Raw genomic sequence first — 71,923 nt, 5'->3', positions numbered from 1 at the left:
GCGCCAGTGCTCGCCCAGCAGTCTGCCGTCACCCAGGCGGATGCGTGTACAGCTGTACGCTTCTCGCCCTCAGGGCGTTTTACTGGTATCAATAGGGTCTAGAGCAGTGGTTCTCAAAGTGGGTTCCTGGGGACCCTCAGGGGCACTTGAGGTGGGTTATAGGGATTCCCCAGCTACTGTACCGTAGGTACCAAATGGACCCTTGAATCTCTGTAACTCTGAGAGTATACAAATGGAACCAAATGGGTCCATTTGGTGTCATTTGTACACTCAAAGTTATGGGGGTCTGTGGCCTAATATAGCCTGGGATCAATACAATTTTCGGGTTTCTGATCTGGTCTGGAGCGGAGATAAACTGTTTCGTCAGGTGGCCCGAACACACTTTTTCACCCATTTCTTTTAAACCAGATCACACAGTGCTCTTGTAACTTTGGCTTATTGAAGTCTGGCAGTGTTTTGAAAATCAATTTGAAACGTCTTCAGATAGATAATTCAACACAATGAAAATTATGTTTCGTGTAATTTTTTTGTCAGTTGCCTTATTGCCAACATTACTCCAGTGCTGTAGAATATAGTATAAAGTAAAACAGCATCAGTAGAATCTGACAACATAAGTGAAAGTCTAGCTGAAAACCTGAATCCCTGCAAAAAAAGATTCATTAATTGAAGTGAAATCCAAACATTTATGACTTTTATTTAACATTTATGTAAAAACCTTATTGCCAATTTAGTCATACTGTTATACATGATTCCTGTCACTGCTAACTGTTGTCCTGTGTAGTGTGTAGGGTAGACAACCACATGCCTGATAAACATGATGGAGTCACCGTTTCTTTGGCGGTGGGGAGTTTCTACGGGACTTGTGTAACTTATATTTTTGTATTGGTGACACCAGGGATTGCTACCTGGTAATTACAGCAATCTACACTATTATAACTGTGATTTCCAGAAGTCTGTTTGAAATGAAACTCTTCTCAAAAAACTGTTTGAGCTGAATACAAGGATACTTCCGAGTTTGCAGGTGCACATGTCAACTGTACCAGATCAGAAATATCTAAAAAAAAATATCTCTCTGAAAAATAATCTAAAATGTACTAAAGTGCACTGTTGCGTTGACAACTTAACTGCTAAAGTGTAATTTATACTCTGGTACAGCAGTGTGACATCATGTGAAAAGAGTGAGTGTGGCGAACTAGAAAACCCCAAACCAGATTACGCATTCTGATGTTTTAAAAAGTGTATAGAAATTTTGAATTTACTATTTGAAATGGAATCATCACATACAGTATATTAATGAATCGATAACCATATTGTAGCTAATACATAATTATGTATTTCTTTTCCAGAAACATTGAGGATGGAAAAGATGCCGCCAGTAAGGGAGATATGTCCAGAGCACTGCAGTCATTCCAGCAGGCATACAATATCCTTCCCAGCCAGAAACTTGAAGGCAGAATAAAGAAAATTGAGAACCTGATGGTTCAACTTTGCGAGGGATCTGAGAGTGAAGACGAACTTTGCGAAGGATCTGAGAGTGAAGTCGGACTTTGCGAAGGATCTGAGAGTGAAGTGGGACTTTGGGAAGGACCTGAGAGTGAAGTCGGACTTTGCGAAGGATCTGAGAGTGGAGACGAGAGTGAAGACGAACAGTTTATGGACATCAGCGGTCTGTTGTTGTTCAGAGATGTGCACGACAACCTGTACGAACACCAGCGAGCGGGTGTGGCGTTCCTATACAATTTGTACCAAGATGGGGAAAAAGGCGGCATCCTGGCAGATGACATGGGCCTTGGAAAAACCATCCAGATCATCTCCTTCCTGTCGGGCATGTACGATGCAGAACTAGTCAAACACACACTCCTCCTTGTGCCGATGAACCTCATCACAAACTGGACCAAGGAGTTTGCCACGTGGACTCCTGGGCTGAGAGTGAAGGTGTTCCATGGTTCAAATCAAGCAGATCGAAAAAGAAACTTGGAAAAAATCCAGAGTCAAGGGGGCGTGCTCATCACCACGTACCAAATGCTGATAAACAACTGGCAGCTGATGGGGTCTTACCACGGCCTTGAGTTCAAGTGGGACTACATGATCCTTGACGAGGCACATATGATAAAGAACACATCGACAAAATCTGCCCAAAGTGCCTATGCCATACCTGCAGAAAACCGCATTCTCCTCACAGGAACCCCCGTGCAAAACAACCTGCGAGAGATGTGGGCTCTGTTTGATTTCGCTTGCCAAGGCACTCTCCTCGGCACTTACAGAACATTCAAATCAGAGTATGAGAACCCCATCACGCTGGCCAGGGAGAAGGACGCCACTCCAGGAGAGAAAGCCCTGGGATCCAGGATGTCTGAAAACCTAATGGCTATCATCCAACCGTACTTCTTCAGGAGGACCAAAGCAGAGGTCCAGAAAGAACAAGCCAGTAAAGAAGCCAACAACAGAGAAGAATGTGTAGATGTCAACGCCATCACAAGTAATCCAACCAAAGCAGGAACGGCAGTCATGCCAAAAATGACGAGGAAGAATGACCTGATTGTGTGGACATATCTGAGTGCAGTTCAGGAAGACCTATACCGCAAGTTCCTCTCACTGGACCACATCAGACGTTTCAACATTATCAGGTCACCCCTCATTGAACTCGCTGTCCTGAAAAAGCTGTGTGACCACCCAAGGCTGTTCTCCACTGCGGCCGTTACTCCGCTAGGCCCGATGGACGAAACACCGGAGAACCAACAGGCACGTTACATGAACATGTGTGCAGCAGGCGCAAGCAGCATGAACAGCATCGACAACATACCTGATGAAACGCTGATCTCGGAGTCCGGGAAGATGGTGTTTCTCATCGAACTCCTCGGAAGGCTCAGAGAAGAAGGTCACCGCACCCTTGTCTTTGCACGCTTCCTGAAGATACTGGACATCCTCCAGCGAGTCCTGGAGAACAGAGGCTTCAAGGTTTGCATATTATTGACTATTTAGTGTGTTAGATTGTTAGATAATAGATTTAGATATATCATATGTTTTGTTGTTTGCTTGCTCACGGATACCAGGAGTGGTATTTAAATAGGTGTTTTACTGTTACATGTAAAAATGGATCATGTTATGTATTAACAGTATGATTTTTAGATAGATGCTAGGTATGTTTACTTGCTATCTTTAGTTACTTTGTAGCATATACTTAATAGGACTAATTGCTTGACCATTTATCCTGTTGTAAGGTTTTGAGGCTTGATGGCACAGTCAACTTCGCACAGAGGGATCAACTCATCTCTACATTCCAGACAGACAGACGCTACTCTGTCCTCCTGCTGACGACCCAAGTGGGTGGTGTTGGCCTCAACCTGACCGCTGCCGACCGGGTGGTGATCTTTGACCCCAGCTGGAACCCTGCTACTGATAACCAGGCCGTGGATCGCGCCTACCGCATTGGGCAAACTGAAAATGTGGTCGTCTACCGGCTCATCACATGCGGTACAGTTAGGGATGGGAGGATAATCGTTATTATCGTTTATTGTGATAAAAAAACATACAAATAATCGTATCGCAGAGATTTAAATTTATGGTGGAATTGTCTTCTGTCATACACTATATGAATTGGCTTTTGTTGAGCCTATGTTTTCTGTAAAACTTAATTAACTGATATTAATGCAAAAATGTCCCAAAAAGAAATGTTTCTATAGCAATAGCTAATGTTACTCAAAAGTGTTCCTGGATTGAAAGGTATAACAAGAGTTTCAGGTCTAAATGGATTAAGATAACGCTAAACACAATTACTTTTGGCACAATAATCGTGACATGCAATTTTCATATCGTCCCATCCCTAGGTACAGTGGAGGAGAAAATCTACAGGCGGCAGGTGTTCAAAGACTCGTTGATTAGACTGACGACCGGTGAAAAGAAGAATCCTTTCAGGTACGTGGAATTGTCTTTTGTGACAGTTATGCTTGTAATATCAACTGAGAGGGTCAACACTCAGATGTTGCTCATATCCACATATATTATTCCCATGGCGAACAAAGACGTTTGACAGACATTTGGGCTATTGTGCTTTATCATAATATGAACATAACATAACCGGCTGTGGCTGGTTATGATATATTTACACAATATCTTTTCTACTAAGGAACATTTATTATATATACAAACATTCCCATAGATGTGAAAATACATTATTTTATCATTATTCACTCAATCAAACAACGCATCTGTGTCGCCTTAGCTTTTAATCACTTTTAACCATTATTTTAAACTTTAGCTGTTGAAAAATAGCAGATCTACAAGCTCATAGCGCTGCACAGAGTGCTGCGCTACAAGCTTGTAGACCTGCTATTTTTGAAAAACCGTGAAAATGTGTGCAAATCTTTGAATATATATTCTTTTATATTCTTTTAACACTTAACTAAAATCTTTGCTTCTGGGGGGTCCCTGGAACAACATATTTTGTGTTGTCCAGGGCCAATTACATATAATTCTGGGGGTCCTTGACATGAAATAGTTTGAGAACCACTGATATAGAAACATGATTCAGAAGACATTTGTAGAATCAGTTCTCAGGTTTAAATGGGTTAAACACTATTTAGATACTAAAACAATACACACAAAAATACAATATTAGAACTTAAGTATACCGTAGGTCGACCATAATAATGGTATAACCATTACACCTAATTAAAGTTTACAAGGGCAAACTTTAATTACAATCCCAAAATGACATAGTCATATTTTACCAGCTGCACGCACCACACGCATTGTGCGTGTGTGTGTGTGTGTGTGTGTGTGCGCACACGTGTGTGTGTGTGTGTGTGTGTGTGTGTGTGTGTGTGTGTGTGTGTGTGTGTGTGTGTGTGTGTGCCACACGCACACACACACAAACACACACACACACACACACACACACACACACTAGTGAGTTGTTGCTGGCTGCAATGCTATCTCATTGGCTGAGAGGTCGGCTAGAGGCAAAAGTTGTCTGGTTGCCTACAGACGAGGCAGCCAATCAGAAAGATAGGTGACTACGGCAGCCAATGAAATGATTAGTTGCCAGTTGCCACTACGATAAGATTGTAGACCAGCCTGCTTAACAGCTGGTAATTAAAACTCAGTGTGGATATTTTAATTCTCATCATTAATAAGAATGAAGATCTGTTCGGTACAAGAGTGTTACATTTATTGAAGGCAACGTTTCAGTCCCTACGGACCTTCAGGCAACAAACTCTTTCATCATACAGTATATTCCCTTCAGTCATTAGGCTACGTTTGATATCAATTACTGTTATTTGACTCTGATTGTATGTATGTAATCACTCAGAATATATTTTAACCCCCATAGCCCCATGACGTTTCATAATCACAAGCCATCCCAAAACAATTCTTGTTATCAGTATTGGATAGTTGAGTACAGTATGTCTTACTGTCATTGTTGGCGTGCAGTGTAACCTAAGCCTCCAACTCTGTGGGATGATGCAGCTCTGTTGTAAGGTTTTGAGGCAGATAATGGCACTGCTGAAAACATCATGATTCCACATGGAAGTGGAAGTGGGTGCTGAAAGCACTCCTAATTCTAAATGTCTTAAAATTGTTAATTGGTATTTTAGTCCGACATTTTGGAGACCCACCAAGAATGGTTCTGTGACCCACTTTGGGTCCCAAACAATACTTTTAGAAAGGCTGAAAAGTAGAATATTGAAATATTGAAATATTGAATATTGAAAATATCAATATTTGTGAGTACTGAGTAGTATGTATTTATAACTAATAGCCTCTGCTTCAAAACAATGAAAGCATGATGAAAGCAGTGACATGCCAACGTGAAAAGCAGGCCTGTGTGACTATTAGTCCTGCCCCCACATGTTGTATGGTGTATTATCTTTGTGTTGGGCATATCTGTGTGTGTATCCCATTAAAACCATTGGGATATTTTAGATTTGAGCCACCTGTATATAGCCAAGTACCATACCTGGAGAGAGAGGGATTTCTCTGTTGCTGCACTGCACTCCCTCTGGAATGCACTCCCCAACTATCTCAAAGATGCCCTGGTCTGGTTAAGATGTCCCCCAACCCAAACTTAACCTTTCATATTTTTAATCGGTTAATTTTGTACTTAGAAAAGCGCTATATAAATCTGAGTTATTATTATTATATTATATAGCAACTTACGTTTACTCTTAGGATTTAGAACAGTGGTTTAGAACAGTGGTTCTCAAAATAGCTCACACCACGTCACTTTGTGCTGCGATGCAACCTTGTGCATCTGCTTTTTCTGAACATTTTTGCTAAATCTTTAGTGTATTATGTTCATTGGAATTTTGAAATATTCTCTACTGAGAAGGCCCTGTCGCCCCAGGTTAGCTTGTTTGTCTTTAGGATGTCCAGGAGGTTGGCATTGCCTGACCTTAGGGAGCGGGAGGGGGCATGACATTGGATGAGTTCAGAGAGAGAGATAGGCCCGGGGGGATAGGACCGGAGGAGGGGGGGGGGGGGGGGGGGGGCTCGTTGTTGAGGGCTTTGTATGTAATGGTTAATATTTTATTCTGTGCTTGACTGGGACCAGTGGAGGTCACCAAGGTTGCAAACTTGGCAGAGAGGGTGACAGTGGAGCCATCAATATTGAGGGAAAAGTTACGGGTGGAGCGGGTGAGGGAGTCTGGGCCAATGACGAGGATTTCAGATTTATTGCAGTTGAGTTTTAGAAAGCTTGTTTGCATCCATGTTTTGAGGACGGTCAGTAGGATTAAGTCGCTCTGGATAAGAGCATGTGGTCAATTCCAAAATGTATAAATTGAACATTGCATTCATTATATTTCCTGTAGGTACTTCACCAAGCAGGATCTGAGGGAGCTCTTCATCCTGGAGGAGACGCGTTCTTCCAGGACCCAGCTGCAGCTGCAATCCCTCCACTCGGGGCACCGGAGGACAGACCATGAGCTGGATGAGCACATCACACTCCTCCACTCCATGGACATATTCGGCATCTCTGACCATGACCTCATGTTCTCGCAGGAGGACAACTGCCACGACGAGGCCCCTGAGGATCAGGAGTCTCAGTGCTACATAGAGACAAAGATTCAGAGCGCTCAGGAACTGATGAAGACAGAGTCAAAAGAGAATGTCCAGCTGGTAAGTATGGGCTCAAGCATGGAAGCACTCTGGCTGAGACATATGGGTAAGGATGGAGGAATATCAAAGGAGAAACGGAAGAAAACAACTCCACATCCTCCTGTCCCCTCCTTGCCTACTGTGGAGGTGGAGCACAACCAGTCTGGTCCTGCTGAGGAGGAACACGGTGGTGGGCAGAATCTAAACATGCAGGTGATCTTTGGAACTCTCGATGAAGGTGTTGGAGAGAACCAGGTTGTTGGAATGGTTCAAGATGAAAATTTGTCATTGATCAAAGATGAGTCACCCAGAGATGTGCCCTTCCAGTCCGGTGAGAAGGAACATGGTTATGGGCTAGATATAAGCATGCAAGAGATTTATCCATCTCCACATGAAAGTGTTGCGGAGAATCAGACGGTTGAAAATGAGACGGTTGAGATAGCGGACGCCTCTCTTCAGGAGATCATGGACGCATCAGTAACACAGGATGCCAGCTTTGTCCTACTGGGGGAAACCAGCCTGTCTCTTGAGGATAAACAACAGTCTGTCCTGCAGATTCCCACTGTGAATATAAATGAAGAGACGTCTTCTAAAGGGCTTGACGAACAGGAAATGGCAACCCAGGAGAAGTTGCTGTCACAATCGTATCCCCTGTTGGATGGAAGTTTGGATGTAGATGAGTCACTTTCTGTGGGAAGAGAGAATGCAGAACTCACACATGTGGGTACCAATGGCTCCTGTGTCTCTGTGATGGATCCGTCAGTGCACTCATTTACAACACCCAAGAAGAGGAAAGCAGCTGTGTTGCTTTCTGAAAGTGAGGAAGAGGAAGGTGACCACATGCACAAGCTGCCAACTAGCCAAGATGACTCTGTTTCTCAGTCTGGTCCTGCTGAGGAGGAACACGGTGGTGGGCAGAATCTAAGCATGCAAGAGCTTTATCAAACTCCAGATGAAAGTGTTGCAGAGAATCAGACGGTTGAGATAGCGGACGCCTCTCTTCAGGAGATCATGGATGCATCAGTAACACAGGATGCCAGCCTTGTCCTGCTGGGGGAAACCAGCCTGTCTCTTGAGGATAAACAACAGTCTGTCCTGCAGATTCCCACTGTGAATATAAATGAAGAGACGTCTTCTAAAATAACCAGAGGGCTTGACGAACAGGAAATGGAAACCCAGGAGAAGTTGCTGTCACAGTCACATCCCCTGTTGGATGGAAGTTTGGATGTAGACGAGTCACTTTCTGTGGGAAGTGAGAACGCAGAACTCACACATGTGAGTACCAATGGCTCCTGTGTCTCTGTGATGGATCCGTCAGTGCACTCATTTACAACACCGGAGAAGAGGAAAGCAGTTGTGTTGCTTTATGAAAGTGAGGAAGAGGAAGGTGACCACATGCACAAGCTGCCAAATAGACAGTTTGATGACTCTGTTTCTCAGAGCTTACAACTCCACAACCCCCAAATAACTCCACATCCTCCTGCCCCCTCCTCCTTGCCTATTGTGGGTGTGGAGCGCAACCAGTCTGGTCCTGCTGAGGAGGAACACGGGCAGAATCTAAGCATGCAGGTGATCTCTGGAACTCTAGATGAAGGTGTTGGGGAGAACCAGGTTGTTGGAATAGTTGAAGATGATGTGTACTTCCAGTCCGGCGAGAAGGAACATGGTCATGGGCTAGATATAAACATGGAGGAGATTTATCGAACTCTAGCTGAAAGTGTTACAGAGAACCAGGCTGTTAGTATTGTTGAAGATGAAGAAGACATCAAATATGATTCACCCAGAAAGGAATCCTTCCACTCCAGACCTGCTGAAGCAGACCACGATTATGAGCAAAGACTAAGCATGCAAGAGATTTATCAAACTCCAGATGAAAGTGTTGCAGAGAATCAGACGGTTGAGATAGCGGACACCTCTGTTCAGAGGATCATGGACACATCAGTAACACAGGATGCCAGCCTTGTCCTGCTGGGGGAAACCAGCCTGTCTCTTGAAGATAAAAAACATTCTGTCCTGCAGATTTCCACTGTGAAAATGCATGAAGAGACGTCTTCTAAAAACACCAGAGGGCTTGACGAACAGGAAATGGCAACCCAGGAAAAGTCGCTGTCACAGTCACATCCCCTGTTGGATGGGAGTTTGGATGTAGATGAGTCACTTTCTGTGGGAAGTGAGAATGCAGAACTCGCACATGTGAGTGCCAATGGCTCCTGTGTCTCTGTGATGGATCAGTCAGTGCACTCATTTACAACACCAAAAAAGATGAAAGCACCTGTGTTGCTTTATGAAAGTGAGGAAGAGGAAGGTGACCACATGCACAAGCTGCCAAATAGCCAGTTTGATGACTCTATTTCTCAGAGCTTACAACTCCACAACCCCCAAACAAATGCACATCCTCCTGCCCCCTCCTCCTTGCCTACTGTGGGGGTGGAGCACAACCAGTCTGGTCCTGCTGAGGAGGAACACAGGCAGAATCTCAGCATGCAGGTGATCTCTGGAACTCTAGATGAAGGTGTTGGGGAGAACCAGGTTGTTGGAATGGTTCAAGCTGATGTGCCCTTCCAGTCCTGCGAGGAGGAACATGGTCATGGGCTAGATATAAACATGGAGGAGATTTATCGAACTCTAGCTGAAAGTGTTACAGAGAACCAGGCGGTTGGGATAGTTGAAGATGAAGAAGACATCAAATATGATTCACCCAGAAAGGAATCCTTCCACTCCAGACCTGCTGAAGCAGACCACGATTATGAGCAAAGACTAAGCATGCAAGAGATTTATCAAACTCCAGATGAAAGTGTTGCAGAGAATCAGACGGTTGAGATAGCGGACACCTCTGTTCAGAGGATCATGGACACATCAGTAACACAGGATGCCAGCCTTGTCCTGCTGGGGGAAACCAGCCTGTCTCTTGAAGATAAAAAACAGTCTGTCCTGCAGATTTCCACTGTGCAAATGCATGAAGAGACGTCTTCTAAAAACACCAGAGGGTTTGACGAACAGGAAATGGCAACCCAGGAGAAGTCGCTGTCACAGTCACATCCCCTGTTGGATGGAAGTTTGGATGTAGATGAGTCACTTTCTGTGGGAAGTGAGAATGCAGAACTCGCACATGTGAGTACCAATGGCTCCTGTGTCTCTGTGATGGATCAGTCAGTGCACTCATTTACAACACCAAAAAAGATAAAAGCAGCTGTGTTGCTTTATGAAAGTGAGGAAGAGGAAGGTGACCACATGCACAAGCTGCCAAATAGCCAGTTTGATGACTCTGTTTCTCAGAGCTTACAACTCCACAACCCCCAAACAAATGCACATCCTCCTGCCCCCTCTTCCTTGCCTACTGTGGGTGTGGAGCGCAACCAGTCTGGTCCTGCTGAGGAGAAACACGGGCAGAATCCAAGAATGCAGGTGATCTCTGGAACTCTAGGTGAAGGTGTTGGGGAGAACCAGGTTGTTGGAATGGTTGAAGATCATGTGTCCTTCCAGTCTGGTGAGAAGGAACATGGTCATGGGCTAGATATAAACATGAAGGAGATTCATCGAACTCTAGCTGAAAGTGTTTCAGAGAACCAGGCTGTTAGTATAGTTGAAGATGAAGAAGACATCAAATATGATTCACCCAGAAAAGAATCCTTCCACTCCAGACCTGCTGAAGCAGACCACGATTATGGACAAAGACTAAGCATGCAAGAGATTTATCAAACTCCAGATGAAAGCGTTGCAGAGAATCAGACGGTTGAGATAGAGGACGCCTCTCTTCAGGACATCATGGACGCATCAGTAAGACAGGATGCCAGCCTTGTCCTGCTGGGGGAAACCAGCCTGTCTCTTGAAGATAAACAACAGTCTGTCCTGCAGATGTCCACTGCGAATATTATTGAAGAGACATCTTCTAAATTCACCAGAGGGTTCGACGAACAGGCAATGGCAACCCAGGAGAAGTCGCTGTCACAGTCACATCCCCTGTTCGATGGAAGTTTGGATGTAGACGAGTCACTTTCTGTGGGAATGGAGAATGCAGAACTCTCACATGTGAGTACCAATGGCTCCTGTGTCTCTGTGATGGATCCGTCAGTGCACTCATTTACAACACCGAAGAAGAGGAAAGCAGCTGTGTTGCTTTCTGAAAGTGAGGAAGAGGAAGGTGACAACTTGCACAAGCTGCCTAATAGCCAGTTTGATTACTCTTTTTCTCAGAGTACTGAAAATGAGCTGGATGAGCACATCACTCACCTCCTCTCCATGGACATATTCGGCGTGTCTGACCATGACCTCATGTTCTCGCAGGAGGACATCTGCCACAACGAGGACCCTGAGGATCAGGAGTCTCAGCGCTACATAGAGACAAGGGTTCAGAGCGCTCAGGAACTGATGAAGGCAGAGTCAGAATGGCATGCCCAGCTGACAAGTATGGGCAACCAGGTTGGTGGAATGGTTGAAGATGAAACACTGTCATTGATCAAAGATGATTCACTCAGAGATGTGCCCTTCCAGTCTGTTGAGAAGGAACATGGTCATGGGCTAGATATAAGCATGAAGGAGATTTATCAAACTCTAGCTGAAAGTGTTACAGAGAACCAGGCTGTTAGTATAGTTGAAGATGAAGAAGACATCAAACATGATTCACCCAGAATGGAATCCTTCCACTCCAGACCTACTGAAGCAGACCACGATTTTGGACAAAGACTAAGCATGCAAGATATTTATCAAACTCCAGACGAAAGTGTTGCACAGAATCAGACTGTTGAAACTGAGACGGTTGAGATAGCGGACGCCTCTCTTCAGGAGATCATGGACGCATCAGTAACACAGGATGGCAGCCTTGTCCTGCTGGGTGAAACCAGCCTGTCTCTTGAGGATAAACAACAGTCTGTCCTGCAGATTCCCACTGTGGAAATAAATGAAGAGACATCTTCTAAAATCACCATAGGACGTGACAAACAGGAAATGGCAACCCAGGAAAAGTTGCTGTCACAGTCACATCCCCTGTTGGATGGGAGTTTGGATGTAGACGAGTCACTTTCTGTGGGAAGAGAGAATGCAGAACTCTCACATGTGAGTGCCAATGGCTCCTGTGTCTCTGTGATGGATCAGTCAGTGCACTCATTTACAACACCAAAAAAGATGAAAGCACCTGTGTTGCTTTATGAAAGTGAGGAAGAGGAAGGTGACCACATGCACAAGCTGCCAAATAGCCAGTTTGATGACTCTATTTCTCAGAGCTTACAACTCCACAACCCCCAAACAAATGCACATCCTCCTGCCCCCTCCTCCTTGCCTACTGTGGGGGTGGAGCACAACCAGTCTGGTCCTGCTGAGGAGGAACACGGGCAGAATCTAAGCATGCAGGTGATCTCTGGAACTCTAGATGAAGGTGTTGGGGAGAACCAGGTTGTTGGAATGGTTCAAGCTGATGTGCCCTTCCAGTCCTGCGAGGAGGAACATGGTCATGGGCTAGATATAAACATGGAGGAGATTTATCGAACTCTAGCTGAAAGTGTTACAGAGAACCAGGCGGTTGGGATAATTGAAGATGAAGAAGACATCAAATATGATTCACCCAGAAAGGAATCCTTCCACTCCAGACCTGCTGAAGCAGACCACGATTATGAGCAAAGACTAAGCATGCAAGAGATTTATCAAACTCCAGATGAAAGTGTTGCAGAGAATCAGACGGTTGAGATAGCGGACACCTCTGTTCAGAGGATCATGGACACATCAGTAACACAGGATGCCAGCCTTGTCCTGCTGGGGGAAACCAGCCTGTCTCTTGAAGATAAAAAACAGTCTGTCCTGCAGATTTCCACTGTGCAAATGCATGAAGAGACGTCTTCTAAAAACACCAGAGGGCTTGACGAACAGGAAATGGCAACCCAGGAGAAGTCGCTGTCACAGTCACATCCCCTGTTGGATGGAAGTTTGGATGTAGATGAGTCACTTTCTGTGGGAAGTGAGAATGCAGAACTCGCACATGTGAGTACCAATGGCTCCTGTGTCTCGGTGATGGATCAGTCAGTGCACTCATTTACAACACCAAAAAAGATGAAAGCAGCTGTGTTGCTTTATGAAAGTGATGAAGAGGAAGGTGACCACATGCACAAGCTGCCAAATAGACCGTTTGAATACTCTGTTTCTCCAGTGCTGGGAACTTACAACTCCACCACCTTCGAATCCAAGAAGACCTGTGAAGGAAATGGCACTCCCATGAGTCCCATCGGGTCCATGGTTGAAGAAACAGATAGTGAAGGAGGAGACTTTGAGGATACTGATGAAAAATTGTTATTTTTGCCTTCTCTGCTTGAGACTCAGTGCTATGTCTCTGTGATGGATCAGTCAGTGCACTCATTTACAACACCAAAAAAGATGAAAGCACCTGTGTTGCTTTATGAAAGTGAGGAAGAGGAAGGTGACCACATGCACAAGCTGCCAAATAGCCAGTTTGATGACTCTATTTCTCAGAGCTTACAACTCCACAACCCCCAAACAACTCCACATCCTCCTGCCCCCTCCTCCTTGCCTACTGTGGGGGTGGAGCGCAACCAGTCTGGTCCTGCTGAGGAGGAACACGGGCAGAATCTAAGCATGCAGGTTATCTCTGGAACTCTAGATGAAGGTGTTGGGGAGAACCAGGTTGTTGGAACGGTTGAAGATGATGTGTCCTTCCAGTCCTGCGAGAAGGAAAATGGTTATGGGCTAGATATAAACATGAATGAGATTTATCGAACTCTAGCTGAAAGTGTTACAGAGAACCAGGCTGTTGGTATAGTTGAAGATGAAGAAGATATCAAATATGATCCATCCAGAATGGAATCCTTCCACTCCAGACCTGCTGAAGCAGACCACGGTTATGGACAAAGACAAAGCATGCAAGAGATTTATCAAACTCCAGATGAAAGTGTTGCAGAGAATCAGACTGTAGAAAATGAGACGGTTGAGATAGTGGACGCCTCTCTTCAGGAGATCATGGACGCATCTGTAAGACAGGATGCCAGCCTTGTCTTGCTGGGGGAAACCAGCCTGTCTCTTGAGGATGAACAACAGTCTGTAATGCAGATTTCCACTGTGAAAATAAATGAAGAGACGTCTTCTAAAATCACCATAGGACGTGACGAACAGGAAATGGCAACACAGGAGAAGTTGCTGTCACAGTCACATCCCCTGTTGGATGGGAGTTTGGATGTAGACAAGTCACTTTCTGTGGGAAGAGAGAATGCAGAACTCTCACATGTGAGTGCCAATGCCTCCTGTGTCTCTGTGATGGATCCGTCAGTGCACTCATTTACAACACCGAAGAAGAGGAAAGCAGCTGTGTTGCTTTCTGAAAGTGATGAAGAGGAAGGTGACCACATGCACAAGCCGCTAAATAGCCAGTTTGATGACTCTTTTTCTCAGAGCTTACAACTCCACAACCCCCAAACAACTCCACATCCTCCTGCCCCCTCCTCCTTGCCTACTGTGAGGGTGGAGCACAACCAGTCTGGTCCTGCTGAGGAGGAACACGGGCAGAATCTAAGCATGCAGGTGATCTCTGGAACTCTAGATGAAGGTGTTGGGGAGAACCAGGTTGTTGGAATGGTTCAAGCTGATGTGCCCTTCCAGTCCTGCGAGGAGGAACATGGTCATGGGCTAGATATAAAGATGGAGGAGATTTATCGAACTCTAGCTGAAAGTGTTACAGAGAACCAGGCTGTTAGTATTGTTGAAGATGAAGAAGACATCAAATATGATTCACCCAGAAAGGAATCCTTCCACTCCAGACCTGCTGAAGCAGACCACGATTATGAGCAAAGACTAAGCATGCAAGAGATTTATCAAACTCCAGATGAAAGTGTTGCAGAGAATCAGACGGTTGAGATAGCGGACACCTCTGTTCAGAGGATCATGGACACATCAGTAACACAGGATGCCAGCCTTGTCCTGCTGGGGGAAACCAGCCTGTCTCTTGAAGATAAAAAACATTCTGTCCTGCAGATTTCCACTGTGAAAATGCATGAAGAGACGTCTTCTAAAAACACCAGAGGGCTTGACGAACAGGAAATGGCAACCCAGGAGAAGTCGCTGTCACAGTCACATCCCCTGTTGGATGGGAGTTTGGATGTAGATGAGTCACTTTCTGTGGGAAGTGAGAATGCAGAACTCGCACATGTGAGTGCCAATGGCTCCTGTGTCTCTGTGATGGATCAGTCAGTGCACTCATTTACAACACCAAAAAAGATGAAAGCACCTGTGTTGCTTTATGAAAGTGAGGAAGAGGAAGGTGACCACATGCACAAGCTGCCAAATAGCCAGTTTGATGACTCTATTTCTCAGAGCTTACAACTCCACAACCCCCAAACAAATGCACATCCTCCTGCCCCCTCCTCCTTGCCTACTGTGGGGGTGGAGCACAACCAGTCTGGTCCTGCTGAGGAGGAACACAGGCAGAATCTCAGCATGCAGGTGATCTCTGAAACTCTAGATGAAGGTGTTGGGGAGAACCAGGTTGTTGGAATGGTTCAAGCTGATGTGCCCTTCCAGTCCTGCGAGGAGGAACATGGTCATGGGCTAGATATAAACATGGAGGAGATTTATCGAACTCTAGCTGAAAGTGTTACAGAGAACCAGGCGGTTGGGATAGTTGAAGATGAAGAAGACATCAAATATGATTCACCCAGAAAGGAATCCTTCCACTCCAGACCTGCTGAAGCAGACCACGATTATGAGCAAAGACTAAGCATGCAAGAGATTTATCAAACTCCAGATGAAAGTGTTGCAGAGAATCAGACGGTTGAGATAGCGGACACCTCTGTTCAGAGGATCATGGACACATCAGTAACACAGGATGCCAGCCTTGTCCTGCTGGGGGAAACCAGCCTGTCTATTGAAGATAAAAAACAGTCTGTCCTGCAGATTTCCACTGTGCAAATGCATGAAGAGACGTCTTCTAAAAACACCAGAGGGCTTGACGAACAGGAAATGGCAACCCAGGAGAAGTCGCTGTCACAGTCACATCCCCTGTTGGATGGAAGTTTGGATGTAGATGAGTCACTTTCTGTGGGAAGTGAGAATGCAGAACTCGCACATGTGAGTGCCAATGGCTCCTGTGTCTCTGTGATGGATCAGTCAGTGCACTCATTTACAACACCAAAAAAGATGAAAGCAGCTGTGTTGCTTTCCGAAAGTGATGAAGAGGAAGGTGACCACATGCACAAGCTGCCAAATAGACCATTTGAATACTCTGTTTCTCCAGTGCTGGGAACTTACAACTCCACCGCCTTCGAATCCAAGAAGACCTGTGAAGGAAATGGCACTCCCATGAGTCCCATCGGGTCCATGGTTGAAGAAACAGATAGTGAAGGAGGAGACTTTGAGGATACTGATGAAAAATTGTTATTTTTGCCTTCTCTGCTTGAGACTCAGTGCTATGTCTCTGTGATGGATCAGTCAGTGCACTCATTTACAACACCAAAAAAGATGAAAGCACCTGTGTTGCTTTATGAAAGTGAGGAAGAGGAAGGTGACCACATGCACAAGCTGCCAAATAGCCAGTTTGATGACTCTATTTCTCAGAGCTTACAACTCCACAACCCCCAAACAAATGCACATCCTCCTGCCCCCTCCTCCTTGCCTACTGTGGGGGTGGAGCACAACCAGTCTGGTCCTGCTGAGGAGGAACACGGGCAGAATCTAAGCATGCAGGTGATCTCTGGAACTCTAGATGAAGGTGTTGGGGAGAACCAGGTTGTTGGAATGGTTCAAGCTGATGTGCCCTTCCAGTCCTGCAAGGAGGAACATGGTCATGGGCTAGATATAAACATGGAGGAGATTTATCGAACTCTAGCTGAAAGTGTTACAGAGAACCAGGCGGTTGGGATAGTTGAAGATGAAGAAGACATCAAATATGATTCACCCAGAAAGGAATCCTTCCACTCCAGACCTGCTGAAGCAGACCACGATTATGAGCAAAGACTAAGCATGCAAGAGATTTATCAAACTCCAGATGAAAGTGTTGCAGAGAATCAGACGGTTGAGATAGCGGACACCTCTGTTCAGAGGATCATGGACACATCAGTAACACAGGATGCCAGCCTTGTCCTGCTGGGGGAAACCAGCCTGTCTCTTGAAGATAAAAAACAGTCTGTCCTGCAGATTTCCACTGTGCAAATGCATGAAGAGACGTCTTCTAAAAACACCAGAGGGCTTGACGAACAGGAAATGGCAACCCAGGAGAAGTCGCTGTCACAGTCACATCCCCTGTTGGATGGAAGTTTGGATGTAGATGAGTCACTTTCTGTGGGAAGTGAGAATGCAGAACTCGCACATGTGAGTACCAATGGCTCCTGTGTCTCTGTGATGGATCAGTCAGTGCACTCATTTACAACACCAAAAAAGATAAAAGCAGCTGTGTTGCTTTATGAAAGTGAGGAAGAGGAAGGTGACCACATGCACAAGCTGCCAAATAGCCAGTTTGATGACTCTGTTTCTCAGAGCTTACAACTCCACAACCCCCAAACAACTCCACATCCTCCTGCCCCCTCCTCCTTGCCTACTGTGGGGGTGGAGCGCAACCAGTCTGGTCCTGCTGAGGAGGAACACGGGCAGAATCTAAGCATGCAGGTTATCTCTGGAACTCTAGATGAAGGTGTTGGGGAGAACCAGGTTGTTGGAACGGTTGAAGATGATGTGTCCTTCCAGTCCGGCGAGAAGGAAAATGGTTATGGGCTAGATATAAACATGAATGAGATTTATCGAACTCTAGCTGAAAGTGTTACAGAGAACCAGGCTGTTGGGATAGTTGAAGATGAAGAAGACATCAAATATGATCCATCCAGAATGGAATCCTTCCACTCCAGACCTGCTGAAGCAGACCACGGTTATGGACAAAGACAAAGCATGCAAGAGATTTATCAAACTCCAGATGAACGTGTTGCAGAGAATCAGACTGTTGAAAATGAGACGGTTGAGATAGTGGACGCCTCTCTTCAGGAGATCATGGATGCATCGGTAAGACAGGATGTCAGCCTTGTCTTGCTGGGGGAAACCAGCCTGTCTCTTGAGGATGAACAACAGTCTGTCCTGCAGATTTCCACTGTGAAAATAAATGAAGAGACGTCTTCTAAAATCACCATAGGACGTGATGAACAGGAAATGGCAACACAGGAGAAGTTGCTGTCACAGTCACATCCCCTGTTGGATGGGAGTTTGGATGTAGATGAGTCACTTTCTGTGGGAAGTGAGAATGCAGAACTCTCACATGTGAGTGCCAATGGCTCCTGTGTCTCTGTGATGGATCAGTCAGTGCACTCATTTACAACACCAAAAAAGATGAAAGCACCTGTGTTGCTTTATGAAAGTGAGGAAGAGGAAGGTGACCACATGCACAAGCTGCCAAATAGCCAGTTTGATGACTCTATTTCTCAGAGCTTACAACTCCACAACCCCCACACAAATGCACATCCTCCTGCCCCCTCCTCCTTGCCTACTGTGGGGGTTGTCCACAACCAGTCTGGTCCTGCTGAGGAGGAACACGGGCCGAATCTAAGCATGCAGGTGATCTCTGGAACTCTAGATGAAGGTGTTGGGGAGAACCAGGTTGTTGGAATGGTTCAAGCTGATGTGCCCTTCCAGTCCTGCGAGGAGGAACATGGTCATGGGCTAGATATAAACATGGAGGAGATTTATCGAACTCTAGCTGAAAGTGTTACAGAGAACCAGGCGGTTGGGATAGTTGAAGATGAAGAAGACATCAAATATGATTCACCCAGAAAGGAATCCTTCTACTCCAGACCTGCTGAAGCAGACCACGATTATGAGCAAAGACTAAGCATGCAAGAGATTTATCAAACTCCAGATGAAAGTGTTGCAGAGAATCAGAATGTTGAGATAGCGGACGTCTCTGTTCAGAAGATCATGGACACATCAGTAAAACAGGATGCCAGCCTTGTCCTGCTGGTGGAAACCAGCCTGTCTCTTGAGGATAAACAACAGTCTGTCCTGCAGATTCCCACTGTGAAAATAAATGAAGAGACGTCTTCTAAAAACACCAGAGGGCTTGACGAACAGGAAATGGCAACCCAGGAGAAGTTGCTGTCACAGTCACATCCCCTGTTGGATGGAAGTTTGGATGTAGATGAGTCACTTTCTGTGGGAAGTGAGAATGCAGAACTCACACATGTGAGTACCAATGGCTCCTGTGTCTCTGTGATGGATCCGTCAGTGCACTCATTTACAACATCCAAGAAGAGGAAAGCAGCTGTGTTGCTTCACGAAAGTGAGGAAGAGGAAGGTGATCACATCCACAAGCTGCCAAATAGCCAGTTTGATGACTCTGTTTCTCAGAGCTTACAACTCCACCCCCCCCAAACAAATACACATCCTCCGGCCCCCTCCTCCTTGCCTACTGTGGGTGTGGAGCGCAACCAGTCTGGTCCTGCTGAGGAGGAACACGGGCAGAATCTAAGCATGCAGGTTATCTCTGGAACTCTAGATGAAGGTGTTGGGGAGAACCAGGTTGTTGGAATGGTTGAAGATGATGTGTCCTTCCAGTCCGGCAAGAAGGAACATGGTTATGGGCTAGATATAAACATGAAGGAGATTTATCGAACTCTAGCTGAAAGTGTTACAGAGAACCAGGCTGTTGGGATAGTTGAAGATGAAGAAGACATCAAATATGATCCATCCAGAATGGAATCCTTCCACTCCAGACCTTCTGAAGCAGACCACGGTTATGGACAAAGACAAAGCATGCAAGAGATTTATCAAACTCCGGATGAAAGTGTTTCAGAGAATCAGACTGTTGAAAATGAGACGGTTGAGATAGTGGACGCCTCTCTTCAGGAGATCATGGACGCATCGGTAAGACAGGATGCCAGCCTTGTCCTGCTGGGGGAAACCAGCCAGTCTCTTGAGGATGAACAACAGTCTGTCCTGCAGATTCCCACTGTGAAAATAAATGAAGAGACGTCCTCTAAAATCACCATAGGACGTGACGAACAGGAAATGGCAACCCAGGAGAAGTTGCTGTCACAGTCACATCCCCTGTTGGATGGGAGTTTGGATGTAGACGAGTCACTTTCTGTGGGAAGAGAGAATGCAGAACTTGCACATGTGAGTGCCAATGCCTCCTGTGTCTCTGTGATGGATCTGTCAGTGCACTCATTTACAACACCGAAGAAGAGGAAAGCAGCTGTGTTGCTTTATGAAAGTGAGGAAGAGGAAGGTGACCACATGCACAAGCTGCCAAATAGACAGTTTGAATACTCTGTTTCTCCAGTGCTGGGAACTTACAACTCCACCGCCTTCGAATCCAAGAAGACCTGTGAAGGAAATGGCACTCCCATGAGTCCCATCAGGTCCATGGTTGAAGAAACAGATAGTGAAGGAGGAGACTTTGAGGATACTGATGAAATTTTTTTATTTTTGCCTTCTCTGCTTGAGACTCAGCGCTATATAGAGACACGGGTTCAGAGCGCTCAGGAACTGATGAAGGCAGAGTCAGAACGGCATGCCCAGCTCGCAAGTATGGGCTCACGCATGGAAGGACACTGGCTGAGACATATGGGTCAGGATGGAGGTAGTTCAGCAAAAGCAAAGGAGAGACCAAAGAAAACAAATCCACATCCTCCTGCCCCCTCCTCCTTGCCTACTGTGGGGGTGGAGCACAACCAGTCTGGTCCTGCTGAGGAGGAACACGGTGGTGGGCAGAATCTAAGCATGCAGGTGATCTCTGGAACTCTAGATGAAGGTGTTGGGGAGAACCAGGTTGTTGGAATGGTTCAAGCTGATGTGCCCTTCCAGTCCTGCGAGGAGGAACATGGTCATGGGCTAGATATAAACATGGAGGAGATTTATCGAACTCTAGCTGAAAGTGTTACAGAGAACCAGGCGGTTGGGATAGTTGAAGATGAAGAAGACATCAAATATGATTCACCCAGAAAGGAATCCTTCCACTCCAGACCTGCTGAAGCAGACCACGATTATGAGCAAAGACTAAGCATGCAAGAGATTTATCAAACTCCAGATGAAAGTGTTGCAGAGAATCAGACTGTTGAGATAGCGGACGTCTCTGTTCAGAAGATCATGGACACATCAGTAAAACAGGATGCCAGCCTTGTCCTGCTGGGGGAAACCAGCCTGTCTCTTGAGGATAAACAACAGTCTGTCCTGCAGATTCCCACTGTGAATATAAATGAAGAGACGTCTTCTAAAGGGCTTGACGAACAGGAAATGGCAACCCAGGAGAAGTTGCTGTCACAGTCACATCCCCTGTTGGATGGAAGTTTGGATGTAGATGAGTCACTTTCTGTGGGAAGTGAGAATGCAGAACTCACACATGTGAGTACCAATGGCTCCTGTGTCTCTGTGATGGATCCGTCAGTGCACTCATTTACAACATCCAAGAAGAGGAAAGCAGCTGTGTTGCTTCACGAAAGTGAGGAAGAGGAAGGTGACCACATGCACAAGCTGCCAAATAGCCAGTTTGATGACTCTGTTTCTCAGAGCTTACAACTCCACAACCCCCAAACAAATGCACATCCTCCTGCCCCCTCCTCCTTGCCTACTGTGAGGGTGGAGCACAACCAGTCTGGTCCTGCTGAGGAGGAACACGGGCAGAATCTAAGCATGCAGGTTATCTCTGGAACTCTAGATGAAGGTGTTGGGGAGAACCAGGTTGTTGGAACGGTTGAAGATGATGTGTCCTTCCAGTCCGGCAAGAAGGAACATGGTTATGGGCTAGATATAAACATGAAGGAGATTTATCGAACTCTAGCTGAAAGTGTTACAGAGAACCAGGCTGTTGGGATAGTTGAAGATGAAGAAGACATCAAATATGATCCATCCAGAATGGAATCCTTCCACTCCAGACCTGCTGAAGCAGACCACGGTTATGGACAAAGACAAAGCATGCAAGAGATTTATCAAACTCCAGATGAAAGTGTTTCAGAGAATCAGACTGTTGAAAATGAGACAGTTGAGATAGTGGACGCCTCTCTTCAGGAGATCATGGACGCATCGGTAAGACAGGATGCCAGCCTTGTCCTCCTGGGGGAAACCAGCCAGTCTCTTGAGGATGAACAACAGTCTGTCCTGCAGATTCCCACTGTGAAAATAAATGAAGAGACGTCCTCTAAAATCACCATAGGACGTGACGAACAGGAAATGGCAACCCAGGAGAAGTTGCTGTCACAGTCACATCCCCTGTTGGATGGGAGTTTGGATGTAGACGAGTCACTTTCTGTGGGAAGAGAGAATGCAGAACTCGCACATGTGAGTGCCAATGCCTCCTGTGTCTCTGTGATGGATCTGTCAGTGCACTCATTTACAACACCGAAGAAGAGGAAAGCAGCTGTGTTGCTTTCCGAAAGTGATGAAGAGGAAGGTGACCACATGCACAAGCTGCCAAATAGACATTTTGAATACTCTGTTTCTCCAGTGCTGGGAACTTACAACTCCACCGCCTTCAAATCCAAGAAGACCTGTGAAGGAAATGGCACTCCCATGAGTCCCATGGTTGAAAAAACAGATAGTGAAGGAGGAGACTTTGAGGATACTGATGAACAATTGTTATTTTTGCCTTCTCTGCTTGAGACTCAGCGCTATATAGAGACAAGGGTTCAGAGCGCTCAGGAACTGATGAAGGCAGAGTCAGAACGGCATGCCCAGCTCGCAAGTATGGGCTCACGCATGGAAGGACACTGGCTGAGACATATGGGTCAGGATGGAGGTACTTCAGCAAAAGCAAAGGAGAGACCAAAGAAAACAAATCCACATCCTCCTGCCCCCTCCTCCTTGCCTACTGTGGGGGTGGAGCACAACCAGTCTGGTCCTGCTGAGGAGGAACACGGTGGTGGGCAGAATCTAAGCATGCAGGTGATCTCTGGAACTCTAGATGAAGGTGTTGGGGAGAACCAGGTTGTTGGAATGGTTCAAGCTGATGTGCCCTTCCAGTCCTGCGAGGAGGAACATGGTCATGGGCTAGATATAAACATGGAGGAGATTTATCGAACTCTAGCTGAAAGTGTTACAGAGAACCAGGCGGTTGGGATAGTTGAAGATGAAGAAGACATCAAATATGATTCACCCAGAAAGGAATCCTTCCACTCCAGACCTGCTGAAGCAGACCACGATTATGAGCAAAGACTAAGCATGCAAGAGATTTATCAAACTCCAGATGAAAGTGTTGCAGAGAATCAGACTGTTGAGATAGCGGACGTCTCTGTTCAGAAGATCATGGACACATCAGTAAAACAGGATGCCAGCCTTGTCCTGCTGGGGGAAACCAGCCTGTCTCTTGAGGATAAACAACAGTCTGTCCTGCAGATTCCCACTGTGAAAATAAATGGAGAGACGTCTTCTAAAAACACCAGAGGGCTTGACGAACAGGAAATGGCAACCCAGGAGAAGTTGCTGTCACAGTCACATCCCCTGTTGGATGGAAGTTTGGATGTAGATGAGTCACTTTCTGTGGGAAGTGAGAATGCAGAACTCACACATGTGAGTACCAATGGCTCCTGTGTCTCTGTGATGGATCCGTCAGTGCACTCATTTACAACATCCAAGAAGAGGAAAGCAGCTGTGTTGCTTCACGAAAGTGAGGAAGAGGAAGGTGACCACATGCACAAGCTGCCAAATAGCCAGTTTGATGACTCTGTTTCTCAGAGCTTACAACTCCACCCCCCCCAAACAAATACACATCCTCCGGCCCCCTCCTCCTTGCCTACTGTGGGTGTGGAGCGCAACCAGTCTGGTCCTGCTGAGGAGGAACACGGGCAGAATCTAAGCATGCAGGTTATCTCTGGAACTCTAGATGAAGGTGTTGGGGAGAACCAGGTTGTTGGAATGGTTGAAGATGATGTGTCCTTCCAGTCCTGTGAGGAGGAACATGTTCATGGGCTAGATATAAACATGGAGGAGATTTATCGAACTCTAGCTGAAAGTGTTACAAAGAACCAGGCTGTTGGGATAGTTGAAGATGAAGAAGACATCAAATATGATTCACCCAGAATGGAATCCTTCCACTCCAGACCTGCTGAAGCAGACCACGGTTATGGACAAAGACAAAGCATGCAAGAGATTTATCAAACTCTAGATGAAAGTGTTGCAGAGAATCAGACTGTTGAAAATGAGACGGTTGAGATAACGGACGCCTCTCTTCAGGAGATCATGGACGCATCAGTAACACAGGATGCCAGCCTTATCCTGCTGGGGGAAACCAGCCTGTCTCTTGAGGATAAACAACAGTCTGTCCTGCAGATTCCCACTGTGAAAATAAATGAAGAGACGTCTTCTAAAATATCCATAGGACCTGACGAACAGGAATTGTCAACCCAGGAGAAGTTGCTGTCACAGTCACATCCCCTGTTGGATGGGAGTTTGGATGTAGACGAGTCACCTTCTGTGGGAAGAGAGAATGCAGAACTCTCACATGTGAGTGCCAATGCCTCCTGTGTCTCTGTGATGGATCCGTCAGTGCACTCAATTACAACACCCAAGAAGAGGAAAGCAGCTGTGTTGCTTTCTGAAAGTGAGGAAGAGGAAGGTGACCACATGCACAAGCTGCCAACTAGCCAGTTTGATGACTCTGTTTCTCAGAGCTTACAACTCCACAACCCCCAAACAAATGCACATCCTCCTGCCCCCTCCTCCTTGCCTACTGTGAGGGTGGAGCACAACCAGTCTGGTCCTGCTGAGGAGGAACACGGGCAGAATCTAAGCATGCAGGTTATCTCTGGAACTCTAGATGAAGGTGTTGGGGGGAACCAGGTTGTTGGAATGGTTGAAGATGATGTTCCCTTCCAGTCCGGTGAGAAGGAACATGGTCATGGGCTAGATATAAACATGAAGGATATTTATCGAACTCTAGCTGAAAGTGTTACAGGGAACCAGGCTGTTAGTATAGTTGAAGATGAAGAAGACATCAAATATGATTCACCCAGAAAGGAATCCTTCCACTCCAGACCTGCTGAAGCAGACCACGATTATGAGCAAAGACTAAACATGCAAGAGCTTTTTCAAACTCCAGATGAAAGTGTTACAGAGAATCAGGCGGTTGCGGACGCCTCTGTTCAGAAGATCATGGATGCATCAGTAACACAGGTTGCCAGCCTTGTCCTGCTGGGGGAAACCAGCCTGTCTCTTGAGGATAAACAACAGTCTGTCCTGCAGATTTCCACTGTGCAAATAAATGAAGAGACGTCTTCTAAAAACACCATAGGACGTGACGAACAGGAAATGGCAACCCAGGAGAAGTCGCTGGCACAGTCACATCCCCTGTTGGATGGGAGTTTGGATGTAGACGAGTCACTTTCTGTTGGAAGAGAGAATGCAGAACAATCACATGTGAGTGCCAATGCCTCCTGTGTCTCTGTGATGGATCCGTCAGTGCACTCATTTACAACACCGAAGAAGAGGAAAGCAGCTGTGTTGCTTTCTGAAAGTGATGAAGAGGAAGGTGACCACATGCACAAGCTGCCAAATAGACAGTTTGATTACTCTGTTTCTCAGAGCTTACAACTCCACCGTTCTTCCAGCACCCAGCTGCAGCTGCAATCCCTCCACTCTGGGCACCAGAGGACAGACCATGAGCTGGATGAGCACATCACACACCTCCACTATCAGGAGTCTCAGCGCTACATAGAGACAAGGGTTCAGAGCGCTCAGGAACTAATGGAGACAGAGTCAGAACGGCATGTCCAGCTGGCAAGTATTGTCTCAAGCATGGAAGCACTCCGGCTGAGACATATGGGTCAGGATGCTAAATCAAAGGAGAGACCAGAGAAAACAAATCCACATCCTCCTGCCCCCTCCTTGCCTACTGTGAGGGTGGAGTGCAACCAGTCTGGTCCTACTGAGGAGGAACACAGGCAGAATCTAAGCATGCAGGTGATCTCTGGAACTCTAGATGAAGGTGTTGGGGAGAACCAGGTTGTTGGACTGGTTGAAGATGATGTGTCCTTCCAGTCCGGTGAAAAGGAACATGGTCATGGGCTAGATATAAACATGAAGGAGATGTATCGAACTCTAGCTGAAAGTGTTACAGAGAACCAGGCTGTTAATATAGTTGAAGATGGAGAAGAAAACAGCTATGATTCACCCAGAAAGGAATCCTTCCACTCCAGACCTGCTGAAGCAGACCACGGTTATGGACAAAGACAAAGCATGCAAGAGATTTATCAAACTCCAGATGAAAGTGTTGCGGAGATTCAGATGGTTGAGATAGCGGACACCTCTGTTCAGGACATTGACGCTTCAGTAAAACAGGATGCCAGCCTTGTCCAGCTGGGGGAAACCAGCCTGTCTCTTGAGGATAAAAAACAGTCTATCCTGCAGATTTCCAATGTGAATATAAATAAAGAGACGTCTTCTAAAATAACCTGTGGGCTTGATGAACAGAAAATGGCAACCCACGAGAAGTTGCTGTCACAGTCACATCCCCTGTTGGATGGAAGTTTGGATGTAGACGAGTCACTTTCTGGGGGAAGAGAGAATGCAGAACTCACACAAGTCAGTGCCAATGAAGCCTGTGTCATCCTGTGATCCACTCATTTACAACACCGAAGAAGTTGAAAGCAGCTGTGTTGCTTCACGAAAGTGATGAAGAGGAAGGTGACCACATGCACAAGCTGCCTAATATACACTTTGATTACTCTCCAGTTTCTCCAGTGCTGGGAACTCCACCGCCCTCGGATCCAAGAAGACCTGTGAAGGAAATGACACTCCCATGAGTCCATGGTCGAAGAAACAGAGTGAAGGAGGAGACTTTGAGGATACTGAGGAAAAATTGTTATTTTTGCCTTCTCTGCTTGTTGAACGTTTTGTGGGTTCAAAAAAAGTTGCACTTGTTTTGACACTTTAACCACATTATATGCTGAAGTTATTTGAAAGAGTTGTAAGTACAGTGTATGTCATGTCAATGTAATGATGTGATGTGAAAGGATTTTCATTCGTTTTCATAAAACATTTGGAGTTTCCTCATCTATGTATGCATTGTATTGTACTGTCTGCTGCTAGACTGTTATATAAATATTCTGCTCCTTCATACTGTATGTCTGACAATACATTTGCAGTATATAAAGAACCATCAGCTGATTTCATAGTGACAGTGTGAAGCTTCATTTTGTACCATGGTGGGAAAAGTACTATTTTATTTTGTGTAAAATATATTGAAAACATCTTTTGAAAATAGCAGATCTACAATCACAACACGTATTGTGAGCTTGTAGTTCGGGATATTTTATTTTAAAAGTTAATGTTTAAATAGGGCTGAAGTGCTTAATGTATGTTTTTTTTTATAATCCACTGATCCAGATCTACAAAGTAACTAGAGTTTTCATGTGTGTATATATCCTATAGTATACAGTAGTCTATCTCAGGCTTATGATCTTTTGTTTTGTTTTTATCTTGAAAATTTGTGCAAAACAAGATTGCTGCCACTCAAAATTCGGCACACGTTCACACATGAAATTCACGTTCACCCAAAATCAAATATGCCTGCACATTTCATTATATCTGAATATTGTTTAGGGGGACATTTTAAACACACATCTTTACTTCTGGGAGAAGATGGGCGTCCATGGGCATGGCTAAATTAATCGAGGGTCATTTACATGAAAAGGCACTGGACTAGTTCAATAAACACTTGTAAGTCACTGGATAAGAACGTCTGAATGTCAAAATTGTAAATTGTTGTCTCTTTCAGTTATGACTACCGACCCTGAAGTATACATTACAGTGGACAGTGTTGCAAACTACATTTGCAATCACAAAAAAATACCAAATAATACATATGGAAAAATGCAGCTAAAAATGTCTCACAATGTCCTGGGTTCAAGAGGAGTTGAAGCTATAGTAAGTAATAACTAACTGAGAGAGAGAGCTGTAGATTGTATTGCAGGTGAATGAGTTGAGCACTACTGCACTACAGCCTACTGCAGTGACTGTTCCACACTCAATTCTTCCTTCTTTCAACAGCAGAGAAGAATTCTCAGGGCAACATAGGCATAAATGTATAATGTGTTATTATCAGACACACTGGGACTCCACCAATTGCTGCTTAGCCTCTTACTTCGTAGTAGTACTTACTTAGTACTTACATCTCTGTACTTCTATTGTGATGTATAATACTGTATCATTAGGGAGAGTGGGTGGGTGGGTGGGGAGGTGATGCTGGGGCTAGGGATTCAAGGGAAGGGGATGGAATAAATTCTCCTGTACTGTTCATGCATCCTTTCTAATGACACAGCAGTATTCAATATGAAGCAGTCTGTCTTCAAGTTCAATTATTATACGTTCAAATGGGTTCGGAATTCGGATTTACCAAGTGTCCGTTCCCCCTTTTTATAAGTCACCTCTTCAACTCCCACTTCTCTCAGCTCCTCTATCATGCTGTCTCTTTCCCTTTGGTACCTACTACAGTTAATAAGTTCCACAGTCTCCTCATCCTGCCAGTGGTCACAGTCATAGACCTTTAGGGTGCTTCTTAATTACATACATATTTTATTTAACACTAATACACTATGTCCCAGTCTTAACCTTGTAAGGATGACCTCGCTCTCTTGCTTCTAGTTAATGTATCAGAATCATCTTTAGTTACCAGAGGGAGTGCAACAAACCATGTACAGCCCAGATTCAGCACAAACAAGGGACTAAATTATTTTCGCTCCTATGCCACCAAAATGTGGAACGTCCTACCAACAGTCATTAAGACATGTGAATCCCTTGACTCCTTCAAACCCGCTCTCAAAGGGCACCTACGGACGGCTGCAATTCGAAACTGGCCCCTGTAAAATCTGAATCCCCCACCGCCCCCCCCCTTTTTCCCCTCACTGTATATGTTTCTTTTCCCTTTTTACCTCCTTTATGATGAATTCCTGTTCTGTTCTTTGACTATATAGAAGTGTCTATCTGTACGTCTCTAAATGTTTTGATGAATTGAACATGGTGGACCCTCTTGTTAATAAATATTTCAATCAATCAATATTACTTCCTCTACTGTAGCCTACTGGCTGAGTCGCCCCAAACTTTGATTCTGCCTATGAGGGTGGACTCTGCCAATTAATGCTTTTCAAAGGGAACAAAGTGGTTTGTTGCCATTTGCGGATTTCTTTCTAAAAATAATAAACGATCTGTTCCCATTGAAAAGCATTGGCAGAATCCGCCCTCATAGGAAGAATTAAAGTTTGGTGTGACCACACCCTAATAGTCTTGAAAGCATTGTGCTGTATGAATTAGACACATGACTTGAATGATAGCTTTGGTCTGGACAATTCTGCTAATGCAGTGATTTTTATTTTTTCAATCTTTTAATTAGATTAGACAAGATTCCTGAGTTTGATATGAATTATCTCCTCTTCCTCCTTCTTATTCCTCCTTTAAATGACCAACTGCCCCACAGCTATAACTGTAAAGGTTTGTTGCTTTCAGCGTAATGTACCGACCTAACAGAGACATTGCTTGTTTACAATAGAGGGTATGCGCATGCATAAAGTGAATGGCAGATCGAGTGGCAAAGTGAGTGACGAAGTGAATTTAATGTTGTTTAAAGTAATTTAATGCAATCAAATAGGACTTTTCTTTTTGGATGTATGGGCTGTCAAGGCCAGAAAGTAGTTTTTTGCCACTCAGTAGGCATTCCCACATAACTTCCTGGTATGATGATGTCACGTGCATACCCTCTATAAGTCTATATGTTCAAACATACCTGCTTGCAATAGAAACTTTGCAGGACTGGATTTTCCTCGTACTCATCGAATCTCTGATCTGAGGATAGAATTCTGGATGAGCAGGACATGTGCAGCATTTTGAACGAAACGGGCCACTCCTGAAAACTTTAGAAGGCAATGTTAGCCAATCAGTGTAGAATCTGATAAATCCAACAGACTCGTCTTGATCACATGACTACAGAGATCATGTGTACCGATTTGCGTGAGATTTGGATGAAATCTGTGCACTAACATAAGCAATGTGTTTAGCAGAAATCGGCCTCATGGTGGCGCTATAACCGGCAGATGTGGAGGGATGCAGGGACAATGTTTTTCCATGGCCTCTAGGGAGTGCGCATACATAAGTTGTATACAGATTGATGAAGTTATAGCAAAAAAACAGGAAATGGCCTGTTATAGCGCCACCATAAGGCTGATTTGGAAAAGAATGAGTGGCATGTCGTCCTTGGCCTAGTGGAAATGTGCGTGTATAATTTCACGGAAATTGCACACTGTGTTTGTGATTTGTGGCATTTTGTTCGAAACGGACCAATCATGTGAGCTTTGGAAGCCAATCTTAGCCAATCAGGATGGAAGATGGGAAATTGTGCAGATCTGTGTTGATCACATGACTATGGAGATAGTGTATACCGAATTGTGTGATGTATGGATAAAATGTGTACGAGTAATCTACATAAATGTGTTTTGCCTAAATCGGCCTCATGGTGGCGCTATAACAGGCCGTTGAGGAATATTTGGGGCAGAGGTTCGTCATTGGCATCCATGGAGTGTGTGTGCAAAGTTTGGCATGGATCGGGCCAACGGTAACGGAGATTAGCTGATAACGGACGGACGGAAGGACGGACGGAAGGAAGGACACACACATGGACGGAGTGCAAAACATACTCTCTCCCCATGCCTTCGGCCTGGTAGAGACAACTATTTGCCTTTGGGTTTTATTCAATACTTAACTCCAGGTGTCAAAATGAGTGGTCAGCTTACACTGACATCAATCAGAAACCCCACATGAATATTAATGTTCATTTTAATTTTGTAATGTACCGTGTATACTCTCACTCCCATATCCAGGCCTACATGAAGGCTGTACGGTTAACAGTTTAGTCAGTCAAACCTCAAGCCAGAAATAAAACCTTTCTAACTTTCAGACAGTGTAGACATTTTTCTACACTTGATATGGCCAATCTTCAGTTACTGGAAAGAGCAACTTTACATATTTACATACATTATATTTCACAGTAAAAACCAAAGAGAAGAAAAGAGATGAAGCTTGATATATGATCATCATATAAAATGCATTATTTATTACACAATCAAACAATTTCAAACTTAAACTGCTATGTAAGAAATAAAGAATCCATATAATCAATGTAACACTATATATACACACAACACAATTATTTACAGTTATATTTCTTCAAACTAAATATGTAATAATACCTAAAGTGCAAAATAAGTAGGCTACCATTTACAAACAAACAAACAAAATATGAAAACATACTATTTTTACAAAATAACATGCCTATACTGTTTATTGAAAACAAAAGATGAAAGCATTACTGTAAAATAATACTATTCAAAGGACTAGGACCCATCTCGTAGTGGTGTCCAATAAGAACTTAACCGAAATATCTAACCTGTGTACTGAAATAAATAATTACCCACGTACCAGTATTCAAAAGTACAAATTAAAAATTACCACAATGCATTGCTGTATTTACAGAAAATATAGGACATTTGTCCAAAATATGTAAAGAAAATAAAAATAAAAAACACATTTTCAGAAATAGTGAAAATAGCTGATCAAAATCTCCCAACGCGTCGAAACGCATTGTGAGCTTGTAGATCGGCTATTTTTACTAAGATTGAAAAAGGGAATAAGATGTTTTTGTATATGATTGGGTTCCAAAAGTCCCTTCCTAGAAATGTAAAGGGGTCAAAAGTACAACATTGAAATGTAGTGGAGTGAAAGTAAAGTGCTGGCAAATAAAAAACAAAAAATATTCAAAAAGTACTCGAGTACACGAGTAAACCATAGTCCATAGTTAATGTCCATCAGTGCCAATGATTCTGGAGAGCGGTGATTCGTTGGTAGGGTCGAAGTCTCTTGGTACTGATGCTGCAGGCAGACGATGGTCTCTGTGCAGGTCCCTGAGAGAGAGGAAACATGTGTTACAGTGTTAGTATCATGTCCATTGTCCAGCCTTTCTCAACTACAATACCTTGCCAATTAAAACCACAGGAATAAAGCATAGAGTAAGTTATGTCTCACCATACCTAAAGATACGTATTCAAACAATATAAAAAGTCACAAAATGTTCAAAATAATTATTAATTTATTCAACTCAACATTGTATTACCATATTGTATCCTTGTTTTTATTTATTTTAATTTCATCAAGGAGGGAGCTTACCAATATGTACATATTGTACATAAGACTTGATTGGCCATCACACTGTTTAGACGTCGGTAAGCTCCCTCCTTAATGAAATGAAATTACAATAAGGATAATTGTTGCCACGACGGGAAGCAACGAGATAAATAAGACGCAAAGACATACATAAGACGCCTAGGTCGGCCACAAGGCAGATTAAGATTGACATTGGTGATACTACTATACTAACACCGCTACGACTCAGTCCGACCCTCAAGAGCTGCTATTCTGCCCACAGAGCACTCTCGGCTTCATACTAAGACCCTAAGAAGTCTTGGCCACAATAATATTTCGCAATAAGAAATTTGAGAACATTTTCTGATTTACACATTGTTGGAATACATAATTTGTGTACAATGTAACTAGCAACTTACTATATGAACGTTTTGCCAACTCACCTTCCTCTTGCGGTTGTTTGGAGCTGTGCCCATGGCTTTGATGACCTTGGACTCCCTGCTGTTGACGAACTTGGCGAAATCAATCTGTTGGAGAAAATGCAGTGATTTGTAACTCAAGCCGATTTCCTTCATAAATTAAACTAAATAAACGTAATAGTTTTAATTGGAGGTTAGTGTACACACATAGTACCATAATATGTGTATACACTTACCAGTGATATTGTTCATATCCATGGTCAATCACTTAAATTCAACAGGCAACACTGTTTTTAACTTTTTCACAATTAGAAAAACTCCTTTCCCTCCCCCCCATGTCTCTGTTTGCAGCATAACCACATTAACTAAATTCATAAACAAAACAATAGGTCAAGGATTCGGCAAAAATAGAAGTCGCATTGGGAACTTGTAGATTCGCCAATTTTGGCAAAGAGTTTGCAGATGGAAAAAAGGAGAGGAGAAAGTACAGCCAACTCCAGTCAACAACATAGGGTTTAAATAGTTAAAGGTTTGTTGAATGTGAGCTTAGTCTAATTTCTCTATTGTATAGATCTGTATCTGTAGTAAAGGTGCACTTACCATAAAGTGGTGTTTGGCTGGTGGTGGCCTTTGTCCTTGGCAGGCTACCCCTTGGCCGCATTCACCATGGCAAGGTTTTCCTCTCCTTCCTTCGCAGACTTTCAATTTTGGCCTAAAATTGGCAGCCGTGCTTTGCGAGATCTTCTGTTGGAGGACGTGCCGCATACTCCTGCAAAAAGAGTGAGATGGGAATAAGGAGAGTAAGCATGAACTCCAGTAAATAAACAACAAGGTAAATAATCACATCAATAGAGTGCAGAGAGAACAATGTATGCCTCAAATAAACTAGGATTCCAGGTAACAAGTGACCAAGATGAATACATACTTGAACAAAGCAGATCCAGTTCCTTTCTTCTTGGCCACGGTCACGGTGTCCCTCTTCCTGGTGGTGGTGAGTTGCCTAGGGGGAGGAGAAACAGGGTCAGTTTCCGTGTCTGAATCGTCTGTCAAACACGGAAACCAACTCACCTGTGGTTGTAGGGGTGCTTCTTCCTGTGAGGCCGTCACTGGCACCATCCTCAGTTGAACCCTGGGATTCTGGGGATCGTCGACAAAGCTGCACGTCCAGGTCCGGTTGTCTTGAGCAACCTGTGTGAGGAAATGTAGACAATTGTAACTTGAGATAATTTCCTTCAATAAATGTAACTACAGGAAATTGAAGTCCTTTGAATTTTCTTATAGACAAAATTATGTAGTTATGTAGACTTCCCGAAATAGGCAGTAAGCTCACACTCACTGTGAGATTGTAGATCGGCTATTGTTTGAATATACAAAGTATAGAATAGGGTTAATGCATTTATTTTAAATAATACATATCTACAAAGTAGTCACTAAAATGTTCAAATAATTGTAGTGGAGTAAAAAAAGTACAATATCTGACTGTGTAGTGGAGTAGAAGTATTAGCTATTGAAAAATGGACACACTCAAGTAAAGTGAGAAACAAAAATCTAGTGTACTAGTTTTCCACCATGTACATACTTGAAGGTGCTCGGTCGAAGCCCTCTTCAGAACCATCCTGATTGCCTGGGGGTTGTTGGGGTCCTGGATCAGAGCAGAAGTCCAGGTGAAGCTGGCAGCTGCAGAATCCTGTGGGAGACATTTGTAAGTTAAGCTAATTTCCTTCATACATTGAAGTGCAAGAAATATTGAATTGATAATTTAATTGAGGATTCAAAAGTAGCAGATCTACAAGCTCGAAACGCACTTGCAGATCTGTTATTTTAGATACTATTGTGACTCGCAGGACACTGCCAGAGGCACCAAGAGCTCCCAGCCAGCAGACTGGTGCTGTGGGAACCAACACATGGGCACCGGTTACGAGGACGTCCCATACTAACATATGTGAATGTACTCAAGAAAGATGCACGAGCGCAAAGCACGAGCTGGCCGGATGTATGGAGAACCGGGATGACTGGAGACGACGATGGAGGGCTCGTCTGAGGACGACCTAGGGAGAGTGACGTGAAAATTTAATTGAGGATTCAAATGTTTCAATAATAGTAGATCTACAAGCTTGAATCGCACTTGCTGATCAAGTAGGGCATTAATTTACGAAAAAGTAGAAATATGGTTTCTGCCCAACAGCCCTATATATATATATATAATAATAATTATTATTTAACAATTGATTTGAAAAATATATAAATATGACACTTAGCCAGGAGCCACTGCTCCTTAACGTGGAAGAGGTTCATGGCATCCATCCAATACAGATGCTTCCTCTGTCATCTCATGGGTGCTTGGATCCATATATCCCCTGGATGGCCTTTGGAACGCCTTGGGAACCCCCAGGAATGGATTAAGTGGCTATTAATGTTGTCAGGAAAAGGGAAGTCTGGAACTCTCTTCTGGAACTGTTGCCCCTCAACCAAACTCCAGAAAAGTGGTTGAAGATGTATAAAAAGATTATGCAGCCGGTTAGTTCTTACACAGTAAAAATCATCAGTGTTCATTTGTCCGTTTGTAACTATGAACGGTCCCCACTGCTCCAGCACAATATAGTATCAAAAAGATCAGTTATTAACATCAGCTTATTAAAAATAGCCGATGTACTTACAAGCTCACAATGTGTCACGATCATGCGAGGCATTTTGTGAGCATGTGGATCTGGCATTTTCAACAAATCTTGAGAAAAAACATTTTAACAACACAAATATTGTAAAATATGCAGGGGAATCTGGGATCTACCCGAAAATATTGGTCCGTTTCGTATTTGTAGCGACACGACATAGCCTAATGCATATTAATCTGGGGGTCGTTGAATTTGACATAGTCATACTATATCTGATGGTGAGAACCTGAACCACGGATTTTAACGGTAACAAATAGTGGCCGCACTGGCTGGTGCATTGCAACTATGAGAGCCAGCAAACCGTTAACATTTGGGTACCTTATATTTGAACCGGTCCAGTTGGCTAAATGTGTACAATATCAGAGTTAAATTAACACAAGTAGAGAAACTTGTTTGGTCCGCAGTACAATTTAAACTCCCATGTCCCATTATTACAATTCACCATGTAATTGTATGCATTTAGAAACGGACGGTTTTCAAATTTTCATTTATCAAGTATACATTTCAAATGGCCGAAAAATACACGGACCAGTATCCACAGGCACAGCTCAAGTGCAAGTGCAAACTTCAACTAACTCAAAACAATGAATCCTAAACAAACGACATCGAAAGAAAACAATGCTACACAACTAACGTTTCAAATCAGGGCCTAAACAGACAGACCGTCTGTCTAAACTACCCGTTCTCTAAAAAAAATATATTATTACACGTTTACAGTACATGATATTAAATTATTAAATGTTAACATACCATCTCCATTGCCTCAGGTACCGTTGTGATATAGTGTTGATGTGAACTTGTGAAGTCGAACTTGAAGAAGTTAACTGTCTCTTTGTGCTGTCAGAAGAAAGTCTCAACAAACGTCCGTTCAGTTAGAAGGTCAGTGAGTGAGTGGAGAGATTAGAATGAAGACAGTTTGATCATTACATTAACGTCATCTCAGACGCGTCACCTGCCGTCCGGTTGGCTCATTTGAATATGAACTCGCGTTGCCATTCGATAAGCGACGCTCTCGACACTCTCGGGCGTGCGACCCCGCTCTGATTGGTCAGTCAAATCAGAAACCGAAATTTCGCGAGAACGTACGAGACCGGACGAGAGGGAGAACAGACATACAAGCTCACAGTGCGTCACACCTGCAGCCCGTTGTGAGTTTGTAGATTTGCGGTTGTCGTAGCAGGTTTAATCTGAGTTCCGAGAAGTTTTATTTTTCGCCACTAGGGGGGACAGCAGGCTAGCCTACCGACGTGACGTTTGTTTTTAAAATGCGACACACTATTATTTTCCCATAATGTACAGAGCGGTACTGTTCAACTGATGGCAGACCGTCACACACAACAGCTGAGATGACTGAACCGAACTTAGAGAAGATAATTATTAGTCTACTGTTTAGTAATTACTAGTGATCCCACAGACAGACGTCGACCGTAGCCATAGGATTAAAATGTGTCTGTCCATTTTGGAACGTGGGCTAGCCGTGCAGCAGCTCCATATAGACCACACCATCTACGGAATTCATACCAATTGGAAGAAAACCAAATGGACCAACCAAGTCAAGATCTACCAGCAAGAGGTGTGTACTGTGTGTGTGTTAACACACACGCGCACGCACACACACACACGCGCACACACACACACACACACGCACGCACACACACACACACACACACACACACACACACACACACACACACACACACACACACACACACTCAAGTAAATGACTTGAGTTGAAGAATGCATCATTTTGTCACATCTTCAGTATTGTCAGACTCTGAAAGTGACGTTTGTCACAAACTGTGAGTCAGACTAGTTGATGATGATCCTCACAGCATGCTGTTTTTTTGGTAGGTAGGTACTGATAGCATGTTGAGTTTTAAAGAAATCTTCTATCACTAGTAGTAGGTATACTGTCTGCTGGTTATCTATCCTATTAGTGATATGATGTCTACCAGGACCTCTAGTAGTCTACTGCTGGTTTTGAGTCTACCAGGACCTCTAGTAGTCTACTGCTGGTTTTGAGTCTACCAGGACCTCTAGTAGTCTACTGCTGGTTTTGAGTCTACCAGGACCTCTAGTAGTCTACTGCTGGTTTTGAGTCTACCAGGACCTCTAGTAGTCTACTGCTGGTTTTGAGTCTACCAGGACCTCTAGTAGCCTACTGCTGGTTTTGAGTCTACCAGGACCTCTAGTAGCGTACTGCTGGTTTTGAGTCTACCAGGACCTCTAGTAGTCTACTGCTGGTTTTGAGTCTACCAGGACCTCTAGTAGTCTACTGCTGGTTTTGAGTCTACCAGGACCTCTAGTAGTCTACTGCTGGTTTTGAGTCTACCAGGACCTCTAGTAGCTTACTGCTGGTTTTGAGTCTACCAGGACCTCTAGTAGCCTACTGCTGGTCTTGAGTCTACCAGGACCTCTAGTAGCTTACTGCTGGTTTTGAGTCTACCAGGACCTCTAGTAGCCTACTGCTGGTTTTGAGTCTACCAGGACCTCTAGTAGTCTACTGCTGGTTTTGAGTCTACCAGGACCTCTAGTAGTCTACTGCTGGTTTTGAGTCTACCAGGACCTCTAGTAGTCTACTGCTGGTTTTGAGTCTACCAGGACCTCTAGTAGCTTACTGCTGGTTTTGAGTCTACCAGGACCTCTAGTAGCCTACTGCTGGTCTTGAGTCTACCAGGACCTCTAGTAGCTTACTGCTGGTTTTGAGTCTACCAGGACCTCTAGTAGCCTACTGCTGGTTTTGAGTCTACCAGGACCTCTAGTAGCCTACTGCTGGTCTTGAGTCTACCAGGACCTCTAGTAGCTTACTGCTGGTTTTGAGTCTACCAGGACCTCTAGTAGCCTACTGCTGGTTTTGAGTCTACCAGGACCTCTAGTAGCCTACTGCTGGTTTTGAGTCTACCAGGACCTCTAGTAGTCTACTGCTGGTTTTGAGTCTACCAGGACCTCTAGTAGTCTACTGCTGGTTCGAGTCTACCAGGACCTCTAGTAGTCTACTGCTGGTTTTGAGTCTACCAGGACCTCTAGTAGTCTACTGCTGGTTTTGAGTCTACCAGGACCTCTAGTAGCTTACTGCTGGTTTTGAGTCTACCAGGACCTCTAGTAGCTTACTGCTGGTTTTGAGTCTACCAGGACCTCTAGTAGCCTACTGCTGGTTTTCTACCCCATCAGGAACCTACTACTATATTACTACACTACTATGCTATAATAATGTTTTAAAGCACATGTGAATCTTAACATTTTAGGACTTGTTTTGTAAAATTACACCTACTGACTTCCAGAGAGGAAGGATACTTAGCCCAACTGTCTATCTAAGCTAAAAAGGAAAACAATGCTTTACACCTGTGACCTGACAGCCTCTGGCAAAGGAAAGCCTAACCCCAGCATGTCTGCTGTTTTCAGTCAAAGCTTTCACCACAATAACAGAAAACAGAAAAGACACTAGTAGAATAGAACCCTGTGTTGAGTGAAGTCCCTACTCAACCAAGCTTGAATCTCGTTTGCCACCACGGAGTAACCTCGCATCTGGGAGGACAGTCAAGATGGGCATTTTCGGTAGGCCAATCAGAGGCAGGCCTATGCTCGGACGCAAACAAGATTCACTCCTCAACCAAGTGGTTAAAAATGAAATGTCCAACACAACTGTGTGTGTGTGTGTGTGTGTGTGTGTGTGTGTGTGTGTGTGTGTGTGTGTGTGTGTGTGTGTGTGTGTGTGTGTGTGTGTGTGTGTGTGTGTGTGTGTGTGTGTGTGAGAGAGTGAGTAAGCAGGTTTTGGCACAGGTCAGTTGCTAGTGGTAATAAAGGTGTCGGGTTTCACTCTCGCTGCAGAGTTGTGACAGCATGAAAAGGCAGGTTGAGCTCACAGTGAACTATAGAGTGACTGATGTGAACGTTACTCTTTTACCTGCTTTTTACTAACACTAACATTACAAAGATGCCCAGAGCATCGGGATGAATCTGTGTAGTTTATGGCTGCTCCAACAGTAGTGGCAACATTCCAAAAAAAGAAAACGGAATGTCAAAATATCCACCACGGTGGCTGAGACCAGAGCCATAGAGTAATGGTTGAGACGAAGCAGTGAAAGGTCCTGAAAGATACATAACGCCAGTCTTACCCAATACCCAATCTTTCTGTTTTATGAACACATGGCTGCTGTACTTTATACCTCATACTAAGAAGTATGAGGTATAAAGTACAGCAGCCTTGACATTCCGTTTTTAGTTTTCTCTCTTTTTTTTTAATGTTGCCATGAGACCCGTTTCTGAATTCGTCTACAGTATATAGCTCCAAGATGAGGTCTCACTCATCCGGGTACCGGCACAGGGCCACACCGGCGAATATTTGCCACGATGCACAGCCGCTTCAGCCAGTTCCATGTTTTTACCAGTTCCATGTTTTAAAAAAAATGTGAGAGCAGGTGGCATCGTGGCAAAGATTCGGCAGTATAAATATAATAGTGTGTGTGGGGGGCTCCTTTCACACTGTTTCACGAATTGCATAATAGTACTTGGCCATACATACACATTGTTGTTCAGTCGTGAGATTTTATTTTGCTTTAATCCTCGTCCCCTCTCCCCATCCATCCCGTCCCCCTCCTCTTCCTCAGAAAGGACTTCATGTCTCACTTTGAGCGGCGGGACCTGAGGGCGTTCTCGGTGGAGCGGCTGCTCATCTACCCCACCCACTCCACAGGGGGAGCCGGGCTACATCAGCGATACGGAGACCTCCACCAACTGGGACGACGAAGCCGTGGCCACGGACTGGGACCGCCAGCACGCCCAGCAGGGAGACATCCTGGGCGTGACACAGAACAGCGTCACCGGAGACTCCCCGCCCCTGGCCCGCGGATGAACTCTGAGAGAGAGAGAGACACCATGCAAACACACACACCCACACACACACATACATGCACCCGCGCGCACACACACACACACACACACACACACACACACACACACACACACACAGTACTGCCATCTCTTGCCAAACAGTAAGACATAACAGATATCAGGTTATGTCAGGTATTGATATCATTGCTGTTCTACTGCGTGTAGCTCCACCACAGGCTGGAGCTAGCCAAAGTGCATTTTCAGAGAATGTTAGGATCAATCAATTGATTGTGTTGCAGGCCGGCTTCGATCAATGGAACTAACTTAGTACAAGTAAGTATTTTGCCAATTACTTTGGGGGCCCACTTGCAGTACCCTTGTGGCCTACGAGGATGCCCCGGCCCACAGGTTGAGAACCACTGCTGTAGTGCAGTAAATAGGGCTGATTTGGGGCTGAACCAATAAAGCCTCTTCTCCTTTACTTTACCTGTGTTTTCTCTGACTCCCAGTCCTTCCCTACCCACATCATATCTGTCTCCTTCATGTCATTCATTCATTGTTTACTTGCTATCCTCCTAGACAGTCTCTTGGAGGTCCTACATGGTTCACTTCTGCAGTCTGCACTCTGTTTGTGGGGTGGGTGGGGTCCGGCCCAGCGACCCCCAGGTGTCCTTGGGCTCTGTCAAAAAGAGTTAAACCAGTACATATGCTGCCTTCTACCTGACAAAATGTTTCATCTAAATTTTAAATCATATTAAAGAGCACAGGAGTCATATGATATGTTTCATAGCTCTATGTCAATTAAGGTAAAAAACGATCAAGTCCTATGGGAAATGCTGGAATTTACTGGTTCATGTAAAATGGGAGTTAAATGCTGCAATTTGTAAAAATGGCAAAATATGACTCCTAACGTCGTTGAAGTGGGACTCATCTAAAAGACCATCCCTGCATCCCGGGACTCATTACATTGAAAACCTATTTACATCACTGCACTATACATAATGGCCCATTATGTAGTGATGGATTAAAATAATATATTATATATATTATTATATATTATAAAAGCACTAATAGTCCCATTATTAATGGGACTATATATTAGTGTTTTGTGATCAAAGCTATATCAAATCACAGACACTAAGGTGACCAAACCTGTTGCGAAAATTGAACAAACATCAATACAGTAACAGTACTCATCATATTGTGTTGAAATTGACAACCGTATTATGCAACATATAAAGCATGAACTACTCCTTTAACTGAGCTAGAATGGGAAACCTCCAGTAAGCCAATAGATAACTCTGCTTGGTATCACGTGACCAAATACGGAAGTGTGATGTTCTTCACAGTGGTTGCAGAAAAGCTCCATGAAGCAGTGTCCACAATCTTCTTATGATTTTCTTTTTTTCCTGATGAAATTTTAAGTTCTCAACTCACCGATTTGAAACATATTGGTTTTGTTAAAACAACGAAACAGTCAAAATGACCCAAGCTGAGAGAGAACAAGAAAACGGGAAGGAGAAGGACAAGGAGCGAGAGAAAGAGAAAGACAAGGAGCAGCAGCGTGGGGTCAAACGACCCATCGCCCCCCCGGCGATCCCAGAACCTCTTCAAGAAGTAAGATAAAACTTGTGATAGAATCTAACTCACTAGTAACTGACTTGACTATAAAGTAGTTAGATCGGTGTCCAACGCTATGAATATTTTTCCAACAGCGTCGGGACCCTTGGTAAGGTAACCAAGGGTCCCGAAAGATTAAAATCCTGATGATCAGAGTCAGACATGACTTAGTCATGAAGTACTTTTTGGTTTGCATATATATACCTTTTACAGTCTATGATATATACCGGTATACATAGTGTATAAATATAAGCACATTTAGTTGTATAAATATATAAAACTATGGTTGTAACCATAGGTTGTAACTGCCTGGCATTTGATTGATTGATTGATTGAAATATTTATTAACAGTTTGCAGAATTACAGTACATTTCAAGCACAAACTCAATACAAAGGCTGTTAACTGTAAGTGGACGACCCAATTAAGTTGTATGTTTACAAGAGGGCCCACCATGTTCAATTCATCAAAACATTTAGAGGCGTACAAATAGACACTTCTATATAGACAAAGAACAGAACAGGAATTCATCATAATGGAGGTAAAAAGGGAAAAGAAACATATACAGTGAGGGAAAAAGGGGTGGGGGGGATTCAGATTTTACGGGTGCCAGTTTCCAATTGCAGCCATCCGTAGGTGCCCTTTGAGAGCGGTTTTGAAGGAGTCAAGGGATTCGCATGTCTTAATGACTGTTGGTAGGGCGTTCCACATTTTGGTGGCATAGGAGTGAAAATAATTTAGTCCCGTGTTTGTGCCGAATCTGGGTTGTACATGGTTCGTTGCACTCCCTCTGGTGTTGTGGGTGTGGACTTCGTTAACATTAAGGAAGTATCTAGACAGGTACATGGGTATCTTGGTGGTGTAAACTCAAGGTATCATAAGTTTAAGCTAGCTAGCTCTGGTCCATAGCGTTATGTCAGGTATTGATATCATTGCTGTTCTACTGCGTGTAGCTCCACCACAGGCTGGAGCTAGCCAAAGTGCATTTTCAGAGAATGTTAGGATCAATCAATTGATTGTGTCTTAATGACTGTTGGTAGGGCGTTCCACATTTTGGTGGCATAGGAGCGAAAATAATTTAGTCCCGTGTTTGTGCCGAATCTGGGTTGTACATGGTTCGTTGCACTCCCTCTGGTGTTGTGGGTGTGGACTTCGTTAACATTATGGAAGTATCTAGACAGGTACATGGGTATCTTGGTGGTGTAAACTCAAGGTATCATAAGTTTAAGCTAGCTAGCTCTGGTCCATAGCGTATTGAGGTTTGAGCATCATTGTACTGTCACCTTCATCTCACATATACATGCATGGCTCGATGTTCAGATTGTACTCTGCAACTCACAGTATATTGTTTTGTCTATTTATTTATTTCAGCAAATACAAAGCAACTTTGTAGTTGTCATCCACCCTGGTTCGCGGTCACTCAGGATCGGCAGAGCAACAGATACACTTCCAGTGACAATCCCTCACGTGATAGGCCTCAGACACAAGCAGAATGGACAGCCCAAACATGAAGACGCATGGCTAATAAGAGAGGGTCTGAATGTAAGTTACTAATGATCGTATTCGGACATTACATAATTTAGTCATTATTAGTCTTCCTGTCTTTAACTATAATATGGCTCCTTGTTCCACTGCACTTAATAACTAGCCTGCAGTGCCCTGCACAAATGTTGTCTCTCTCTACTTCCTTTACACTCATATTTCCACAATTTGGATGGCGCATAAGGACATAAAATGGGAGGTTGCATATCCCTGGAGTCCTGTCATATATTTTGTCTCATTAAAATGAAGGAAATAGTTTTAAGTTTCATATGCGTGGACGATTAAAAAAAAAACTTTATTCTTTTCCCCCGTACTGCTCTCCTGCCAACAGAAACCAGAGAGTGGTGAACAGAGACAGAATGGTCTTAAAATGGTTGATCAGGCCATCTGGTCCAAGAAGATGTCAACTGGGGTGCGGAGGACGCCAGTTTCAGCGGAACAGGTGTGTGTTGTATGGTGTCGTCTTTGTGTTGGGGGGGGGGGTGGTATGTGTGAGAGCGAAAGACTCACATCCTGTATGTTTTAGTGAGGTTTGCTAATGGCAACAATAAGGCACTTTGTTCCTCTCATCAGCACCACACATTGTTGCTTCCTTTTTGAAAAGCATTGATTTGATGTGCTGAAATGGAAATAGTTCTCAAAAAAAAGAAAAGAGGCTTGTTTCTAGTTTTATTAATCTGTATTTGTTTGCTTGTGTGTGTGTGTGCGTGCGACATGTGTGCATTCGTGCACCCTCAGGCCAGGTCATACAACCGTCAGATCCGTCCAGGCGTTTTGGACAGCAGCTCCAGGGTGAAGTGGACCAGCACAGCCCACCACCCTCAGTACCTGGTGGGGGAGGAGGTCAGTGAGTCTGTCTAACTCAGTCTGTATCAGTGGTTCCCAAAGTGGGACCCCACTTACCCCAGGGGTCCTTGAGGGAGTTCCAGGGCGTCCCCAGCTAAATGATAGTTTGAAACCAAATGGGCCCTTATAGATCTGTTACTCTGAGAGTGTACAAATGGAACCAAATGGACCCTAACGGGTCCAGTTGGTTCCATTTGTACACTTTCAGAGTTAAATTAACATTGATTTTACAATATAAATTGGGGGTCCCAGAGATAGAAATGCCATTAAATGGGGTTCCGTAGACTAATGCATTATCAAACTGGGGGTCCTTGAAATTAAATGTGTTGAGAATCACTGCTAAAGCCGTAAAAATCTTCTCTTATGGGGTTCCATGGCATATCTTTGCAAATGGGGGTCTGCGGGCTAATTAATGTCAATTTGGGGGTCCTTGACATGAAAAGGTTTGGGAACCACTGGTCTATATCCTGTGAAATGAGCTAAACTTTCTTTGTAGCTCACCCTTTTTGTTTCCTGGGTTTGTCTGTCTGTCCACTTGCCTCCCTAGCCTCTCCTCATAATGTTTCTCTCCATCTCACATTCTCATCATTTGTGACTCTCTCCAGTCGCCATTTCTCTCCTCTGTGCTGTTCTCTATCTCCCTCTTAATTTCTCTGTCTCCATCATCTCAAATGATCTTTCATTCTCTCTCCCAACCATCTCTCTCTCCGTCTGTCAACCTCCATCTTTATTCTGTCCTCCCTTGCTCCTGCAGGCGCTGTATGTGAACCCATCAGATTGTTATGACATGCACTGGCCCATGGTGAGGGGACAGCTCAATGTGCACACTGGCCCAGGGGGCTCTCTGACAGCTGTCCTGACCGACCTGGAGACCATCTGGACCCACGTCATCCAGAAAAACCTCGAGATCCCCCTCAAAGACCTAAAGGTAAAAAACAACAACATCACAGTTACATTCAGGCATTGTCATGACGCTGCAAGCTTGAATCCAATCCAATTCAAAGGAGCTTTATTGGCATGAGAAAACAAGTGTCAAAATACAATAAAAACAGTTGAAAACGGGGAAAGTATATACAGTTGGAGGGGGTACAGCATTTTGTAGACAGAGCTATGTCACATTGCATCGTTAATCGTTATATACATGTTATAAAGAGTATAAAGGGTATAAAGCTTTTTTGAAACACACTTTGGGACATCATTTCTTTCCTTAAGACTATTTAAATAGTATACAACAATCAGATTTAAGATGTGTTTAAAGGTCGCAGCTCTGTTTAAATCCCATGAAAGGGCCCATCTCAAAATATGAAGTAGTGTGTGTGTGTGACACACACACACACACACACACACACACACACACACACACACACACACACACACACACAGTGTATAGTCGGTATCATATTTGGCTGTTAACCGTTTCTGATTGGTTGTCAGTATTACAGGTGCATCCTATTGGTGCCTGACATCTACAACAGACAGCACATCAAGGAGTTGGTCAACATGCTGCTCCTTAACATGGGCTTCTCTGGTAACACACACACACACACACACACACACACATGCAAACTATTTGCTGCAGCTACTACTACACGTTCACAGTGTAACCCTGTGTCCCTCCCATGCTGTGCATGCAGCCATCATTGTGCACCAGGAGTCAGTGTGTGCTACGTTTGGCAGTGGGCTGAGCAGTGCCTGTGTGGTGGATGTCGGGGACCAGAAGACCAGCCTGTGCTGCGTAGAGGACGGGGTGTCCCACCGCAACTCCCGGTAGGAGCAGCCTGGAAGCCCTGACATATCATGCACAGAAAATAGGCACCAAGGTGCAAGTGCTGAAACCTTTACCACTGAGCAACTAGAGCCTACAGTACCTGCTTGCCTTGCTCAGGGGGTAAATGTAATCTTGGCCATCAGGACCATAGTTTTGCGTGCATGCTTGCCAACACAGTGACGTGACCCCGCAGTGAGTTAGTAATGGATGGTTGTTGGTTGTTGATGTTTATCTTCAGATGCTGAACTTAAGCATGCCAAAGTAACTTGAGCATCACTTTCAAAGAGCTGTATTGGCTCCCTTCTCCGAACAATAGAATAATTTTGCTGGTTTGTGAGATTAGCTCTGCACAAGCACACAGACCATCTTAACCCATTCTGTACGGGAACCCCTTTTGGGGTTTTAAGCATTGTTATACTTTAGCTATTGAAAAATAGCAGATCTACCATCTCATAGCGTGGCACTATGCCGCGCTACGAGCTTGTAGGTCTGCTATTTTTGAAAAATCGTGAAAATGTGGCACAAATCTTTGAATATATATTCTAGATAGAGTGAGCGTTTTTTTTAGAACAACATATTTTCAGATGGGGGTCGGCGGCCAATTACATATATTTTTGGGGGTCCTTGACATGAAAATGTTTGAGAACAACTAACAGAAACATAGGGTTTTTCAGAAAACTGTCCGGATTATAGAAGACATTTGAAGAATAGAATAGAAGACATTTGTAGAATCGTCCTCAGGTCTAAATGGGTTAATATAGAGAGCCAGCCTCCTGAATAGAGTCACACTGTAAAAACAATATATATAATATATTATCTACAATTTAACCTTTGTCTGTGTGTTATTTTGCCTGTCTGCCTGCAGGTTATGTCTGGCATATGGTGGGTCAGATGTGACTCGCAGTTTCTTTTGGCTCCTGCAGAGGGCAGGCTTCCCCTACAGAGAATGTCAGCTGTCCAATAGACTAGACTGTCAGCTACTACAACAGCTCAAAGAGACCTTCTGTCACTTAAACCAGGTGTGTGTGTGTGTGTGTGTGTGTGTGTGTGTGTGTGTGTGTGTGTGTGTGTGTGTGTGTGTGTGTGTGTGTGTGTGTGTGTGTGTGTGTGTGTGTGTGTGTGTGTGTGTGTGTGTGTGTGTGTGTGTGTGTGTGTGTGTGTGTGTGTGTGTGTGTGTGTGTGTGTGTGTGTGTGTGTGTGTGTGTGTGTGTGTGTGTGTGTGTGTGTGTGTGTGTGTGTGTCAGAACTTTGAACACAAATTCAATACTTTTTCTTTTCTGTTCGAAAAGGACATATCAGGACTACAAGATCATGAGTTCCGCACACGTTTCCCAGAAGCCCCAGCTCTTCTGTACCAGGTTCGACTAGGAGATGAGAAATTACAGGTAATTTATTACAAATGCCAAAGAACAATTTTAGCTTTCTTAGCGCACACACACACAGAGCATCCTCTCTCTGTTTCTCTCGTTCACATTTCTTCATTTCAGGCACCTATGGGCCTGTTCTATCCTACAACATTTGGCATCGTGGGTCAGAAGATGACATCACTGCAGTACCGTTCCCAAGGCGACCCAGAGGACCCTCACGATGAGCACTACCTGCTGGGCACCCAGAGTAAACAGGACCAGGTAACACACACACACACACACACACACACACTCATTTACACACACACACTTACACCCAGAGTAAACCAGGACCAGGTAACACACACACACACAAACACTCGCACTCACTCACTCACTCTACAATAAATCAGTGGTTTTCAACCAGTGGTCCTTGAGAGGGTTCCAGGTGGTCCCCAGATGGAGACTTGGTAACCAAATGGACCCTTATAGATCTTTAACTCTTGAGAGCGTTAAATGAAACCTTACGCTCTCAAGAGTTACATTATTGTTAAACATCTGAATTACTTAATTCACAAGAAGTCTACACAATTGGAGAATGTAGAAGAATGTGTTATTTTGGTAAACGTTTGCCTGTTCTCTCTCCTAAATACAGCATGGTCTGTGGCTCAAATGCTGAATAAATAGTGGGTCCTGGTATCAAAATGGTTGAAAACCACTGCAATATACAGTATGTCTGTTCCTGCTCTTTGCCTTTCTCTCTGTGCACTCCCTTTCCACTTCATTCTCCCCATCTACTCCATCTTCAACCTCTTCCTGTCTCTCCTTCCTCCCACCTCCCACCTCCATTTTTCTCTCCCCCCCACCCTTCTCCCTTCAAACTCTCTCCAGTCCTCCAAATCCTCTGCAGACAGAAAGCCCGTCTCCAGACCAGGAGGGGGCGGTGTGGAGGGCGAGCTGAGTGGACAGGGAGGGAGCGGCGACCCCTCTGACCCCACCAGGCCTGGTGGTGGTGGTGTAGGAGGCAGTGGTTTTGGTGGTGGGAGCCAGACGGAGATGGAAATGGGGCCTTCCCAGGGAGAGGGTCTTCTGGGGGCCGGAGAGGTAGAGGAGCCCCCCTCCTCCAGCCTGCTCTCCAGGAAGACGGCCATCATGAGCCAGTTTGAGAGCAAGGCCCTGGGCCTGGACAAGGCCATACTGCACAGCATCGACTGTTGCGGTGAGGAGCGAAGAAGAGGGCAATTTATGTAACATAAGACACCAGCCTAAAGGTCTTTGCACAATGGGGACAACATGGCGAATAAACGATATGAAAATCTCACATCAAAACTACTCTTATAATAGATGCCTCATTCATAACCTGCCTTCATCCATGGTGAAGAATCAACCTGGTTCTGAATACAAATGGCATCACTTTGTAGTGTACATCTACCTGTATGTGTATGAGCTAATGACACAAACAATAGACCGAAAATATATACACAGTATTCTGGAAAATGTATCTCAGACACAAACAATGCTGCTGGTGTGTAAAAACCTTAAGACTTATTTTTTTAATGTTTTCCACAAACACACTAATCACAACATGGTGAAAAACATTCCCAAAGAAATGATATAAAAATAGTAAAAGCATTTGACACAAGGTATGTAAGTAAGACCCGTTTTAATGAAACATAATTATCTTTGTTTATTTGGCAGCGTCTGATGAGACAAAGCGTAAGATGTACAGCTCCATCCTGGTGGTGGGAGGAGGCCTGATGTTCCACGGTGCCCAGGAGTTCCTACTCCATCGCATCATCAACAAGATGCCGCCCTCCTTCAGGAGGCTGGTGGACAACGTGGAAGTCATCACACGGCCCAAGGTGATCATCTGATACTGTTTTACACCCAAGAGTTAAATTAACGGGGCGCCCGCTGGTCTAGCGGTCCAGGCGCATACCACATATAGGCACATGCCTGACAGCATGTCGCAGGTTGCGTCCCGATCCTGACCTTTGCTGCGTGTCATTCCCTCTCTCTCTCTGTTTCCTGTCTCTCTCCACTGTCCTATCAATAAAGGCAGAAAAGCCCTCCAAAAAACATTAAAAAAAGTTAAATTAACCGAGGACTTGACTGTGTAGGACATGTAATGCCCTCAACCTCATTGGCACTTCTGTGGTACTGGTGAGTGGTGACTCAGCCACTTAATGCATGTATCACGTAGGCAGAGAAGTGATTACGAATCTACCTAAGTTATTGTTTTTTTTCCCCCATAAAACAAAAAGCAGGCGTAGAAGTTCATAATGCATTGCGATGTGTTTGTAGATCAACTATTTTTGCCGCACAACATTGTCGTAGGACTACGGTATGTTTACAATTGGGCTTGAGTGGTTACTCCTTTCTGTCCTGTTCTTTTTCCACTGTGTAATATATAATAGAACAGAAATGCCTTTTTTTAAAGGGTAACTTTACTTGTCTTTGAAGGGGACATGAACTGACTGTAAATGAGAACCTCAATGCCTGTGCTGGAACAATAATCATAAACAGGATTTAAGTTCAACAAGGAGCTTATTTTACTATCCTTTCCAAATTCCAACCATAGCAATCATCTTCAAAATCGAATCAAATGCTTCAGTCTAGACCGCAGATTGCTATTGTATGTACTGTAGTGTACAGTGCACTTTGGTGGGGATTCAATGGGGAATGTATGCCACCCAAATTATCAATAAATCATCCAGCATGTTACTAAATTCATGCATCGGTCACTGGCACATAGATTTGATGACTCTTAAAGTCACTAATAGACTTTAAGAGTACTAGTGATATTCTGATATACACGTGACACTGTGCACTTTCTGCAGGACATGGACCCTCGTCTGATCTCATGGAAAGGCGGGGCGGTGCTGGCGTGTTTGGACACCACCCAGGAGATGTGGATCCACCAGAGAGAGTGGGATCGCTTTGGCGTCCGCATGCTCCGCGAGAGGGCCGCATTCGTCTGGTGACCAGTGACCACAGAGAATGTTCTCATGAAATGAAAACATGTGCTCCGAGAGGGCCGTATTCATCAGGTGAACATGGAGAACGTACACCGGTATAATGCTCTCGTATGCAAGTATTTAATGGTGGTACATTTCGAGCCACCAGGCTCTTCCTCATATCTTGGGAACACGAGAACATCCATATGAAATGAACAAATAAGGCAAAGTACTACATACTGTAAGACAAATATGATATGGTGGTAGAGAAACAGGGTTCAAGTCTCGTATTTGTCACTGTACTGCTGAAGTGACCTTGAGCAAGGGTCACCTTAGCATGCCCCAAAGGGGTTCTGCTCTGTGGCTCACCCTGTGAAGGAGAGGGAGGCTTCCCCCTTTGACAGTCAAAAAAACAATTTAAAATGTAATGCGTTGAGCTTGTAGATCGTCTATTTACGATATTCGTCTTACGATGTATAGTATATAGAAGAGAATCATTCAATTGGTTGAGATGGAGAGAGAGAGGAACCAGAGTGAAGATTAGAAAATACTGTTAAACTGAGTTCAATTGTTTTTCCAACATATCTTGAGGGCCGGATAAACATGAGATGGTTGCCAACTAATTTATAAGCAGGTCCTGGTGGTATAAAGCCATACAATGTTGTATATCTCCCCTGCCTCTCACTGCATTTGTCTGAAATGAAGCACAACATTTGGGGGGTCTTTAAGGTACATGATTTTTGTACAGTTTATCACAAGTCTGAATCTGGATTAAACGTCACCTACAGTGTAGGTTTGTTTTGTACATAAAAGTAAATTCTTCACCCCTGTAATAGTTTGTATATACACTAGTGAACCAAAATAAATGTAATTACATTTGGAGAAATCTGGGATTCCTTTGTTGTTAAAATCCAATCTAACCACTAATAGATATCCTCAACTTTGCTTGACTTGTTTACCAAACCCTTTTCCTAACCTTGGGCATTCTTATGATTACTTGCCAAAATCTCCAGATCTGATGAGCAAATGTTTAATGCATGTAGACCTGAGGCCGATTCTAAAACTAGAGGTGCTCCGCTGATTCACTCCAAATGACTATCTGTGATTTACCCGAACTGGAGAAATCGATCTTTTATCCCATTTTAAGTGGTATAAAAGGACAAGGTCAATCGGATAAATAGTATAATAAAGTTTTGCATCTTTAGGACAGGCCTAATTCTCCCCTTCCTCCCCACACAGAACAGTTTTGATATACTTTTGGAAATATTCAAATTTTCCCCTTATACGCACAAGATCGGTATCAGCCGATCGTGAGAGGTCCCAAAAAACCTGACCGGAGCATCTCTATCTAAAACCTAACCTAAGTTTTCTGAAAACCTTTACATTCTTAATTTTTTTTTAAATTATGTCTATATGCATATCAACAACTAATGCGACAGGGGTAGCTCCCGGATAAGGTTACAACCGGTCTAAATGGGTTACAGGATGTGACAAATCTAAGCAGTAGCAAAGGGTGATTTAATGGCATAAAACTATTTGAGTGAAATAGGATAAAGATCATGCCAGTAAACATGTTTAAACAGAGCAAATGTTTATTCAAACATAAGGATACAAAACAATGACAAACTAACTTCTTCATTCTCAGCTGGAGGGGGGGGGACTAACATTTACACCCCTGTGAAATACCATTGTGACTAGGTAAAATTCCCTTAGTGTTAATTTATCTGAGAGTGTACAAATGCAATTGGTCAATTTGATTACATTTGTATTGTACACTCAATAGTTACAAATGGATGAAACAAAAAGGATTTTTACAGTGTAGGGGAGTTATCGGGAATATAGTCTCGCGTTACCAGACTGTTGCCTCTCGCAATTTCCAAATCCTCCTCGCCACTTCCGTTTCGTCTTTATAGTCGCACACATTTATCCTAATAAATAGAAATCATGTAATCATATAGCTTGTTGCTTAGCAGAAAAGGAAATAAAAAAATAAGCTCTAAAGATATTTTAAAATATATTTTTCGTGAATGGAAATGGCAGCTTCCTTACTCAGATTTTGGGAGCTGTAGTTCCAGACTATAATAGCATTCGGAGATAGTGGAATAGTTGTCTGGCTACACGAGACTATGGGGAATAGGAAAGGGAGGAAGTGCAGCTGCCGTGTTCAGCCATCCTGGCCCCTACGTGTAGGAATTCCCAGGGAGGCGTCAAGAGTCTGCCAATGGCAGAGGCAACCAATGAAGAGGGGGTGACAACATCATCATCATCGCTCAGGTCCTGAACAGAGAGAGGCTGTGCCACCACGCCTACACTAGACGTGTAGGCGTTTACCTAGAGAGACAGTTCATATTATGTTATAAAAACATCTCATATCCTTGTCTCCCCTATCGTACTGGAAATTTCACAATTACAATGGCTCCTTGCACTCACTGACTGTTGGTTGCTTGTAGTGTAGGTGATATAGTAATGTACAGTCAGCGGTACAGGCCCAGGATTAAAGTCAAAAGCCAAATTCCAATGCCCAAAATCTCGGTCACTCCAGCATGGCAGTGTTGAGGCCTAAAACACTGAGAAAACTGTTGCGCCTTTCTTCGCCCTTTTTTTCTTTCCAAACTTGACTACGGTAGCGGTGGTCTCAAAAACATAAGGGAAACTGACAAGAAAAGACTCGCTCACCGTATAGAAAATAGAAGTAAAACTCCTTAAACTGAGACTTAGGAAAATATTTTTTCTTTATTTTATCGTGCTCTGTGCTCAAAGTGCAATTAAAAAGCAAGCAAGCAAGTGTTAAGCCTATTCATAGTCCGGTTTTCGGTGAAGAGGTGACCACCGAAAACTACAACATGACATCACACCGCGGTGGTCACCACTCACACAACACATCTCTGTTATTACTAACAACCGTTTTGGTGGTCACCTCTTCGCCGAAAACTGGACTATGAATAGGCCAATACGGTAAAATTGGTGACCTGCCGAGATATGTGACCATCTTGTGGACTTCACACAACTTACATGGAGGTCTTTAAATATGTGGCCTAAATACAGCTAGGTTGAACTCTGCTAATAAACAAACTGCAATACTTTACGTTCGGACACTGATGTTATGCGACATCACATATTTCAGCAGGTCACAAATTTCAACGTAACACCGCCATGCTGGAGTGGTCGAGTGTGAGTGAGCAAGTCATAGATATTAAAAAAATCACACCCGTGTGAACTGAGTGGTGCAAGGTCTTATATAGCCTGATCAGCTGTGGTCTGACGTAATGTCAGTGACCATTCTCATTTATTTGGGTACCACGTACAGGTACACGGGTACAGGTACACGGGTACAGACAAAGCTGGTTGTTGGAGTGGTTTGCACCACTCAAAAATAGATGCCTCATTGGACACTGCCACTCAAGTGACTACTGGCCAATCACAGCGCATCTTTTCCGGGACTTATCAGACCCGAACATGCACTCTGTGATGCACACTCGGGCTTCGCAAGGAATCTCGGGAATTTTGAGCCCTCTCTTGAGCACATACGCTCCAGAGCCGAAAGGGGCGTCTACCTGTATATGTCTATGGAGCAAGTGGCCTAGATTTTGGGTAATAGAATTCAGGTCCATAATTTAAGGGGGTGGGGCAGGGAGCTTACCTTCCTCATCCTCCTCCTCCTCCCATGGGCGGAGCACTGGGGCCTCCACCATGGTTTATCCTGCCCATCTTCCTCCTACCACCAGGGGGACCAGGGGGACTGCAGTGGAACAAAGGGGAGATAGAAAACTAAGTACCAAATATCACCCTGGTGATGGCAAAATCCGCTGGGTGATGGAACCACTGATAAATAAAATGTATTGCACAATGGAGTATTCAATGCATGTTCAAGTATTGGGATTAATGCAGTAATAGGACACACCACTTAACATAACAGTATTACATTCATTACGAGGCCTTTTCCTCTTGTGTAAGTTGTGAACAATTTAAACCAAGGAGCCTCAATGAGTGAAATGCCTAGCAACCAAATTCATTCTATTTCAGCAGTTTTGTTTTAAACATGGCTAGCCAGAGAGCCAATTTGCAATTGTCAGTATTTTTTGAGTAACTACCCCAGGGATATTTGATACTACCCGGCCATAATGCAGACAGAGTAACATGGGGACCTACCCTTTGCCATCATTGAATCGTGAGGAACCAGATTTTCCATCCTTTGTCAAATCAGGCTGAACCAGAGACTGAAAGCTGGAAGACAACAAGGAGCAATTTAAATATTTCATTAGGATTATTTTTTAGACATTTCTAGAAGCATTTAGAGATTTTAGACAGTCCAGCACAGAGAGAAACTAGAATGATGCAATTTGGTTGCCTCTTGCAATACATTTTACCAGACTTTATATAAGTGGAGATGCCGATGTCATAATAATAAAATAATAAAACCCCATAGATGACACAATAATGCAAAACCCCATAGACCCAAAAAACGTCAACGTTACTCTAGAAAGAACACAATACAATGAAAATAACAATAGTCTGGTTGGTTGCCCTGTGACCAACTGTAAATAAATGGGACAAATACGAAAGATATAATGCCAGAACAGGACCCAATCTGGGAACCCATCCCGCAGCAGGGTCTGTCTTAAAAGATTAGACAGGACCAGACCTGGTTAACTCATTCAGGATGGGAACTCCTTTTGATGTTTTAAGAATTATGTGTTATGCTTTAGCTATTGAAAAATAGCAGATCTGCGCTATGAGCTTGTAGATCTGCTATCTTTGAAAAATTGTGGCGCAAATGTGGAATATATATTCTTTCAGAGCGAACGTTTTTAACTCATAGATTGGCAACGTGAAGTCTGAGATCCCTGAGGGAGAACACCCGTTTATTAGACCCCAGTGTCTTGTTGGTATAACTCAAAGTGAATTAGATGTGTTGATGCTGTCAATTGGGCATTATTGTACAGGTTATGATTAAAGTATCATAATGTGTATAACTATTATTATGGTAATGAGTGATGTGTGTTTGCCAGATCTGGGGTGGTTGACTCACAACAGGCCAATGAACTCCACTGCTCCCCAAAACAGGTCAACTATCAAGGACAGTCGCCACGGCGACTGTGTCCTGTTGTCAAGAACCTGACCTGAAAGGAGGGGCACACAACAGGGGGAAGACAGGAGAACATGATGATGACCATAACAAACCAAGGAGTGCCTAAGAAAATGTACTTCATCTCGTCACCAAAAGCAATGAGTTTGATTGATTGAATACTTTATCAGCAGTTTACAGGGGAAAAGAAGCACAGGAAAGTAGGTCGGTAATTGTCCATGGAATGCTAAATCGATTAAAAGTAAACCATTGGCCAAGTAATCAATGCCACTCGCTGACGCCAAATTAATGAAATCCAGTGTAGCAGGTGAATATGTTCGGCCTAAGCATACTGTATTTACAAGATAATAAATATACGTCGTCTAAAAACAAACGAGTTTAACTTGAGACAAGCTATTGCTTGCAAGCTATACTGTATGTAGGCCTGTCAAAACACTGTTGGGCAACCCAACGTCAATGTTTTGTACGACGATTTGCCGACAGAACAAAAACGTGAATGTCTACTTATAGATGCTCAAAATGCAGATGATAGATCGCTAATAAAACCACCGACTTACCATTGGACACGTACACCATCTTCACATCAACTCTGCTGCTGCTGTTTACGATCTGGATTCTGGAATGTACTTCCGCATCCGTTGTACACGTCATGCATTGCTTTCAGGGACCAGACCTGGACCAGAACTTAGAGTTCACACTGTTCTTAATAGCTTTGTCCAGCAGATGGCACTGTCTTACCGCCATAACACTTGTTAAACACACTTCATTTGTCCTCGAGGTTTTTTTGACCACCTTTTTTTGTCACCTATCCAAAACATGCAATGAGATTATGTTTATGGGAAATCTAAATAATAATAGTAGGCCTACAAACGGAAATGAATAAGCAACGTGATATTTCCAAGTTAACGAGGTCAATTTGGGGAGACGAGAGGCGACAGTGGGCACGTACTGGGCAGTCTCATTTTGGTAAGTGTTTTATATTTTTAGTTTATGAGAAAACCGAGCTCACCTTGTTAGAAGAAACAAACAGCCTAACTTTTAGCCAAAGACACACACGACTAAGCCCAGACCTGGCTGTCAATTTGCTACATGGTTTCTGACACATTTGACTGACTGACCGTCTGTGTGTGTTGTGTTCACTGTGTTGCACTGGTTCGGTTTGGCCTAGTCAGCATTAAAACACTAATACTATACTCAGAGTCACCTTTGAGGTATACACTACACGGGCTGAATATAAACAGTGACACTAGGCCAAACCCCACATCTTCGTATTTAACAGCATTCCACAAAAATACTCAAAGTTGGCCATTTACTTCTGCTCTTGGTCTCATTCTGACGTTTTTTCTTTTCCATGCTCTTTCTCGCTTACTTTCTCCCATGCTTTCACGTTGACATGACCACTCCTAGTTTTCCCAGCCCAGGTAGACAGATTCTCTCAGACTCTTCCTGTCAGACAAAACAACAGTTGAAAACAGAATTTCCCTGGTGGGATTAAAAGTAAACATGTATACTGTAGAGGCGTAGAGCAGTGGTTTTCAACCAGTGAGGAGGTTCCAGGTGGTCCCCAGCTAAATGATGGTGAGTCCTTTCTAAGAAAGTCATTTCTTTAGATCTTTAACTCTTCAGAGTGTAACATATGAAACCAAATGGATTTGGTTTACAAGAAGTCTGCACAATTAGAGAATGTAGAATAATTCTCATCCAACGATATTCTACGTCTTGGGTCTGAGAGGCTAAATCTCATCAAATGGTGGCCCGTGCTTGAATACCGAATAAATAATGGGCCTTGTTATGAAACGGGTTGAAAACCACTGCTGTAGAGAGAAAGGGGATGGTCTAACATAGTTCAGTTCAGTTAATTGTTTTATTTTCAGATATTGGACACATGACATACAAGTTGAAATACATGTTAATTGCCAATGCTTTACATGATGCTACTGCAGCTTTGTCCAAGTGTCCAAAAAAAAGTGATGGAGAGAATCACTAAGCTTGTACACTAGTGTGCATGAGATAGATTCAAACCCTGGATGCTGTGACTGTGTTGTGTCCTCTAGTTACATCAGTCCTCCAGAGCTCCCACCCACAGAGAAACACTTGACCACCTGCTACAATGTTCATTTTATTATAGAAAGTGGAGATAAGTGGGGCATTATCTAGCGTTTAATGTAACTCAATGGTGGACTTGAACTGAGGTTCAATCGTTCAAATCCCAGACAATATGTGTGGGCACTGGGCAGCACTTGAAATGGACAAATTGAGCTTTAAAGCTATATAACCATTTAGCTTGTTTATAAATTGCAAGGTTGCAAGATTGCACAGGGTATGAGCATTTTATTTGATATCTTCATCTTTAAGTCTGCTGGCAGAACTCCTTTTTGATCCATTGCCCTGGGCTGCGGTCTGCAGTTTCACCCCCGTGTCCCAGACTCTGTGGCGATGTTAATTGTCCCCTCCACCAACACCCTGTTCTCTGGCCTTGATTGCAGCTGCTGGCTGGTGAAGTCACTGTGATGTGGGTGTTGGGTGAGGTCACCGAGAGAGAGAGAGGGAGAGAAGGATGGTGGGGAGAGATAGGAATAGAAAAAGAGGAGAGCTAGACAGACGGAGAGAGAGAGAGGGACTGAGAGACAGAGGTTGAGATTGTGTGCTTGTATTTGAGAGGAAATGAGACAGAAATGAGACAAACCAGCTGGGTGTTCGAGACAATGAATGAGGCTGATACAAAAAGAGAGGAGTTGATGGCGCCCCTCAGTGGCATTCTAGTGTGTGGGCCGCGGGACAGAGTTGAGGTATTGTTGTAATGTGGGAGACATGAGGGGAAAGACTCATGGTAATGCTGGGAGCATGTAGGAGGTAGGCGGACAAAGAGAGGAGAGACGAGTGCGCTTTCTAACGCCGGAGCACAAAGACCCCTTTGGGGTTGGTTTGTTCTGGTACTTCCCCCTGTCTCACTGGCGTCACACTCACAGAACACAACAGGATTGCAGTACAACAACAAAATCGAGAAAAGCAGAATACAACATGACAGAGCAGAGCACAATAGAGCAGGAAGCAACTGAACAGAGAAGATGATGGCCTGACAATACAAGAGACACGCCAGCATTGACTGGATCAGTCCAGGCTAAGCTGGGTTGGGTTCGTTCTGCTGGCCTGAACTTCAAGTCCAGCTTTTATTACCCTAGGCGAATGTACGCCAACACATATAAACCAAGCCATAGTATGTTTTTCAAGCCAGGGCTTCACCAAGCATGCTTTGGTGAAGTCAAAATGTTTTGACACAAGAAATCTGTGCTTGTTTATTTAAATATGAATAAACACAAATCATTTCTGCAGCATTTTATGTTTTATTGTTTCTCTCTGTATGGAATGTATTACTTATGATTAAGCTGTGATTAATCTGATTTATTTTTTATGTTTGACAGCCATATATGAAAAGTTGAATAAATCTAGATGATGTAATACAAAAATCACACCCGTGTGAACTGAGTGGTGTAATATAGCCTGTCTGACGTAATGAAATCATGTCTGACGTAATTAAATCACACCCGGGTGAACAGGGTGAACATAGCAACCATGCTCATTTTTTCTGCACAGACTAACAAAGCCAGTTGTAGGAGTGGAATCACACCCGGGTGAACAGGGTGAACATAGCAACCATGCTCATTTTTTCTGCACTAACAAAGCCAGTTGTAGGAGTGGTTTACACCACTCAAAAAAAAGGAAAAAAAAGTATACACACACACACACACACACACACACACACACACACACACTGTTCACCCAAACAATTGACTTCCAATCGCCATGCTTATCACCCAGGCAGTACCCGGCATGAAATGTAATATTTTTCTTTTAAACAATGAAAAAATAATTATAATATTAATAATAGCTTTTCTTGTTGCATGCAATAGCTCGGGATCTTTTACTGTGTCAAGGACCAAGGTGATGCTTGTGTGGAAATTCAATTTCCCTCTTGCTGAAAATAAGATTAGTTGATAGAGGGGAAATAGTTAATCAGTAGCCCATGACTTGCTGTGTTAGGTGCAAACCAGGATAATGTTAGTGGTAAAGAGCATGAGTCTAGGCTTCTATCCCTGGATGAACTCTGCTCGTATGCATCTTCCTCTGTGTGCTGTCTTTCTACATGCAGGGCCCTTGGGGGAGATATCCCTATGTTTGTGATTTATAGAATCAAATGCTGTGCTTACATTAAAACAAAATCGTGTTATTGAAAGGCAGTGTTCTCCCTCTTTCTTTAGGTTGTATGGTCCTTACTTTTTGTTTGTTTTGTTTTTTCATTTTAAACGGTACAGAAAGGTGACTGGGAGAGGTACAGGAGGATGGCGTATGGGAGATGCAGTGCAGGAGGAAGGATCTATGGCGTTCATATCGTATGCAAAATGGGGGCACGTGTGGCTTAGAGGGGTAAGTAACAATTGAGTCATTACCAGCCAAAGGCAGCCATTGTTTTTGAGGCTTTCCAAAATGTTCCCCAAATCAGATTGCTGAATCGTTCTCACTCCCATTTATTGCAGTTCACCTCTTGACCTCATGGTGCTGCTGAGAACGTTTTTTTAATCGTTGGAATGGGTTCTCTAAGGAGGAAGGTTGTGTCAACCTCCAATTGAAGTGGAATAAAAGGAAAGGATAAAAACAGCAGTTAGAAGGTCATCTGATGGCAGCATTCAGCATTAAGCCAAGCCACCTACTAGAAAGTCCCTAACAGCTGCCACGCTTTACACCGCCCCCCTGCTTCACATTGAAACCCCCTCTGATCTGATTCTCCACCCATGGGCACTGTGGTTGAGTGCCAGGTACTCAAAGATGTTGAATGGGAACTTAAGGAGGGAATTGAGAAGGGGTGTGTGAATGCGTGTGTGCATGTGAAGTAAAAAAGCCGAGGTAAATTGGGCAGACAGGCAGGATGCCAAACGCTTCTTTCAAATATGGTAAATTCCATGTGAGGAATGGGATAGGGTGGGGTGTATGGCATCTGTGCGTGCGTGCGTGCGTGCGTGCGTGCGCGCCTGCCTAGGGAGGCTCAGGGTTTCACCAACCCATGTTGGCTTAAACGTCAGCCTCCTGCTTGTTATGCCCCCAGCCTCCCAGCACTCTGTTTTTGGTCCCCAATTCTATCGCTCTTTAATGTCTTTGTCTCTGTGTGTGTGCGTGTGTGTGCGTGTGCGTGTGCGTGTGTGTGTGCGTGCGCGTGCAATCCGTGCATAGCAGCATTCGAGAGGACTTAACACGGTCTCTGACGCGGGGCAGGTTGGCTCGAGCGCTTCCATTTCTAGGGCCGTTCTTTTGATTGGTTCTTTTTACTGTTAGTTTGTTTTAACAACGAGGGCCTCGCTGCCTCATGGAATGACGGGGCGACCTTCTGTTATGTCAGCGGTTACGTGTGGTGTGACCTTTAAATCCCTTCTTTTCTCTCTCCATTCTTTTATTTTGTCATTCCAGTCAGAAAGCATTCTTTCTCTCTCTCTATCTCTCATCCATGTAGTTTCTAGGTTAGTCGTTCTGTACCTCTTTTGTATGAGGGTGGCGACTAAGCTACCGTAAATAAGTGAACATTGTGTTACTGGGTTCAAACTTTGACGGAGAGTGTAAAATGTGGGTGCCAGTGTAAAACGTTGGTTTGCTTTGTCCGCTGATGGATGTGACAGGGCTGAAGAGTGTTTGTTTTAAGGATTTCTGTGGGTTTCATGAATCAGCCCCCTGTGGGGATGGCTTTCTTTTGAACTTGACTGTGAGTTCAAACTAAAGTAGGGCCAGCCAGACCAATATATCAGCCATTATTTGACTTTTTGTGACAAGGTTGCAACATCGATATTGCCGATTGTGCAGCCAATATGTCCCGATTTTGAACCACTTTCCCGGCGTCCCTATTTCCGGCGTGTCTTATACGAAAGTGTGTGTATGCGTGTGAGTGAGAGAAGGGGCTGATTTAAGGTGGGATGAGTGCCCCGTGTCAACACATAACCTATCATGTAACTGAGAGTGTGTGGACGTGCACGTCTGTGTGATCCCACATATGCTCGTTCAGATCTCAAATAGTTCAGAGAATCCTCCATATCATGGGACTGATCTCCTCTGCCCCTCCTTTAGCCACAAACACCATTCTGAATTCTGTCACACGCAAAACCTCTTTTATCTTTCCCCTACTCCTCTATCCAGTCCACCCCACCACCCCTCCATCATCAACTTGGCTCATCTCCATCTTGCTTTTGTCACATTCATCTATCTTTCTATTCCCATGCTGTATGCTAAGATGCCTCTGTAATAGTGCCATGTGGGATAATGTCGAATAGAGGCCATTTCTTGGCTCCCCACTACCAGAACAATTCATTTAGCTGATGCTGTTATCCAGAACAGCTAACCTATAGGCCTATGCAAGGCACGACAGCTGCGAACAAACTTGTTTTGATGATATGTTTCGGCCTGTGAATGTTTCATTGTTGCTAGATGTTTGCCGTTATTGTTACCATGAATGACAAGACCATGACACAGTTTGATTAGACGAACATTCCAGATACCACTAGTGTGAGTTTATTAAATGTATTAAATGCTCCTTGGTTTGATGATTGTACATGAGGGCATCTACTGTGTCTGGACCTTCAGTACTGCACTGAAAAACCTCTCTGTTCATTTGACTAAGATGTAACTTGGAAAGTGTGTTTGTAGTACTGAAATGTCTTTGTAAAAACACTAAAAAACATACAACAACTCACTTTAACACTCAAATAATCCTCCACTGATGACACCTATGCCTCTGTTCTGGTTCATTGTCATCTCTTTAACATCTTAACTGTGATGATAACTCTTCATAATGGCCATGTCTGTCAGCATTATGTTAGCTGCAAACTCTCTTGCCGAACGTAGTCCACCCTAAGTTAATTGAGAAGAGATGTATACCTTGTTATGTTACTTTTCTTGATCAAGTAGGATGTTGGTGAATAGTTTGTGTTGCTCTAGGATTTATATTTTTGTTTTTCTCACTTGTGTATTTATCTGTGTCTGTATCTCTCTCACTATAAAGCAAATACAAAACTTGTACACAAGCATAAATCAACCTTTTGATCTTATCATTGCTGAACATGGACCACGTTTGCCTAGTCCATTTTCCCTTAAGACCATGAAGCCAGTTCATTATCCAATGCTCACATAGAACTGAATAGATGAATGCACTAATCATATTACCATCAAAGGCTTAGTTTCAATGCCAAACCATTGCTTAAGACATTAGATGGCTGAAAAGAAGCTTACTTTGGAGTATAAATGGTTCTCTATCCTTCCCCTCAAATTCTTTAGCAATTTGGCCCTCTCATGAGATTGTTTGAGCACCAATATGGGGTCCCAACTAAGACTTTTGCGCACATGTATTAATATGTCCTCATTTAAAAGCTTCAAGTTCATGTAAGCTAAGCCACATGCATGGAAACTGTACATGTACTCATCTCTCCCCCTCCAGGGGAAGGTCTGTCCTTGCCCCTGTTGCAATATGTCTAACCTGTTGAACCCTTCTTCTATAAATGGATAACCTTCACTTTATTCACACAACTCCAAAACATACGTGAACCTCTTTTTTCAGCACACATTATGCCCGAGTCAACCTCCCCCTATGGGGATATGTCCTAACCCTGCCTGTGTTGAAAATGTGTCCTCTTCTGACCCAGTGTTTCCCAGCGTTGGGAACCCCATGAAGTACTACTCATTGTTGTCTGAGGTTTAAATGCACCAGCCTATAGAGCGTCGCAGTCCCGCCCCCTACGAGGACCCAGGAAATGATTCCCCGTTCATTTTCCTCAGACATTTCAAAAAGTATTTATTTAAAGACCTTTTAAGCGTCGTACAAAGCCAACTCGAGTTGTGACAAATCATGACACCAAACACCATTTTTTGGGCCGAACAAATAATTGGATAATTGGAAAAACAGCAGGTTGAAACACCTTTTTTGCTGTTTTTCTTCTTTGTAATTATTTGTTTGGTCCAAAATATTGTGTCTGTTGTCATGATTTGTCACGACTCGAGTTGGCTTTGTACGACGCTTATAAGGTCTTTAAATAAATACTTTTTGAAATGTCTATGGGAAAAATGCATTGGGAATTATTTCCTGGGCCTGGCGTCGTCATGAAAGGGGGCGGGACTGCGACGCTCTATACCTATGGATTAAATAGGCCCGGGCCCTCAAGGTGTTAACACATTCAGACCGTATACGACGAGTGGAAATGGCATAACTAATCCAACCGACTGATTGCGTGTGTTTACACGTCCTATCGCTTTTTCATTGATATCAAACGAAAAAATTATATTCAGATTTTTTTCCCTCTTTTTGGGGGGGGTTGGCCTATCCTTCTGCAATGTACTCCTTGCTTTTCGCGCATGCGCGTTCTCGTTCATTTCCCTGTTTAGCGATCAGAAAGAAAGGCTCGCCACGCGTGATCTAGGGAGCTCTCCGTGGTTTTGACCGGATGGCTATACTTCTGTCTTCATTTCTGACTTCAACATGCCCAAAAAACTTGTGCGACCCCCCCCCCCCCAGAATAATTTGGGGACCACGGGTTGAGAACCCCTGTGTTAAGGTACTCTCACTTTAACCACAGACCTCCTGTACATTTACATTATCTCACTTATATACTGTATGTCTGTCCATTGGCGTAATCTTTCGTGCCGTACATTTGCTATGGTCTTTCCTCAGCCTACTAGGAAATCATCATCTCATCTCATCTCATCATCAGTTCTTCTGACCCTACTATGTTCTTTATCACATCTTGACCAGGCTACCACTGTTAAAACTTGACTTACTGTTGTATTCATTGGGGACAGAGTATAGATGCAGTGCATCAAATCATCATTTTCAGTTCTTCAGTTCATACATTTATTCTTGTTGAGCGACAAATGGTGGGTTATAAGGTGGATGGTTAAGGCGTGGATATGGGGCTTGGGCTCAACCAGGTCTGTTCGGGCCCGTTAAACTCTAAAGCAGTGGTTCTCAAACATTTTCATGTCAAGGACCCCCCACATTGAAATGTATTTGGCTGCAGACCCCCATCTGGAAATCATTTCTGCCAAGGACTTGCATAAGAGAAGATTTGTGCATTTTTCACAATATTGTTTTGACAAAGCCAATCTGCAAGCTCAAAACGGGCAGTAATTGGATGTGCTGTGATCTTGTAGATTAGCTATCCCCCAACATGTATAAAATAGGGTTTAAGTGGTTAAACTGTTCCTTGTTTTGCTACCTCCCTCATGGACCCCTGTGGGTCCCCAGATCACACTTTAAGAACCACTACTCTAAAGATATGATACAAATATTATTGTAATTTAAATCCGATATTATACAATTGAAGAAAACAGAAGAAATGTATTTTGCGAAAATATATCAGCACTCAAATCACTGCCTAAGAGTGCTCTTGGTGTGCGACTGTGCGTAGATTCCAAGGAGGGTGCCCCGGGCCATGGTGCACAACCAGCACCAGCTATAGAGGAATCCACGCAGGGGTGTCCCGGGCCATGGTGCACAACCAGCACCAGCTATAGAGGAATCCACGGAGGGGCGTCCTGGGCCATGGTGCACAACCAGCACCAGCTATAGAGGAATCCACGGAGGGGTGTCCTGGGCCATGGTGCACAACCAGCACCAGCTATAGAGGAATCCACGGAGGGGTGTCCTGGGCCATGGTGCACAACCAGCACCAGCTATAGCTTCAGCTTCTTATCATGCTGTCGCATGCCAAAAATAGCTGCTCTATACAAGCCCACAACACGTCATGATGCGAGTCTCAATCATGTTTATGTGCTTTGGGGGGGGGGGGGGGGGGGGGGGGACTTAAAGTGTGTATGTGTGTGTGTGTGTGTGTGTGTGTGTGTGTGTGTGTGTGTGTGTGTGTGTGTGTGTGTGTGTGTGTGTGTGTGTGTGTGTGTGTGTGTGTGTGTGTGTGTGTGTGTGTGTGTGTGTGTGTGTGTGTGTGTGTGCACGCGTGCGCGCTATAACGGAAAGATTGAGATGGTCAGAATTAAATACCTTATACCAGTAAGATGCCCCGAGGGCGCGACCCGCACTTTAGGGTGAGGTCGCGCCGAAACAACTGAGCTTCTTAATACGGCACAGTTAAGAATCAGGAGTTAAACTATTAATGTGGTGTCAGTGAGGTCAGATATAGAGTTGCTGGCCGGCTCCATATATGCAGATCTAGGTGATGATCCAGTCTTCTCCATGTATGGCTATCCAGGGTTTGATGAGGTCAGTGTCGTGATCTTCATATATGGAGATCCAGGTGATGATTGTCCGTTCCACATAATGGAGATCCATGTGTTGTACCAACTGGTTCATTTGCAAGTCTGAGTCGCGTCGCTGCAACCACAGTGGTTGGACTGACAACCATATATGGAGATCTAAGGGTCTCCATGATGTCACGTGATGTCACGAGGTGTGACCATATATAGGGAGTTGTGATGTCACGAGGCGTGACCATATATGGAAGCGTGATGTCAAGAGGTGTCACCATATGGAGGCGTGATGTCACGAGGCATGATGTCACAAGGCTTGACCATATATGGAGGCATGGGTGACGCGACGAACAAACGGGAAATGCAGGTTCTCATGCAGGCCAAAATATGTCTGCATAGTATAGCCTAGAGACATATCTGTTTGTCTTTTGGGATTGTATTAGGGCATCGTCTGGGAATGCCCATACTGTATATGTCGTGATGAGGTCAGTGTCGTGCTGTAAAGTGTGCACGTGCGTGCGTGTGGGGGTGCGTGCGTGCGTGCTTGCGTGCTTGCGTGCGTGCGTGCGTGCGTGCGTGTGTGCGTGCGTGCATGCGTGCGTGCGCAGGCATTAGTAACTAGTGCATGATTCATTAAGGGGTATTGCAGCTTTTCATACTCCAAACATACAAAGGGAGAATAGGGACATTGGGACACACGCAGCCAGTCATTGGAACGGTGTGCACCGCTGAAAAACAATCCAATGAAATGCAGCGTGCTGAATTAAGCAAGTTTATTACACTCCGTTCCATCCATTCTCCCTGTATCTCTCTTACCTTCTCGTCTGATCACCCACTATGCTCTCATTGTTTCACTTTCCTCACTCGATCCTTTTTCTGCCTCCCTCCCTCTCACTTTTTCACTTTGGTCTTCACCTTCCCTCTCCTTCCCGTTGGCCTGCTGTCTATTTGTCTCTTGCCTCTGATTTCTCTCCAGTCTCATTAAGACGAAAAATGTTCGTCAACTAACCTTTTTCACTGACGAAAACTAAATGAAAACTAAGCTATGGTGGCTAAAACTAAGACTAAACATATTGACAATTTCGTCAACAAATAAAAACTACCGTAGACTAAAATGTTAGGGACTAGTGGACAAGAGATCCAGTATAAGTCAATTTACACTTGGTTGTATGCTGAAAATAGCAGGTCTACAAGCTCACAATGCGTTGCGCTGCGACGCGTTGTGAGCTTGTAGATCGGCTATTTTCAGCAAGTGTAAATTCAGTCATTATGACCGGCATCAAGGCGCTCCAAAACACATTTTAGTCTACTAAATCAACTGTAGATTTAGTCGACTTAAAATCTTATGATATTTAGTCGACTAAAACTAGACTAACACAAAAACATTCCGGGTGACTAAAATGTAACTCAATAAGCTAAATGAAAACTATTCAAGAGACTAAACGACTAAAACTAAAATCTAAATTTGCTGCCAAAAACAACACTGCCCCCCCCCTCCCACCTCCTCTCCCTCCATCCCTCTGTCCCTTCCTCTCGTCTATAATGGCTCTATTGTTAAGTCTGGCTGCAGATTAACCTGCTATTGGCTGAGGGAAATCCATAATAACACTTTATCCATCAGCTGTGTGTTTGCCAAGAGCTTCAGTCTCCGGGTGAGCAGGGACACTGGTGTATGGGTGTTAAAGGGTGCGCGCGTGTGTGTGCGACTGTGCACAAGTTATTTTTGTCCTGTGTGTGTACTACAAACTAATATTCGGAAAGTTCTAAAACCCCCTCAGGTACATTTTTAACCCATTTTTTTTAGACCTGAGGACGAGTCTAAAAAAAAGTCTTCTGAAAAACCTCTGTTTCTATATCAGTGGTTCTCAACCTTTTTCATGTCAAGGACCCCCAGAATTATCTGTATTTGGCCACGGAGCCTCATCTGAAAATATGTTGTTCCAGGTACCCCCCAGAAGCAAAGATTTGAGTTAAAAACACTCACACAATATATATTCAAAGGTTTGTGCCACATTTTCACGATTTTTCCCGCCCAAAATGGTTAAACAAATGTCAGCAATGGGATCATAATTGTTTTGTGGGGTAGATCTTGTTGAGCTGGTGTCATTTTGAAAGTAAGTCCATAAAGTGTGGGCACACCTGATCTATAGTAGTGTGTGTGTATGCAGAGCATGTATGTCCACTATGGGTATCAGAGAGGTTGAGGGTGTGTGCTTTGGGTGGATTTCAGTCAGGGAGGGCGTGTAAAGAGAGGTTGCTGTGTGTGTGTGTGTGTGTGTGTGTGTGTGTGTGTGTGTGTGTGTGTGTGTGTGTGTGTGTGTGTGTGTGTGTGTGTGTGTGTGTGTGTGTGTGTGTGTGTGTGTGCTTGTGTATGTGTGCGTGCGTGCGTGCGTGCGTGTGTCTGTGTGTGTGTGTGTCTGTCTGTCTGTGTGTGTGTGTGTGTGTGTGCGTGCGTGCTTTTCATAAATGCAGGATTACCCTTGTGCCCTTCTCAGCACAAAGACAAACAGGCAGGAGCTGAGCCCTACTTAATGAAGAAAACACACACTCTGCAGCTGTGTGTGTGTGTGTGTGTGTGTGGGGGGGGGGGTGCTAAATCATCTTCGGCTATTTGCCGGTGTGTGTGTGTGTGCATGCCATGTAAGTGCCACTGTGTTTACAGTAACTATGAATTTGCACAAAATCAATGTACACATGTTTTACACCTGTTTTACATCTGTATAGGTTTCTTGGTCTAAGTATGTGTATTTTCACCTTCCTGTACCTGTTTAACCCATATACTGCCTCCTGCTGGACGCAGATCCAACCGCAGACTGCCGAGCCCATTTCAATGTAGCACACGCTGGACTGACATCCTGTCTGGATCGTCCATCTTTAATGCTAAATAAATAGCGTCAATGCTAGCGAGCTAAAATGAAGCCATCCTTGCTTGCAATGTTTCCATCTAAACCACCGGATAATCAGCAAAGACCTCCGAACATCGCGCGTTTTATCCAAACCATGGAGAGCTCCGTAGATTTTGAGTTATTCAGCTTTTTTAGTCAGCCTGTATAATGGGAGGTGGACGGCAGCGCGGTTGCGCAATCCGGTCTAGGATCACTAAAGAAGGAAAGGCCAAGCCACAATAATAATGAAAAAAAAAGAAATCAGCGATCCGGTTTGATAACAATAATAAAGCTGATCAGACGGAACATTATGCCAGAAGCAGTTGCTGGTTGGATACCTTATGACGGAACGTTCCGCCAGGAGCAGTAAAACTGTTAAGATTCAGCAGCGAGGCCACTGTATATTCTCCACATATCTTAAGGTCATGTGTACGCTGGTATGTAGTGCACTGCCCCATCTCATGTTTACTGATGAGCTGTTGAAACCTCTCCGCAGCGTTCATACTGCTCTCCACTTTGATCTGCACATCACTGAAAATAGCTGAATCATGGACAATGTAAAGAGAAATACAGACACACACACACACACACACACACACACACACACACACACACACACACACACACACACACACACACACACACACACACACACCTACATGCACACACATATGTACACTCTCAAAGTAATGAACAAGCAAACACATACCTTAATTTAGAGCAAACACACTCAACTCAAAGTACTGACGAAGCAAAGATATATATTCCCCTTATTTTAGAGCAAACTCACAGAGCAGCACGCACGTGCGCGCACACACACACACACACACACACACACACACACACACACACACACGCACACATGCACACATGCACACACAGCACTGAGCAGAGTACTGAATGCATTTAAACGACACTAAATCCCTTAGCCGAACCTCACCGTATCTGCATTGCCAACAGGAGGTGGACATCGTTCCTGTTCTTCTATCTCTGTTCATACTTCCATTTGTTAAATGTTTACATGTTATGTTTAGTGATCAAAACCTGCATGCTAAAGGTTTGGCTTACAAACTTTGCTCTCACCCACCATGAAGGCTAACCATGTCATGGTGTTGGCTTTTGAAATAACTTACGTATGTGAAATTTGGATATATTAAAGCTATAGTACATCTCAGGTAAATGACCAACATAAGATACGAATGTAGTTTAAAGCGCCACTATGTAACTTTATTTTCATGAATAAAATCTGTATGGTAGAGTATGTGAATACGATATAACTTAGAATTGGTGTGTGTGTGTGTGTGGGTGTGCGTGTGCGTGTGCGTGCGTGCGTGCGTGCGTGCGTGCGTGCGTGCGTGCGTGCGTGCGTGCGCAGCATGGCTAGATAGAGGTCTTGAATTGGTGTTTCTGTGTGAGTGAGAAAAAGGCAAAGTGAGGAATCTTGTGTGTGTGTGCAGTGCACTGTGGTGTGCACTTAAACTCACGTATAGCTGCAGTAAGCTCTCTACAGTAAGCAACATCATCATTTTCCCTCATCCAGCAAATGCTCTTCCCCTCTGGAAGCCCTACTGCTTCTCTTCTCTTCTCTTCTCTTCTCTTCTCTTCTCTTCTCTTCTCTTCTCTTCTCTTCTCTTCTCTTCTCTTCTCTTCTCTTCTCTTGGGTCCCATTTTTACAGTCTTTGGTATGACCCGGCCGAACCCCGAACCCCGACCTCTCAGTTTCAGGGCGGACACTCTAACCACAAGGCCACTGTCTGGTACCAAAATAATCTTAATAAGATCCCTCCTAAAGAATACTGGACAACTCACCCCGGTGCTTGCCCGTGTTTCCTCCCGAATTTTCCCCAGTGAGGGGGATAACTTTGTAATATGCTATTGGCTGTTTTCTTTTTGGAAAAATATAAAAAGATACTCCTATGGAAAGGCTTTATCATTTTACTTATATTGACCCTATACACAATTTAGTATAATTTTGTATAATGTAAGGTTTTTTTACACCCCTCTCCTCTGCCACCCCTCACTGGGGGAAATTCCGGGAAGAAAACAGAAAAGGGGTGAGAAAAACGCCACCTCCACCTTGTGTTTGAATTGACCTTTTTTGGTCATAGTGGGATTGATGGCTGTCTAGTCAGCAGGATGGACTCAGCTAATGGCCTTGACCTCAGAGTATAGTGACAGCAAGAGCTGATTCAGGCTGTGTGTGTGTGTGTGTGTGTGTGTGTGTGTGTGTGTGTGTGTGTGTGTGTGTGTGTGTGTGTGTGTGTGTGTGTGTGTGTGTGTGTGTGTGTGTGAGTGTGAGTGTGTGTGTGTGCGCAAGATGAAAGGCAGTCAGCAGCAGCAGTGTGATGGATACCGTAGTTTTGACGATGAGGCCCCAAAAGTTAATTAGCTTTACTGATTGAGGTCTCCTGTGTGTGTGTGTGTGTGTGTGTGTGTGTGTGTGTGTGTGTGTGTGTGTGTGTGTGTGTGTGTGTGTGTGTGTGTGTGGCGGCGGCGGCGGCTCAGGGGTAGAGTGGCCGGATGGTAACCGCAAGGTTCCCAGTTCAACCCCGGGCTCCCCCAGAGTTAGTGTCGAAGTGTCCTTGAGCAAGACACTGAACCCCTAATTGCTCCTGATGTGCAGGTTGGTGCCTTGCATGGTTTCACCTGTCATCGGTGTATAAATGTGTGTGAATGTAATGTACAATCTATGTAAAGCGCCTTGGATAAAGGCGCTGTATAAATGCACCATTTACCGTGCGTGCGTGTGTGCGTGCGTGCGTGCGTGCGTGCGTGCGTGCGTGTGTGCGCACGATGCGCACGAGTGCACACTACACACTTAATGTGTTTATTTATTCGCATTTGAACGAGTGTGTGCATGTGTTTATGGTAGGGCATTAACCAAACGTGATTTTTGATAGTCGACACGAATACCATCAAAATCGATTTATAGTCGATTAGTCGGCGGTAAAATATGATATTTTTTTCCATCCAATCAAGCATTAAAACATCGTGTTCTGAAACGGCCAGCGCGAGTGAAGGATTAACTGCTGAACAGAGCCGTTGAATGCAGGCCGAGTGGAATAGTAAGAGAGTGGCGACACGCTTTGATCTCGCCACAAAGCGGGTGCCTATGGGCTATAGTTCCAAACATAGGAACTATCCCATTGAGATATAATGAGCACTTCCGCATTCCATTGTTACAATGGGAGTCAACGCTAGTGCCGCCACTCTCTTACTAGATTACGCTGAATGCCGCTCTGATTGGCCGAAATTCACATCAGCTGTTAAAAGTCAAGTCAAAGTTGCAAGTCCACAATGACTCACGGATGGACGCGCTGTGAGCTTGTAGATCTGCTATTTTTGATGCGCAAGACCTTTCTACGGCGCAGCATAGCATGTTACGTTGTTGAAAATGTTTGTTCAGTTGGAGAGTGGAGAGTAGACGGAGGAGGAGGAATGAACGATGCGATAATTTTCATACAACCCTAAATGTTCAACAACAAGTTACAACCACAGTTCCTTTGTTTTTTAGAAGGAGCTACAAGCTAGGAGGGGGTTATG

General features: G+C 44.1%; 3 protein-coding genes across 4 annotated transcripts; 1 reads left to right on the top strand and 2 right to left on the bottom strand.

The window, feature by feature from the left end:
- Positions 1-31,264: 31,264 nt before the first annotated feature.
- LOC306914005 (uncharacterized protein) lies at positions 31,265-34,840 on the bottom strand. 2 transcript variants are annotated; one of them, XM_079490871.1, is made up of 6 exons: positions 34,535-34,840; positions 34,176-34,277; positions 33,526-33,778; positions 33,201-33,369; positions 32,625-32,708; positions 31,265-31,943 (listed from the first exon to the last, which is right to left on the bottom strand). In XM_079490871.1, exons 2-6 carry the CDS (start codon positions 34,213-34,215, stop codon positions 31,848-31,850), a joined length of 642 nt encoding a protein of 213 aa, XP_079346997.1. In that variant the 5' UTR covers positions 34,216-34,277; positions 34,535-34,840; the 3' UTR covers positions 31,265-31,847. The 2 variants fall into 2 exon arrangements, with proteins under 2 accessions (XP_079346997.1, XP_079346996.1); XM_079490870.1 differs by having other exon boundaries at positions 34,176-34,840.
- A 6,569-nt stretch (positions 34,841-41,409) lies between these two features.
- On the top strand, positions 41,410-51,134 carry actr8 (actin related protein 8). The gene is made up of 13 exons (XM_079490354.1): positions 41,410-41,719; positions 43,092-43,262; positions 43,594-43,704; positions 44,001-44,105; positions 44,863-45,036; positions 45,543-45,636; positions 45,743-45,875; positions 46,742-46,895; positions 47,166-47,261; positions 47,364-47,504; positions 48,114-48,441; positions 48,921-49,084; positions 50,063-51,134. The coding sequence occupies exons 1-13, from the start codon at positions 41,585-41,587 to the stop codon at positions 50,204-50,206; spliced, it is 1,950 nt and encodes a 649-aa protein (XP_079346480.1). The 5' UTR covers positions 41,410-41,584; the 3' UTR covers positions 50,207-51,134.
- Positions 51,135-51,753: 619 nt separating this feature from the next.
- selenok (selenoprotein K) lies at positions 51,754-55,952 on the bottom strand. Its single transcript, XM_079524364.1, has 5 exons — positions 55,823-55,952; positions 55,209-55,299; positions 54,329-54,403; positions 53,820-53,918; positions 51,754-52,510 (listed from the first exon to the last, which is right to left on the bottom strand). Exons 1-4 carry the CDS (start codon positions 55,914-55,916, stop codon positions 53,825-53,827), a joined length of 354 nt encoding a protein of 117 aa, XP_079380490.1. The 5' UTR covers positions 55,917-55,952; the 3' UTR covers positions 51,754-52,510; positions 53,820-53,824.
- Between the last annotated feature and the right edge of the window lie 15,971 nt (positions 55,953-71,923).

The sequence above is a fragment of the Electrona antarctica genome (assembly GCF_951216825.1).
Source record: "Electrona antarctica genome assembly, chromosome: 2".
NCBI classification, from domain to species: Eukaryota; Metazoa; Chordata; class Actinopteri; order Myctophiformes; family Myctophidae; genus Electrona; species Electrona antarctica.
Note: the sequence above shows the minus strand (reverse complement) of the source record. Positions and strands in the feature narration are given on the sequence as shown.

What these genes read in the sequence shown, in the direction of transcription:
- LOC306914005 (XM_079490870.1), bottom strand. Translation starts at nt 34,326, where the DNA reads ATGAAGGAAATTAGCTTAACTTACAAATGTCTCCCACAGGATTCTGCA. An exon ending in GACCGAGCACCTTCAAGTAT is followed by an intron (nt 33,779 to 34,175) that starts GTACATGGTGGA and finishes AGGTTGCTCAAG; the next exon opens with ACAACCGGACCTGGACGTGC. An exon ending in ACTGGATCTGCTTTGTTCAA is followed by an intron (nt 33,370 to 33,525) that starts GTATGTATTCAT and finishes CTCTTTTTGCAG; the next exon opens with GAGTATGCGGCACGTCCTCC.
- actr8 (XM_079490354.1), top strand. Translation starts at nt 41,585, where the DNA reads ATGACCCAAGCTGAGAGAGAACAAGAAAACGGGAAGGAGAAGGACAAG. An exon ending in TCCCAGAACCTCTTCAAGAA is followed by an intron (nt 41,720 to 43,091) that starts GTAAGATAAAAC and finishes TATTTATTTCAG; the next exon opens with CAAATACAAAGCAACTTTGT. An exon ending in GCACAGCATCGACTGTTGCG is followed by an intron (nt 48,442 to 48,920) that starts GTGAGGAGCGAA and finishes TTTATTTGGCAG; the next exon opens with CGTCTGATGAGACAAAGCGT.
- selenok (XM_079524364.1), bottom strand. Translation starts at nt 55,916, where the DNA reads ATGACGTGTACAACGGATGCGGAAGTACATTCCAGAATCCAGATCGTA. An exon ending in GATGGTGTACGTGTCCAATG is followed by an intron (nt 55,300 to 55,822) that starts GTAAGTCGGTGG and finishes CCCTCCTTTCAG; the next exon opens with GTCAGGTTCTTGACAACAGG. An exon ending in GTGGAGTTCATTGGCCTGTT is followed by an intron (nt 54,404 to 55,208) that starts GTGAGTCAACCA and finishes GTTGTCTTCCAG; the next exon opens with CTTTCAGTCTCTGGTTCAGC.